General features: G+C 41.8%; 1 protein-coding gene and 2 pseudogenes across 1 annotated transcript; all 3 read left to right on the top strand.

The window, feature by feature from the left end:
• The first annotated feature begins 976 nt into the window (after positions 1 to 976).
• LOC129530275 (testis-specific Y-encoded protein 3) lies at positions 977 to 3,765 on the top strand. Its single transcript, XM_055377134.2, has 6 exons — positions 977 to 1,492; positions 2,100 to 2,177; positions 2,310 to 2,421; positions 2,523 to 2,668; positions 2,776 to 2,857; positions 3,553 to 3,765. Exons 1-6 carry the CDS (start codon positions 1,139 to 1,141, stop codon positions 3,567 to 3,569), a joined length of 789 nt encoding a protein of 262 aa, XP_055233109.1. The 5' UTR covers positions 977 to 1,138; the 3' UTR covers positions 3,570 to 3,765.
• A 17,910-nt stretch (positions 3,766 to 21,675) lies between these two features.
• LOC129530274 (testis-specific Y-encoded protein 2-like) lies at positions 21,676 to 24,198 on the top strand (annotated as a pseudogene).
• A 20,454-nt stretch (positions 24,199 to 44,652) lies between these two features.
• LOC129530344 (RNA-binding motif protein, Y chromosome, family 1 member F/J-like) lies at positions 44,653 to 51,857 on the top strand (annotated as a pseudogene).
• Positions 51,858 to 72,089: the final 20,232 nt, after the last annotated feature.

Genomic DNA, 72,089 nt, shown 5'->3' with positions numbered 1-72,089 from the left:
TGCGCAGCCCAGCCCAGCCCATGCCCCGCACCCGTAGGCTCTGGGGACCCGCTCCCCAGCAGACCCGCTCCCTGAAAGACCCACGGCCCTCGCCCTGCTGAGAAACTAGTCCCGCACCTACGTGGACCCAGGTGTCCTGAGGAGCTCCTCTGGACCCGCAGATCCCGCACTGGCCATAGGGCTCGGGTCCCCAGCAGGCTCAACTGCGCACAGCAGCTTGGGAGCCAGAGGCCCCGCCCCTGGGCTTCCAGAGCCCCAGCAGCAGGCACCGCAGCCGCTGCTGCGGCTGCGGGAGCCTCTGGGTCGGCAAGGCAGTGCACAACAGCGTGCGCGCAGGTCGACAATGGCCAACCCTGGCGGCTGGCCTCTGGTGTGCCCAGGGCATAGGACAAGAGGCCCTTTGGAATGCTCCTTGGAGTACAGCATCCTCAGGGAGGAAGCATGGTACTCGGAGCCTCTATTTGCCTCAATCTGCGAGAGTGTGTGCCGGGGCTCTGGCCTCTACAGCAGATCAATTCCACCTCAGCACAGGCAGGCGACTTTCCTCCCACGTGCCCGCCCCGAACACTTCCCCCAGGACACCCCTGCCGCCCTTGCCCCAGCAACCAGAGAAGAGTTCTCTGGATCTGCAGTATTACTTCCGTACCATCTACCTGGCCTGCCTAACGAAGAGAGATGATTCCTGTGTTCGTGACACATAGAGATGTTCATGGCTTGCCACACTCAGAATGTCAGGGCACAGGGCTGCCATGGCCACAATTCCAAAGGCCACGCAGCCCGCGTGTGCCTGGATGCCGAGCTACCCAGCCCAAGTTCCAAGGGCTTCTCGGAGGAGGCTTGGGCAGGGAAGGCGGGAGATGGGGGACTGGAGATGCAGGCCCGCCAGTGGCTGTGCCGCCCAGGGAGACGCCCACCGCCCTCCCATTGATTGGCCACGACGGGAGGAAGTCTGTCTGGTTGCGGCCCCTTGGCCCTTCGCGCGCAGTCCCTTAGGGGGCGCCTGGAAGCCCGGCGCATGCGCCCTGAGGGCTCGCTGACCTACCGGGTGCCATAGAGGCTGCGGCAGGGTTCCTGTGGCGTGGGTCGGGCAGCACAGGCCTTGGTGTGTGCGAGTGCGGAGGAGGGCATCGCCTTCAGGATGGAGGCTGTACAGGAGGGGGCGGCCGGGGTGGAGAGTGAGCAGGCGGCTTTGGGGGAGGAGGCGGTGCTGCTGTTGGATGACATAATGGCGGAGGTGGAGGTGGTGGCGGAGGAGGAGGGCCTCGTGGAGCGGCAGGAGGAGGCCCAGCGGGCACAGCCTGGCCCTGGGCCCATGACCCCAGAGTCTGCACTGGAGGAGCTGCTGGCCGTTCAGGTGGAGCTGGAGCCGGTTAATGCCCAAGCCAGGAAGGCCTTTTCTCGGCAGAGGGAAAAGATGGAGCGGAGGCGCAAGCCCCACCTAGACCGCAGAGGCGCCGTCATCCAGAGCGTCCCTGGCTTCTGGGCCAATGTTGTATCCTTCTCAGTGTTTCTTCGGCCTTTCTAGTGGAGAGGTGCTCTCGGGGAAGTGTAAGTAACCGATGGGCAGCTCGGCGTCGATGTGACTCTTTGGGGAACAAAGGGGAGTTGCCACGGACAAATGTGGCTGTGGAAAGCCGGAGCAGGCGTGGGTACTATTGTCCTGCATGCGGCAGAGAAACCCTTGGTGATGCCGAGCAGCAGACGTTTGGGGCATCTTTTTGAAGAGCAGAAGCGAGTTCAGACCAGAAGAGGTTTTTCAGTGAATCAAGCTATTTTTAAGGGAGTGTGATTGCTGCCCCTTGCTAGTGTGTTCTGGGACTGGGCGTCTTCGGCTATAAGCAGATTGTGCCACTCCTCAGACACCAGCAAGTCTCTGCAAATCGCGCCTCCCCATGTCAGTGCAGTCAGCCTCAGAATTATACACCCTCTGTGAAGGCAAGAGGCCTTAGTTTATGGGGAGGGGGAGGCGAAAGGAGATCATACATGGAAGCAGATCTGAGAAATTCCCTACCCCAGCCTCTGGGTGCTCTTAGGCCTTCTTCCCTGTTGCTGCTCGCTTTTCCTTCCATCGTGTGTAAAGTCTCTTTGACCTAAATCAGATTGCAAACCACCCCCAGATGTCAGCCCTGATCACTGACGAAGATGAAGACATGCTGAGCTACATGGTCAGCCTGGAGGTGAGGCCAGGAAGACTGAGGCTAGAGGGTTTAGCGGGGGAGGGTAAGGGAAATAATTCATTCCTGTAAGCAAGAGTGGGTGGGCACCTCACCCGAAAACGTATTTAAGCTTTCTCCACCTTGTCCTGACAGGTGGAAGAAGAGAAGCATCCTGTTCATCTCTGCAAGATCATGTTGTTCTTTCGGAGTAACCCCTACTTCCAGAATAAAGTGATTACCAAGGAATATCTGGTGAACATCACAGGTGACAGGTGGCTCCCAGGATGGGTAGTGGAAGGAAGATGGTGGGTGGATCATTGCCAATGTGATCCAGCCCCCTTCCCACAAAAACTCCTGTCTCTGTAGAATACAGGGCTTCTCATTCCACTCCAATTGAGTGGCATCCGGATTATGAAGTGGAAGCCTATCGCCGCAGACACCGCAACAGCAGCCTTAACTTCTTCAACTGGTTCTCTGACCACAACTTCGCAGGATCTAACAGGATTGCTGAGGTGAGTCCTCACTGGGAAACATGAGAAATGACCCCGGTGTGTTCCCAGCTGCTTGGTTCACCTTTCTGAGCCCTGATGAGGCCTTTCCCGATTGAGTCCCCTGACAGATCCTATGTAAGGACCTGTGGCGCAATCCCCTGCAATACTACAAGAGGATGAAGCCACCTGAAGAGGGAACAGAGATGTCAGGTGAGCCGTTAGTTGGAACTGGAGCTGTTTGATGCCCAGTATAAGGGGGTTGACACACCGGTCTATTCAGGGAGCCTGGGTGCTCATTTCAGAAATGTAGAAATTGAGGCTCCTTTCGTACATGTAGAAATTCCTTGAGAGGAATACAGAGAGTGACAGAATCCAGGACATCCGTGGCATTGGGCTGAAAAAGGCACATTAGAGACTGCACTGCAAAGCAGGTTGTAGCTGTGGGGTCTTAAGCCCAGGGAAGCATCGTCCATTTCCAGAATCACTGAGAAGGAAAGCTGAAAATCATTCACTTCAGTCTGTGGCACTTGATTCCATGGCTGTCAACCCCACCGGCACTCATCCTACCAATCCCATAAGATTGGGCTCCCTGAATGTGCGTCCCGGTCATCCTTACCCCAAACCACAGAGGACTGTTTAGATTGATGGATTTCCTTAAGCTGTTGCCCCATCAGACTTCTGTGTGCTTTTAGTGTACAGTGCGTCTTGTTAGCTGACTCCCCTCACAGAGAATACTGGGAATAGGGCAGGGATTGCGCAGAACAGTTTGTAACACATGGTAGGAGGAAGTTTCAGAGAACACAAATGGGAAAGGGATATCCTTTTCTCAGCGGGCCCCACAGTTGAAACATTTCAAAGTTTGGCTCAGAGAAAATGCGTTTTGACATGCGTTTGTGTTTCTCTAGGGGATCCCAGATGTTGAGTTGAATACGATGGAGCATCAGACTTTACCTAATACAGCAGAACTCCTGAAAAGTTATGACAGTATGCAGGATGGCAGTACTCAGCATGGTCTTATGCACAGGAACGTAAGGAAAAAGAGATCGAGTCACAAAAAGTCAGACAGGAAGGGGGGTAAACTTGGATTGTATGGAATGAAAAATAAACATTCTCAAGGATGTGTGACTCTGTGTCTGTGTGTGTGTGAGTGTGTCTCTGTGTGTGTGTGTGTGTGTGTGTGTGTGTATGTTTATCCACTTTATTCGGGTGTCATAATGAATTGATCGATCCATGTGCTTTATTCTCTTCATGGAAATAACCAGTCTGCGTTGGAGCTGGGCCTCTAAAGTTGTAGAGTGAATGGGTGTGGGATGTGTTGAGATTCTTCCTACAGGACAGAGTGGGGGAGGTAAAAGCAAAAGACAGCTTAGTTGGAGGCTTACTTCATCCTGTGGAAGCAGAGATAGTTCAAGGAATGGGGTTACTGGGTTTCCAGGGCCCAGTTTGCTGGGACCTCCAAAATCCTTCATTTTGGGTATCATCATACACAATAGATAAGCACAGGATGATGGAAATCTTAAAGTTCACTTTCGTGTTGAATCCACATGTTCTTTTAAAGGTGAATGCGTAATCCTTTTCAGGGACAACCAGCCTCTCAGGACTTCTGAAACATCAACGTGAGAAGAAATGGGCATGTAAGGTGTATGGAGGGACTGTGGGAAAGTTGACAGAGGCATGTGGGAAGGCATTCAGGATACGCTTTTGGCATAGATGACTAAGGGAAAACACAAACTTACAGAAGTGAGGGGAAAGGGGGTGGATTAGTGGAATATAAGATTGTTGGAGAATCCATCCATGGACTCTTGTCACTTGATGACCCAGGATATGGACACTCTTGTTGACGTTTACATCTTTAGTTGTTTTAAGCTTTTCTCCAAGATTCTGTGTTAGGTGAGGAGCCAATAACGTATGTAGCGAACAACACTACGAGTGCATTTTGTGCTCTTGCAAAGTCTAGTGAGGCTCTATTCTCCCTCGTGATTGGCACTGCAGATTGTATCTGGAGCCCAGGGCCCTTTAATTTTCTGTGGCCTCTTCAGCATACTTTGCCTAAGGTTTAGAACGTAAAGTGAATATAGTTGTGGAGTATGTGTTGCAAGCCTCACAGAGGAGGACAAAACATACAGCTTTCATTCGCCAGTGGGAGGCTGCTTCCCAGGAACACCTGTGTCTATGCACAAGACAAGGGGTTGCCTCTGTCAAGGATGGGGCAGGAGGTTTTCAGGTTCGGAGGCAGAACTTTCTTTCCTGTTCCCAGGTGAAACAGTTCCAACGTGAGCATCCATGTTGGCCACACGCCAATAGAGTGCTAACATTCCTGTCCCGTATAGACTCTGGTCAGCACAGCTTCTGTGAGAAGAGCTATGTCGTTTCAGGGAAGAGGGTTTGTCAGTCAAAGTTCATGAATCTGTTGTGGTGCCTTCAATATGCATTCTACCCCTCCTGCTCGGTATCAAAGCAGTTGAGCTTTGAAAATCTATGGCCCGGTTTTGTCCCTGCTCCTATGCAGACCGCTGAAGCTCTGGAGCGGGAGTCTTGTCCTCCTCTGACTACCGTCCCCCTGACCCACAAACACAGGAGAAACAGGTTTTCTAAGCAAATTATTCTGAAAACAGTCAGAACCCTTTGGCCCCCTCCAGCTGCCCTCTATCCTACTGTGTGCATGTCAAAGACACTGTGGTCCAGTACGGTATCCCTATAGTGGGAATGGGGCAACATATTGGTGTGTGCACTCTGGGCAGCTCAGATTAGGAAACTTATGGGGACTTGCCTATAACGAGGTCATCTTAAAATGTGTTGCCCCAAATTTAATGCATAGGAAAATGTTGAGGAAAGGGTCTTGCAATGATTTTTCTAGGAGGTAAATAGATAAGAAAATGACCGTAAATAGATGCCAGGGCTAGTTTTGGAGCTAGCCTGTTTTAAAGTGGTGGTAAGGGAGGAGCATTTTCCAAGGCAGGCAGCAAACCAGGAACTGTCTACAATGGATGGGCGTGCCATGGGTTGGTGGTTCAGCCATATTGCCACCCCACCGAGTGAATGCAGCAGACTGGACTTCTTCCTTGAATCCTACGTGCCATTCAGTCTAGTGATTTCACATGAGATCCCTTCTTCTGGTATTATCAGAGATCGTGCTGAATTATACAGGCTGTGTAACGCTTCTTCCACTGAATATCTGTGCACGTGGGCCACAGACGCTAAGGGCACTGACAAATTTGCATTGTGCCTCAGTAACTCGGAAGCACATCTGTGATTTGTACTGACAGGGACTTGGTGTCTTTTCATGTTTAAACTACCACGTGTGTGTGTGTGGTTGTGTATGTTTATTTCTCTGCACGGGTTTGTATGTTTTCTCTGACTCCACCTATGTCTCCGTGGTTCCGATATTTTCCCACACTACCTGCGGCAATTTGCACATGCCTATCTCTACAACCATTGTAGACTTTGTATCTGTGTCTTTGAACATCTATCAGTCTCTCTCCCTTCCTTTTTTCCTTTCCTTCCTTTACACCCCTCGTTTCATCCTTCTCTTGCTTCCCCACCCCACTCTCTCCATCTGTATCGTCTATCTTTCTATTCTCTATCTGGGTTTACTTTCTAATTCTGAATTCAAGGGCATTGAATTGAAAAGAAGCACTCTTTGTACCTTTATGTCTATTACCTCATTTGGGGAATTTGGCGTGTTGTTATTTACAGTGTTCTCTCTGCCCTTTCTCATTGCTCACCCCAGCTGGGGCTGTTATTATGTGAAAGCTGGTTTCCTTGATCAGATCACGTAGGCTCTAATGATATTTCGTTTATTTTGATTCTCCTCACACTACATAGTTTTAATTTACCTAATGTGACTGTGTTTTTGTTTGTTTTCCGAGAATGGGTCTTACTCTGTCTTCTGGGTTGGACAGCAGCCCCATGATCTCAGCCCACTGCAGCCCAGACACCACACACCCATGTGATCCTCTCAACTCAGACTCTCACACACCTGGCAGTACAGGTGCATGCCACCCCTCCCAGCTATGTATTAATTAACTAAATACTTACTTTTTGAATGCGGGTCCATGTTGCCCCAGGCTCATCTGGAACTCCTGAGTGCAGGCAATCCTCCCACCTCAGCTTATCAAAGTGCTGGGATGACAGGTGTGACCCATGGCCCTGCCATGGCTTTGTGATTTTTGCTTTGTTCTTCCTCCTCCTCACGTCTTGTTTTGAAACATGCACTGAAGGTTTCAATTCCTGGACTATAGTCTCTGCGCCTGGAATTTCTATCTTTCAACTCATCATCAGCATTCATTGGGATTTTCATATATATATATATATATATACACATATATAAAAATACATATATATACACACATATATACATATGTACGAATATACATGTATATACGTATATATGCACATTTATATACATATATACATGTATGTATGTATATATATACATGTACACATATGTATTTATTTCTCAAGTTACGGAACAGTCTTGCATTCTTTCCTGTGTCATGAAAAAGACTTTGCTAGAAAAGAAAAGCACTGCTTTGGAATAAAATATTTTATTTGCATTTATTTTGTTAAGGCACTTTAAAAATTGTATGTTTATTTAAAAAATGTCATATGAAATGATACATATTTATAACTTAAGGCGTGATGTTCAACAGGTCGTATACATTATGCATTGGATACATCCAGCCAATCAACATATGTGTGACCTCACATAGTTGTCATTTTTGTTGTGAAAAAAGTTGACATGCACTGTATTAGAATATTTTTAGAGAAAGAATATGTTACCACTAGTTATAGTCCGCATGCTGAAGAAAATATTTTTAAGCTATTCCTCCTTTATAACGAGAAGTATGAGTTCTTGATCGAGCATCTCGTCAGTGCACCCTCTTCACCGCAGTCATTGGAGTCACTACTTCTGTGAAGTCCGCTTTTTTGATTTCATATAAGAATGAGATCATGTGCTATTTTCCTTTCTGATACCTGGCTTATGTCACTTAACAGAACGGCATGCAGACATTCAGCAGATGCCCACACATTGTCACAAGTGGCAGGATTTCCTGATTTATTATTGCAGCGCATATTTCCATTGTGCATATGTGCTTTTGCCCCATTTTGTAATCCACTTATCAATGGAGGGACACTCAGGTTGCTTCCATATTTTGGCTACAGCAAAAATGTAATGAGTGCAGCAATAATTGCATGGGTGGACGCACCGCTTCAACATACTGATCTGTGTACTTGTGGGCTTGCCCGGGTATTCTGATTTGCTGGATCATATAGTGGGTGGTTCTATTTGTAGATTTCTGAAGACTGTGTATACTTAAATAAGAGCCATAAGGCTTCTTTAATGCCTGCACTAATTTACATTCTTCCCAAAAGTGAGCAGGGAATTCGTTTTCTCTGCATCCTCACCAGAGATTAGGTTTTCTTTTCTTTCTTTCTTTTTTTTTTTTTTGTTTGTCTTTCGGATAATATGCATTCTGACTGAAGTGAGAAGAAATCTCATTGTGTTTTTGATTTGCATTTTCGTGAAGGATTGGGGATAATGAGGACTTTTTAGTGTGTCTTCTGGGCAACCGTATGTCTCAGTTTCACAAATGAGTCTTCGCAGCCTTTGCCCATTTGTTTTCATGCTATTGAGTTATTGGGAGTTCCTTATGTACTGTGAATATTCACCCATTAACAGATGTATGGTGATCCAATCATTGCTCCCATCCTAAAGGATGCCCCTTCTATATGTTGAGTTTTCTATGGTGTGGTGAAGCACTTTAGTTTGATATGATTCCATTCTCTATTTTTGATGGTGTTTACTGTGTTCTTGCAGTCACTTTGAGACCATCATTGCCCACATGGACGCCATGGAGCTTCTTCCTTGTGATCTCTTCTGCTATTTTTATCGTTTCAGATCTGACACTGGAGTTTGGTGATAAATAATCCACTTGTAAAATCCTTTGTGTGGCTATTCAGATTTCCCCAACCTAGTTTATAGAAGATACTTGATTTTGCATTGGGCGTTCTTGTTTCTTTGGGAAAAGGCGGTGAGCTGCAAATGCAGTGACTTAGTTCTGAGCTCCTGTTGTTTTTCCTAAGCTCTAGTCTCTGCTTTTCTGCCAGTGCTATTGTATTTTGGTACAAAAAGTTTTGTAGTAGTATATCATGAAGTTAGGTAGTGTGGTGCCTCCAGCTTTGTGCTTTTTACCGGATTGCTCTGGGTTTTCAGGATCTTCTGCCCTTGCATAGCAAATTTGGGATTCCCAGATTGTTTTTCTAAGAAGAATGTGTCAATGATATTTTTACCGGGGTTGTATAGAATCTGAGGATGACTCAGGTAGTAGTGTGATGTCAATGCCGTTTAGACAATGTGCGTGTTTGTGTGCACATGCTCAGGGCCAAGAGACACTGGGTGTCCTCACCAATACTGAGGTGGGCCTTAATATCCAGCCAGATTGCCTTCCGGAAACACACAGAATGTCCTGTTCTATTTTGCCATCTCTTCACATTTCCTCCCCTGTGAGCCCTGTGTGGTCCTCCAGATTCCCTGTGCGGTGGCCTGCCTTTTTTGGGGTGGGGGTTGCTGGGTGAATGAGGATGGCGGAGGGGACCAAGCATGTCAGTGGAGCGTGGTGTCATCCAAACGGTACTTAGCAGGCCTGGGAGAGCCATTCTGGGAGGACGCAGACCTAGACAGGCCTCAGGTGGGCATCTGTGTGGAGGGTGAGAGAGCCCTGGTTGAGCCCAAACTGAACCCCAGGTAGAAGCAAGCCTCAGGACAGGGAAGTAGCTAGCAAGGGATGATGAGGCAGCTATCTCTTGATCCTGGCTTCCCACCCATTGACCTTGGCTACTTATACCTATCAAGCAGATTATGGTTCCCCCATCGTGAAATGTGGGTACCACAGTTCCCTGATGGGCATTTCTCCACCAGCCCATGATGGCCTGAGTTTGCCTACTGCAGTCTCCTCCCTGAGCCTTGGCTTCTCTATGTGTGTCCTACCTCCAGGACCCACAGGCCTCTCAACCCCCCGCCCTGGGCTGCTTCCCTGGCCTCTTCTCTGTTCCCTCTCTGAGGGCCTAACTCCCTTGGGTAGTGCTACAGAATATTGAGCCACAGGCCCTGGCTGATGATCTGGGGGACTGGGCAAATTGGTCGTGACAGGTCAGGTTCTGGTTCAAAGCCAATTCCTCTGATGCCAAGGAATGTCGAAGAAGGTCTTTGCCATGATGCCCCATAGCTGCCCCACCTCAGCGATCGTGCCGTAACCTGTGCAGTCACAGTCAGACAACCAACTGAAGAAGCTCAGGCCGTGACCTGCGGGAAACTCGGGCTTTCGCCTGCATGACCCTAGAACCACTGGAGTGCAGTGGAGCCAGTCACCCTGTATCCTGGAGGGAGACGAGTCAGGAAGGCTCATGCGAGGCCCAGCTTCCGAGGTACTACCCCCTCTACTCCTCATGGAGGATGCCAACGCAATACTCCTTAGTCATCACTTTGTTTCCGAAGTAAATGTTGTGATGAAAGGCAAACTTCTTCCTGCCACTTGTATTCAGGGTGGCCGAGTTCCTCCACCGGCCTGTCCAAGGAGAAACAGGGCTGTGAAGGGGCAATTTCATCTAGGTGGGCTGAGGTGGCATTCTAGCCGGGGTGAAGCATGAGTTTCCCCTTCCCAGCTTTCCCGCTGAAACACACCTGAGCCCCAGAAGGACCTCAACCTGACCAGGACCTTAGCACCCTCCCCCAGACCCAGGCTTTCCATCCTGACCTGCACATCCAACATGCAGCTTTGAAGGATTGTCTCATGGTTTCTGAGCTCCTTGCTCTCACCAGAAAGAATCAGAACTTTTAAATTGTTCTTTATGCCAACTTAAATTTTTCATTTTTACTACCTCATGTTTTGGATGAGGCATGTATTTTTACATTTATTTTCACCCTTATTGTACCTCTGTGATAAACTGCTTGCTTACATTCATACCATAATTATCGCTCAGGTTACTTGTCTGTTCCTAAAGATTCACTGAAACGAAGAATTTATATATGCTTGTATCTTTCAGCAACCGTATGTCAGATAGCACTGCACATTACTGCAGAAATCGCATATACAGGTCCAAAGGGAGACGAAGAAGAAGAAAGCAAGCTTTAAAGTCTATGGAAACCATTCCTAACAGCATATCAGAAACTCACAAATAACAGTGAAATCAGAGAATGATCACAGCCAATTCCATTACATACCTAGACTGAAATATGGAACTTCAAAAGAAAAGAAAGTTTAGAACTTTGGGTTTGTAAAAATTTTCCTATATAGATAAAATTATCGGTAACATTGTCTCACTAGAAAACGTGAACAAAAATCCATGTTTTTCATATTTGTAAATATACATAGTTTTATTTCCATCAGTTATGACATGCAAGCAAGTATAAAGTGAAAGTACAATAAAATGATATATGGAACTTTCTCAGTCTTAAAATATTCCATGGAGACTATCGATTTTATGAAAACTATAAAGAATGCTTCATGAAACTACATTGTACAGTGCCATTTACTATTTTACTTATATTTTAAATAATCAAGAATTAAAGGGAATTCGTCAACATTATTTAATACGAATAAAGTTATTTTTCTTGAGTAATCCTGTTGAAATTAAGGATTTTAAATAAAACATTAAAAACAAATTATATTGACTGATTTCAGCTTTGGATGAAATCATACTTGCGTATTTGTAGTAATGCAAAGCATAACTTTCTCCTCACAATTAATCTTTTATAACGTCGGTGTTATAGTTTTCTCTGACACCAACATTGTGATATTGCACAGTTTTGCTGCATGCATACATTACATGCCTCCAGAGAGTAGGCTTCAAATATATGGAAAAATTATATTTATGAAAAATTTCTAGGACAGGGAATGTTGAAATGGAAGAGAATTTCTCACTTGCTAACTGTTGGTCATGGATTTGTATATATTTGGATACAGACACATATTGGCACACTGTGAGTTTGCCCATGTATATATACACTTATATGAGCAACCCATAATACTTGGGTTGTGTAATCTTTTAATTAATCCATAATTGTATGTGTGTGAAATTAGATAAGGGGTTACCTTTTCTTTACTCGATTTGATGGAAAGCCAAAAAAATCTGTCAACCTTCATTTCAATTAATCCAATGCCATTAACTGCTGGTAGCTTCATTCTCCTTGTTCTCTTATGGCAACTGGAAAGTTAATTCTCGCTCTAATTCAGCTTTCAAGGTGCGATCAACAAGAGACTGCCATCTTGCTGTGGATTGTGACCTCTGACTCCACCTCTGTCTTCCTATTGCAGTCCTACCTTTGCATACGTAATAAACTTTGTACGTGGTTAAAAGGATAAAAGTTCAGTGAAATGTCAAGCCATGCTGTGAAATGTTCCATTGTTTCTGTATCTCTAATTGTAATTTCATGTTGTAGAGGCAAGAAAAACAATTCAATGTTTTTCTTAGTATTCAATCCAATGCACCCTTTCTTAATAATATTGCAAACACATCCCTTCAAGGCACTGACATCTAAACATGGTTGGATGTCTCAAAATCTCTTCTCATTAATAACCATTATGTTAATCACTGGTGCCCACAACTGGAATTGGACTGTGAAAATACCCTGGTGGAAATTGCTGTAATGGCTCAAACAACTGGAATGACTATATTTTTACCTGAAAATATCTGATGAGCATAGACATGTGATGTGTACATGAAGATATTGTACATTAACAACATACCGTCACTGCCACTTAATTGTAGGTATCCCAAACCTTTGAGCCAAACGGAGCTCAGGTGCTCCCACAAACCAAGCTTTTTCCTCCACAGATTTCTTTCTACGTCAAAAAGCCACAACTCCAGGCCTGGCCTGGTGGCTCTTGCTTGTAATTTCTACATTTCGGGAAGCCGAGGTTGGTGGGTCACTTGAGGTCAGGAGTTCGAGACCAGCCTGGGTAACATGGCAAAAACCTGTCTCTACAAAAAATACCAAAATTTGCCAGGCCTAGTGGCACTTTCTTCTGGTCCCAGCTACTTGGGAGGCTGAGGCAGGAGAACTGCCTGAACCTGGGAGGCAGAGGTTGTATAGTAAGCCAAGATCAGACTACTGCACTGCAGCCTGGATGACACAGCGAGACCATGACTCAAAAAAGAGAAAACAAAAATGGCGACTCCACTTGTTCACTGGTTGAGGTAAAAAATCCTGGAGTTGGCTGGGCATGGTGGCTCACACCTATATTCCCAGCACTTTGGACTTTGGGAAGCTGAGTCGGGCGGATCACATGAGGTCTGTAGTTGGAGAGGAGCCTGGCCAACAGGGTGAAGCCTGGCTTCTACTAAAAGTACAAAACATCAGCTGGGCTAGCTGGGCGTGGTGAGGCATGCTTGTAATCCCAGCTACTGGCGAGGCTGAACCTGGGAGGTTGAGGATGTGTTCAGCCAAGATCCTGCCACTGCACTCCACCCTGGACTACAGAGCGAGAGCACCCTGTGAGAAACAAAGGTGAAGAGAACAAGAAAAAAAAATTAGAAAAATAAGACCCACTGCAAAAGTTTGCCACAGAAAAGATTAAACATTTCACCAACTTCTATCTTCTATAATGGAAGCCAAGGTTATTTGGACCAACCCTCCTGTCTTAGTTCATTTTCAAACAGCTGATAAAGACATACCTGAAACTGGGAAGAAAAGGTCTAATTGGAATAACAGTTCCACATGGTTTGGGAGGCCTGAGAATCACGGTATAGGTAGGAATAAAGGCACTTCTTACATGGCAAGGCCAAGAGAGAATGAGGAAGTACCTAAAGCGGAAACCCCTGAAAAACCCATCAGATCTCGTGAGACTTCTTCACTGTCACAAGATTAGCGTGAGAAAGACCAACCCTCATGATTCAATTACCTCTCACTGGGTCCCACCTGCAACACGAGGGAATTCTGGGAGATACAATTGAAGCTGAGATTTGAATGGAGACACACCAAACCATGTCACTTCCCAAACAACTAAAAATTCCCAATAGAAGAAACATTAATTATATCAAAAAGTGGCGGACCAAGCAGGAACTATTAGCCTCATATCTCAAGAAAGACTCTAGTCAAGGCCTAGGGACTACTCATGAAAAGAGTTTAATAGCCGACTCTCTCCCAGTGGATCTGGATTCCACCGGACTGTATCTTCACAGTAAGGGTGAAACAGAAGTAAACCCATTCCTATTTCCAAGCTCAAGGAACTTTGGTCAAAGTTCTCTTGGAGCTGAGCAGGACAAGGAGGCAAACAGAGAAAATTTGTGTCCCTGAGAAGTCATGGCCACAGGCTGGCTATCACACAGATTGTCAAGCCAGTTCCATATTGCATGGGTATTACGGAAAATCTCAAAACACACATTTGTGTGTGGGTTGTCCCAGAGTAGCAGGATCTGGCAGAAGGAAATTTCCTTCTAACCCTCAAAGAATCCACATAAATCTTGTTACATTTGGGATTTTACCATTTGTTTCATGAATGAGAATGGACTTTAGCTTTCATATCTTTTTCTGCACTCAGTTTACGTCTTGTTGGCATCAAAGTTCTGCTTGCCTCACACAAGGAGTTTAGGATTTCCCCTTTTTTATTCTATAGAATTCTTCATATATATTGAAATGTTCTGCCTGGGGAAAAATTCTGAGCCTAGTGTTTTACCTCTAGGAAGAATCCTTTATTTCCTTGAACATTTATGAGACTATTCAGATTATATATGTCTTCTTGATATCAATTTTACCAAGCTATATACATAGAGTATATTTATCTTTATATAATATGTAAAGATAAGATGTAAATATAAAATATTTAAATATGAAAATATATATAGAAAGCTATATATATATGTCTATATATATAGACAGATTATAAATATCTGTCTATTTGATCTAAGGTTTGAAATTTGTAGGTTAAGGTGTTAATGATATTTCCTTATTAGCTTCTTAATCTATCCTGTATGTATGGTTGTATACCTTTTAAATTCTTGTTTTATCTGTGCTTTCTCCCTTTTTTTCTAAACTTGACTGAGGGTTTCATTGTTTGTTATATTTCTCCAACAACCAAAGAGTGGCTTTGTAGGTTTTACTAATTTTGTCTACATCATTATTCCCACACTTTAGTTTTTCAGAATTGATTCTGTTGTTTCTTTTCTAATTCTTTGGGGAAATATCTACTACATTAATTTTCAAGTTACTACAGAAATATTTTTCTATAAACTCCTATTGTAATATCAGTTTTCTTGCTACTCACAGATTTAATCTTTAATATTGGCGGTATCATTACATTCTAAGTATATTTCAAATCCTAGTATGATACTCCATGAATTGCTGAGAAATAGTGTGTATAATTTTGTTGTTCTATTTCCACTTAATTTTATTTTTACTTCTGCTAACTCAGTTGAAAATTCTTTACTAATTTTTAAAATCCTTGAACTCAAGAGACGGAGGTTGCAGTGAGCTGAGATCAGGCCACTGCATTCCAGACCGAGTGACAGAGTGGAACTAGATTTCAAAACAAAACAAAACAAAACAAAACAGTCACTGGAAAGATAATAAAATACATAAATGTGGGATGTAAAATGTAATCGTGATAAAATAAACTGAATTTTTTGTATAAGTTATACATACAAATGTAATGACAAGACAGTGATAAGACAACTCATGGTCTTATCTCCATACTTAGTGTCTACAAGTAACATATGTTCTTTAGGATAGTTATAGTCTGTTTTCTTTCCAGGAGAGACAGATGAGAATGCAGAAATGTTAAAGTGCAAGTGATGGAAGCTTCCAGCTGTGCCCACCTGTAACCTGACATAGACAGTTCCACTGTTTGCTTCATTACTCAGGCCAAAGGCTCTAATGCAAATGTGGTACAGAGTCACATGTTTTTCTATCTACATGACAGAAACTATAACTTCATCCCTACATAAAAGGCTATACAGCATATGCCTAAATGATAAATATAAGTGAATCACTGATCAGTAGGAAACCATTTTAAAAGTCTTTCATTACAGAACAAAATCCCTGAAAACATTTTCTTCTCAATCTCTGAGTTTTCTTACCTGGCTTATTACTCTCTAGCCATACTAAAGAGATAGTATGCCGCTCTTCCAACAAATTAGACATTGTATATAATTCCTGTAATCTAATAGTAGTGCCTGTACACCTCAGGCTTTAAAATGACTCCAACCTTTTTCTGTTTCTCCAATAAAAATAACCTTTTTAAGATTTACTCTTCAGTAATTTTTGGTAGTAATATTTTTGAAGGTATTTGACCAGGATGATTTGCCTATGTACTTATGTGACGTCTCCCTTGCTTCTGAATACATAGTTTATTACCCACTGATTAGATCTAAGTTTAAGAAGTTGGAATAGGGATTTAAATCTACATTCTACATTTGAATTTACAGGAGTCAGCGAGTCCAGGAAGTGCCTTTATGCACAGACCAATATCTGGCAATGGCACTAGGGGACAAATAAGCTTTAGCAGTCTCAAAGCCCTGGCTACTACAGTGAATCCACCCTTCTCCTGGATCTTACCTACTTCAGCGAAAGAAGGCCACCCACTAAACCAGGCCCTTGTACTTTGGGGGGAAACTCCTAAGTCCTCTAGTCTCCTCAAACAGACAACCAGGCTGCCAATTTCCACAATAATAATTTCTGTAGCACTGAGTCTTTGCTAGCCTAGTAACTATAGCTACTGATGCTACAGTCTGGTCCCTGTATGATAAAACACCAGAGAACAGAAACAAAAATATTCACTGAAGCCTTCTAAAATCTCTCTAAATATACGTTCAATAAATATGGATTTTTGCAGCATGACTGCTTTCAACTTCCTGAATTAATGCTTGGCCTTCGACTGTTTTCATTGTTGAAATTCTTTCAAAAGTGTACATTTAACATGGAAGTGAATACAGAATTTCATGTGTCAGCAACTAAAATGTTCAAAATGATGCAAAATACAAATATGAAACTGTATTTGTGAAATTTACCATTCTTTCAAATTATATCTTCATACCTACCCAGGCACAGGATTTTTTATAACTGTCTGCATGTTCTCCTCATGTGGGGTAAAAACATCATCAGAGTTCTTGAGTAATTTATGAAAGACAGAATGGCAATACTGTACAAGGTTAACCTATACACAATACCCGTATTTAGTGAATGAATAATTAGTTTTCAAAGACTACTAAAGTATGGAGTAACTAAATGCAATATAGTAGTTCAATAATTCTAAAATACGTGTACATGAAGAAAATAGAACAATGATTAAAATACATAAACCAACAAATGAGGCTGGGCGTGGTGGCTTACACTTGGATGCCCAGCATTTTGGGAGGCCAGTGCAGGTGGATCACAGGAGTACCAGACCAGCCTGGCAAATATGGTGAAACCAGTCTCGACTACAAATACAAAAATTAGCAGGACATAGTGGCATGTGCCTGTAATCCCAGCTCCTCAGAAGCCTAAGGCAAGGGAATCCTTTGAAGCTGGAGGGAGAGGTTGCAGTGAGCCGAGAGTTTGCCCCTTCACTGCAGCCTGGATGACACAGTGAGACTCCATCTGAAAACAAACACACACACACACACACATACACCCCAAAAACTGATGAATAAAAACAAATCCGTATTCAAAAACATGCTCACAGGCTAACTCCCATATCTAACACACACACACACACACACACAAACACACACAAAATTCCTTGAAAACGAAAGTTCCACAAGGGGCACTAAGAAAACAAATTTAACACCCACCATGTAAAGTACAAAGAGTAACCAGAAAAGAACCACAGGGGAAAACAATTCAAAGTTTACAACTATCAACCCTAAAAGAAGCTGACTCAAAAACTTTCTAGAGGCCATGTCCTTGTATTCCAAAAATGATCATAAAAACTGGCAGGAGTAGAAGAATAAAAATGCATCTTAAAACTTGCTAAACACTTCAAGTCTCCCATAAGAATTGTAATGGAAAATGGATCAGTCGGCAGTTTCTTCCATACAATTATGAACAAATTATATTTCTTCATACTTAAATTTGTTTTTTCAGTATTCTAAGGAATTAACTTTTATATTAATAGTAGGTGATGTAAGAAAGCAGGTCTTTATCAAGATACCTGACACTGGATGTCCATACCATTACTCAGGTGGGCCTTAATTCCCAGCCAGATTCCCTCCCTGGACACGCACTGAAGGTCCCCAGCCATCTGGCAATCTCTTCACATTCCCAGCCCTGGAGGTAGCCCTAAAATACATGTACCTGAAGAAAATAAAACATTGCCTCACAATGGAGCCCAGTGTGGTCCTCCAGATTCCTTGTGAGGTGGACTAACTTATATGGGAAGGCAGGGCAGTGGGAGATTGAGGATGGCAGAGAGGATAACACATGTCAAGGCAGCCGGGGTCATGGAAACAAAACATGACTGGCCTGGGAGAAACACTGTGAAAGGACATAGACCTAAGTGGGCCTCAGGTGGACATCCTCATGGAGAGGGAGGGGGCCCTGGTTGACCTCAAAATGAGCCCCAGGTGGTAGCAGGTCTTACCGCAGGACAGGGAGCTGGCGAGTGATGATGAGACAGCTATCCCTTTAGCTCTGCTTGTCATCCACTGACTTTAGCCACACATGCATCATAGTGGCTTCAGGAGCCCCAATCCTGAAATGTGGGTGTAACATGTCCCCGATGGGCCTCTCTCCCCCAACCCATGGATTGCCTGGGATTGCTCACTGCAGTCTCCTCCAGGATCCTTGGGTTCTCCATGTGGGGCCCAGATCCAGGTCAGAAGGCCTCTCAGTTCCCAGCCCTTCCCAGCCCAAGACTGCTCGCCTGGCCTACTCTCTGTTCCACCTCTAAGGCTGACCCTCTCTCCATGGGATAGAACTGCAAGGGATTGAGCCATAGGCCCTGGCTGATAATCTAGGGGACTGCAGAAGTGGGTCCAGGACAGTTCAGGTGACAGTTTAAGGCCAATTCCCCAGAGACCAAGGAATGACCAGCTAGGTCCTTTCCCATGATGCCCCACGGCGAACCCCACCTCAGCAATCCTGCCAAAACCCCGTCAGTCATGTTCACCAAAACAGCTGAATAAGCTCAGGTAGGAGGTGTACTGCCTGCAGCTGGAGGCTTGACCTTCGTGATCCCAGAACTGCCGGACTGCAGTGGAATGAGACACCCTGCAGGGACAGGAGTCAGGAAGGTTCATGCCAGTCCCACCCTCCCACACACCAGCTCCCCTACCATGCTGGGAGGCATTCCTTACCGAGGATGCAAACATAGTACTCCTACATGATGATTTCATTGTGGAAATAAAGGTTGGGATGAAAGGAAATCATCCTGCCACCGGTAACCAGGATGGCTGAGTTCCTCCACCTGCCTGATCAAGGAGAAAGAGGATGGATTCAATAGGACCATCTCAACTAGCTGGGCTGAGGTGTCCTACTAGCTGTAGTGAACCGTGAGTTTCCCCTTCCCAGCTCTCCCACTAAGACAACCCTGGTCCCCAGGGGGACCTCAAACTGACTCAGACACTGGACTCCTCCCACAGATCCAGGCTTCCCAGCCTGACCTGCAAATCCATCATGTAGCAAAGCAGGACTTCAGCATGCTTTCTGACCGAGGCCGACATCTCGTGTGCCAAACAATCTACCTCTGGGCAAGAACTCTCCAGACGATTGGGTGGGCAAGCCTCGTGACGCCTTGCAATTTTGCAAGAGTACAGACATTGTGGAGCAGGGCCATCTCCCAGACATTTGGCCAGTCACCCTTCACTGTTGGGCCTCTACCTCTATCTCTCCAGGAGGCAACGCCACAACTGTGGTGGTTTTTGGAGTGGGTGGACCCCGGCCAAGACAGCCTGGGAAGACCAGAGACGGGAGGCAGAAAAAGTGGGCAGGTGGTTGCAGCTGAGGGACGGGAGGGGCAGGGGGTGGTGTGAGGCGGCTGCTTCTCTGGGTTTCTGAGATGCAGCAGGCCTTTGTGTGCTGGGTGCTGGGTATGCTCTGCTGATGTCCGGGTGTGTGGTGTCCTCTTATCCTAGTCTCCCTGAGGGGTGGGCCTGTTCACTTGATGGAAGCCTTGTAGTTAGAAGCGACAGCAGGATCGTGCCTGGCACTCTCCAAGGGAATTACGTGGGTCCAACGGAAGTTATATAAGTTCAGGGCCTACACCCCTTTGAGTGCAGCGCCTGCAGTGGGTAGAATGCGTATCTGCGGAGCTGGTGCCTGCCATGAGGTGGTCGGCAACCCCATGCGCCGCGAACGCGTCTTAAGCACCTCGTGTTTCTGGGATGAGCCTGCTGGAAACAGGCACGGAGAGCAGGGGTGGTTCAATGGCTGGTAACGGCATACAGATTCCCCGTCTTTCACGGACGTTCCCAGGGAAACGTGTCCTTCGACTTTTGGCAGTGCGCGAAGGGACCTTGGCGCCGGGATTCTCCCTTGTCAGTGCTGGCCGTGGCTCCCCTTCCCTACCATGTGCTCCCAGGGCTGCTACAAGCAAGCTGCCCTCACAGCTGCAGGAACGTGGCCTTGGCTTACACGCTGTCCCCCATCCCCTGTCTCCTGGCTAACCCCACGCGCCTCCCACCTGGCTCCTCCCCCCAAACAGCCACCATACCCCCTGAAGCCCGATGACTATCCCCTGCTGCCAGCCATCCCAAATAGGCAGCCGCAAGGATATGGCTGTGGCCCACAAGGCGGGGATGGTCTGTGGCCTGGGGCATTCACGGAACCCAGCTCCAAGTGAAGGACCACCAGCGACTCCATTGACGGCCCCGATGTGCTCGGTCCAGGGCCAGGCTGTGCCCGCTGGCCCTCCTTCTGCCACCCCACGTCGGGCTCCACGTCAACCACCACCTCCACCTCAGCCATGATGTCTTCCACCTTCAGCACCGCCTCCTCTTCCAAGGCCGCCTCCTTGCTCTGTACCCCGGCCGTCCTCTCCAGCATTGCCTCCAGGCTGAACACGGTTTTCTCCTGGGTGCTCCCACAGACTCCGGGCCTGCGCAGCCCAGCCCAGCCCATGCCCCGCACCCGCAGCCTCTGGGGGCCCGCTCCCCAGCAGACCCGCTCCCTGAAAGACCCACGGCCCTCGCCCTGCTGAGAACCTAGTCCCACACCTATATGTACCCAGGTGTCCTGAAGAGCTCCGCTGGACCCGCAGGTCCCGCACTGGCCATAGGGCTCGGGTCCCCAGCAGGCTCAACTGCGCACAGCAGCTTGGGAGCCAGAGGCCCCGCCCCTGGGCTTCCAGAGCCCCAGCAGCAGGCACCGCAGCCGCTGCTGAGGGTGCGGGAGCCTCTGGGTCGGCAAGGCAGTGCACAACAGCGTGCGCGCAGGCCGATAATGGCCAACCCTGGTGGCTGGCCTCTGGTGTGCCCAGGGCATAGGACAAGAGGCCCTTTGGAATGCTCCTTGCATTACAGCATCCTCAGGGAGGAAGCATGGTACTCGGAGCCTCTATTTGCCTCAATCTGTGAGAGTGTGTGCCGGGGCTCTGGCCTCTACAGCAGATCAATTCCACTCAGCACAGGCAGGCGACTTTCCTCCCACGTGCCCGCCCCGATCACTTCCCCCAGGACACCCCTGCCACCCTTGCCCCAGCAACCAGAGAGAGTTCTCTGGATCTGCAGTATTACTTCTGTACCATCTACCTGGCCTGCCTAACGAAGAGAGATGTTTCCTGTCTTCGTGACACATAGAGATGTTCATGGCTTGCCACACTCAGAATGTCAGGGCACAGGGCTGCCATGGCCACAATTCCAAAGGCCACGCAGCCCGCGTGTGCCTGGATGCCGAGCTACCCAGCCCAAGTTCCAAGGGCTTCTCGGAGGAGGCTTGGGCAGGGAAGGCGGGAGGTGGGGGACTGGAGATGCAGGCCCGCCAGTGGCTGTGCCGCCCAGGGAGACGCCCACCGCCCTCCCATTGATTGGCCACGACGGGAGGAAGTCTGTCTGGTTGCGGCCCCTTGGCCCTTCGCGCGCAGTCCCTTAGGGGGCGCCTGGAAGCCCGGCGCATGCGCCCTGAGGGCTCGCTGACCTACCGGGTGCCATAGAGGCTGCGGCAGGGTTCCTGTGGCGTGGGTCGGGCAGCACAGGCCTTGGTGTGTGCGAGTGCGGAGGAGGGCATCGCCTTCAGGATGGAGGCTGTACAGGAGGGGGCGGCCGGGGTGGAGAGTGAGCAGGCGGCTTTGGGGGAGGAGGCGGCGCTGCTGTTGGATGACATAATGGCGGAGGTGGAGGTGGTGGCGGAGGAGGAGGGCCTCGTGGAGCGGCAGGAGGAGGCCCAGCGGGCACAGCCTGGCCCTGGGCCCATGACCCCAGAGTCTGCACTGGAGGAGCTGCTGGCCGTTCAGGTGGAGCTGGAGCCGGTTAATGCCCAAGCCAGGAAGGCCTTTTCTCGGCAGAGGGAAAAGATGGAGCGGAGGCGCAAGCCCCACCTAGACCGCAGAGGCGCCGTCATCCAGAGCGTCCCTGGCTTCTGGGCCAATGTTGTATCCTTCTCAGTGTTTCTTCGGCCTTTCTAGTGGAGAGGTGCTCTCGGGGAAGTGTAAGTAACCGATGGGCAGCTCGGCGTCGATGTGACTCTTTGGGGAACAAAGGGGAGTTGCCACGGACAAATGTGGCTGTGGAAAGCCGGAGCAGGCGTGGGTACTATTGTCCTGCATGCGGCAGAGAAACCCTTGGTGATGCCGAGCAGCAGACGTTTGGGGCATCTTTTTGAAGAGCAGAAGCGAGTTCAGACCAGAAGAGGTTTTTCAGTGAATCAAGCTATTTTTAAGGGAATGTGATTGCTGCCACTTGCTAGTGCGTTCTGGGACTGGGCGTCTTCGGCTATAAGCAGATTCTGCCACTCCTCAGACAGAAGCAAGTGTCTGCAAATCGTCCCTCCCCATGTCAGTGCAGTCAGTCTCAGAAGTATACACCCCCCGTGAACCCAAGATGTCTTAATTCAGGGGGAAGAGAGAGGAGAAAATGAGGTCATATATGGAAGCAGATCTGAGAAATCCCCCACCCCAGCCTCTGGATGCCCTTAAGCCTTCTTCCCTGTTGCTTCTAGCTTTTCCTTCCATCGCATCTAAAGTCTCTTTGACCTAGAGCAGATTGCAAACCACCTTCAAATGTCAGCCCTAATCACTGGCGAAGACGAAGACATGCTGAGCTACATGATTAACTTGGAGGTGAGGCTGGGAATACTGAGGCTAGAGGGTTTAGTGGGGGAGGGTAAGGGAAATAATTTATTCCTGTAAGCAGCAGTGGACACCTCATCCCAAAATATAAGGTTTCTCCACCTTGTCCTGACAGGTTAAAGAAGCTAAGCATTCAGTTCATCTCTGCAAGATCATGTTGTTCTTTCAGAGTAACACCTACTTCCAGAATCAAGTGATTACCGAGGAATATCTCATGAACCTCACAGGTGACATGTGGCTCCACGTTGGGTAGTGGAAGGAAGATGGTGGGTGGATCATTGCCATCGTGATCCAGCCCCCTTCCCACAAAATCCTGTCTCTGTAGAATACAGGGCTTCCCATTCCACTCCAATTCAGTAGTATTAAGATTATGAAGTTAAGGCCTATCGCCACAGGCACCACAACAGGAGCCTTAACTTCTTCAACTGGTTTTCTGACCACAGGTTCGCAGGATCTAATAGGATTGCTGACGTGGTTCCTCACTGGGAAACATCAGAAATGACCCTGGTATGTTCCCAGTTGCATGGGTCACCAGTCTCAAACCTGATGAGGCCTTTCCCGATTGATTCCTTCAATAGATCCTATGTAAGGGCCTGTGGCACAGTCCCCTGCAATACTACACGAAGATGTAGCCACCCAAAGAGCAAACAGAGATTTCAGGTGAGCTGCTCAGTTGGAACTGGAGCTGTTTGATGCCCACTATGAGGGGTTTGACACACTTCCCTATTCAGGGAGCCTGGATGCTTATTTCATACATGTAGAAATTCCTTGAGAAGAAGACACAGAGTGACAGAATCTGGGAGATTCAGGGCTTTGGGCTGAAAAAGGCACATTAGAGACTGCACTGCCAAGCAGGTTATAGCTTTGGAGTCTTAAGCCCAGGGAAGCATAGTGCATGTCCAGACTCACTGAGAAGTAAAGCTGAATCATTTACTTCAGTCTGTGGCACTTGATTCCATGGCCGTCAACCCCACCGGCAGTCATCCTACCAACCTCTTAAGATTGGGCTCCCTGAATGGGCCTCCTTGTCACCTTTGCCACAGACCACAAAAGACTGTTTAGATTGATGGATTTTCTTAAGCTGTTGCCCCATCAGATTTCTGTGTGCTTTTAGTATACAATCCATCTTGTTAGCTGACTCCCATCACAGAGAATACTGGGAATGGGGCAGGTATTGCAGAGAACAGTTTGTAACACATGGTAGGAAGAGGTTTAAGAGATCACAAATGGGGAAGGGACAGTCTTTTCTCAGCAGGCTTTAAAATTAAAACATTTTAAAGTATGGCCCCAAGGAAATGGATGTTGATATGCATTTGTGTTTCTCTAGGGGACTCCCAGATTTTGAGTTGAACATGATGGAGCATCAGACTTCACCTAAAACAGCAAAACTGCTAAAAAGTTACAACAGTATGCAGGATATCAGTACTCAGCATGGTGTTATGCACACGAACTAAAGGAAAAACAGATCCAGTCACAAAAAAATGCAGACAGGAAGAGGGGGTAAAATTGGATTGTATGGAATGAAAAATACTGTTAACGATGTGTGATTCTGTGTGTATGTGTCTGTGTGTGTGTGTGTGTGTGTGTGTGTGGGTATGTTTATCCCTTGGATTCAGTTGTCATAATGAATTGATCAATCCATATGTTTTATTCTCTTCATGGAAATGACCAGTCTGTGTCAGAGCTAGGCCTCCAAAGTTGTAGAGTGAATCGGTATAGAATGTTTTGGTATTCTTCCTGCAGGACAGAGTTGGGGAGGTAAAAGAAAGAGAAAGTTTAGTTGGAGGCTCACTTCATCCTATGGAAACAGAGGTAGCTCAACAAAAGGGGTTAATGGGCACTAAGATATCCAGGGCCCAGTTTGCTGGGATAAGGCACCTCCAAAATCCTTCATTTTGGGTGTCATCAGACACACTAAGATAGCACAAGACGATGGAAATCTGAAAGTTCACTTTCATGTTGTATTCACATGTTCTCCTTTTAAAGGGGAAAGCATAATCCTTTTCTGGGACAATCAGCATCTCAGGACAAGGGGTCCCATCACCGTGAGAAGAAATGGGCTTGTAAGGTGTATGGAGGGACTGTGGGAAAGGTTACAGAGGTATGTGGAAAAGCATTCAGGATACCCCTTTTTTTCTTTTTTTTTTTTTTTTGAGACGGAGTCTCACTCTGTCACCCAGGCTGGAGTGCAAATTTCCGCTCACGGCAAGCACCACCTCCTGGGTTCATGCCGTTCTCTTGCCTCAGCCTCCTGAGTAGCTGGAACTACAGGTGCCCACCATCATGCCTGGCTATTTTTTTATATTTTTGTCACAGACAGGTTTCACCCTGTTAGCCAGGATGGTCTTGATCTCCTGACCCTGTGCTCTGCCCATGTCAGCCTCCCGAAGTGCTGGGATTACAGGCATGAGCCGTCACACCCAGTTCCCTTTTTTTTTCTGACATAGTTGACTAAGGGAAAACACAAACATGCAAAAGTGAGGGGAAAGAGGGTGGATTTGTGGAATATAAGATTGCCAGAGGATCCATGCATGGACATTTTGTCACTTGATGACCCAGGATATGGACACTGTTATTGATGTTTGCGTCTTTAGTTGGGCTAAGCTTTTCTCCAAGATTCTTATTAGGTGAGGAGCCAATAATGTATGCAGCTAACAGCATTACGAGTGCATTTGGAGCTCATGCAGACCCTAGTGAGGCTCTGTTCTCCCCAGTGATTGGCACTGCAGATTGTTTCTGGAGCCCAGGGCCCTTTTATTCTCTGTGGCCTTTTCAGCATACTTTGCATAAGGTTAAGAATTTAAAGAGTGGGAATGGGGCAGCAGATTGTTGTGTTCACTCAGGGCAACTCAGATTGGGAAATGTGTGGGGACTTGCCTATGATAAGGTCGTCTTATCATAGGTCTTGCCGCAAATTTAATGCATAGGAAAAAGTTGAGGAAAGGATCTTGCAATGATTTTTCTAGGAAGTAAATAGATAGGGAAAATATGGTGAGTAGATGCCAGGGCTAGTTTTGTAGCTAGCTAGTTTTAAAGTGGTAGTAGGGGAAGAGCTTTTCCCAAGGCTGGCAGCAAATCAGGAACTGTCTACAATGGATGGGTGTGCGGTGGGCTGGTGACTCTGCCATACCGGCCACCCCAACGAGTGAACATGGCTGACTGGGCTTCTTCCTCGAATCCTGAATGCAGTTTAGTCTAGTGATTTCACATGAGCTCCATTGTTTAGGTATTATCAGAGATCGTGCTGAATTATACAGTCTGTCTAATGCTTCCTCCACTGAATATCCATACACGTGGGCCACAGATGCTAAAGTCACTGACAGATTTGCATTCAGCAAATCAACACATGCATGACCTCACCTACTTGTCATTTTTGTTGTGACAAAACTCGACATGCACTGTCTTAGAATTTTGTAGAGAAAGTATGTGTTATCACTAGTTATAGTCAGCATGCTGTAGAAAAGGTTTTTAAACTATTCCTCCTTTCTAACTAGAAATATGTGTTATTGATCCAATATCTCAGTGCATCCTCTTCACTAAACACCACCCCAGCCAGTGGAGTCACTACCTCTTTGAGGTCCGCTTTTGAGATTTCACGTAAGAATGAGGTCATGTGTTATTTGCCTTTCTGATACACGGCTTATATCACTTAACAAAATGGCATGCACACATTCAGCAGATTCAGATGTACTGTCACAACTGGCAGGATTGCCTTCGTTGTTATTGCAGCACGTTTTTCCATTGTGCATATGTGCCCCAGTTTTTTAATCCACTTGTCAATTGAGGGACACTCAGATTGCCTCCGTATTTTGGCTATAGCAAAAATGTAAACAGTGCAGCAATAATTGCATGGGTGCATGCACCACTTCAACATGCTGATTTGTGTACTTGTGGGTGTGCCCCAGTATTCTGATTTGCTGCATCATATGGTGGGTGGTTCTACTTGTAGACTTCTAAAGACTCTTTATACTTAAATAAAAGCTATAAGGTTGCTTGTAATGCCTGCACTAATTTACATTCTCACCAAAAGTGTGCAAGGATTTCCTTTTCTCTGCATCCTCACCATAAATGAGGTGGGTGTTATTTATTTATTTTTGTCTTTTGGATAATAGGCATTCTGACTGAAGTGAGATGAAATATCACTGTGGTTTTTATTTGCATTTTCCTGATGCATTAGGGATGATGAGCGCTTTGTACTGTGTCTTCTGGGCAGCTGTATGTCTTAGTTTCACAAATGACTATTCACATCCTCAGTCCATTTGTTTTCATGCTATTGAGTTGTTGGAGTTCCTTATGTACTGTAAATGTTCACCCATTAACAGATGTATGGTGATCCAATCATTGCTCCCATCCTATAAATGTCCCTTCCCTCTGTTTAGTTTCCTGTGGTGTGTTGAAGCACTTTAGATTGATATAACCCTATTCTCTATTTTTCATAGTGTTTACTTTGCTCTTGCAGTCACTTTGAGACCATCATTGCCCATACAAATGTCATGGAGCTTCTTCCTTGTGTTTTATTCTGGTATTTTTATCATTTTAGGTCTGACATTGGAGTTTGGTGAGAAATAATCTACTTTTAAAATCCTTTATGTGGACATTCAGGTTTTCCCCAGCCTAGTTTATAGAAGATATTCGATTTTCCATTGGGTGTTCTTGTTTCTTTGGGAAAACGTCGTGAGCTGCAAACGCAGTGAGTTAGTTCTGGGCCCTGATTGTTTTTAATAAGCTCATGTCTCTCCTTTTCTGCCAGTATTGTTCTATTTTGGTACGTAAAACTTTGTTATATATTGTGAAGTTAGGTAGTGTGATACCTCGAGATTTGTGCTTTTTACTGGATTGCTCTGGGTCTTCAGGATCTTCTGCCATTTCATAGCAAATGGAGGATTCTCAAATTGTTTTTCTATGAAGAATGGGCCATTGATATTTTTACAGGGGTTGTATAGAATCTGTAGATCACTTAGGTAGTGATGATGTCAATCACATTTAGACAATGTATGTCTGTGTGCTCAAGGCACACAGGCTCAAGGCTCAAGGCCAAGAGACACTGGGTGTCCTCACCAATAGTGAGATGGGCCCAGATTTCCTTGCTGGACACACACAGAAGGAACCTTCCATTTTGCCATCTCTTCACATTTCCTCCCCAGTGAACCCTGTGTGGTCCTCCAGATTGCCTGTGTGATGGCCTGTCTTTTCTGGGGGTGGGCAGGGGCTGAGTGAATGAGCATGGCAGAGGGGCAAAAGCATGTCAGTGGAGCCTGGAATCATCGAAATGGAACTTGACAGACCTGGGAGAGCCATTCTGGGAGTGTGTAGACCTAGACAGACCTCAGGTGTGCAACTGTGTGGAGGGTGAGAGCACCCTGGTTGAGTCCAAACTGAGCCTCAGGTGGTAGCAGGCCTCAGGGCAGGGAAGCGAGCTTGCAAGGGATGATGAGGCAGCTATCCCTTGAGCCTGACTTCTCTCCCATTGACCTTAGTTACTTAGACCTCTTAAGCAGCTTAGGGTTCTCCAATCCTGAAATATGGGTGCTACAGTTCCCTCATGGACCTTTCTCCCCCAGCCCATGCATGGTCTGAGTATGCTTACTGCAGTCTCCTCCCTGAGCTTTGGCTTTGTTGTGTGTGTCCTAGCTCCAGGACCCACAGGTCTCTCATACCACAGCCCTGGGCTGCTCCCCAGCCTCCTCTCTGTTCCCTCTCTGAGGGACTAACTCTCTTGGGTAGTGCTGCATGAGATTGAGCCACAGGCCCTGGCTGATGATCTGGGGGACTGGGCAAAGTGGTCGTGACAGGTCAGGTTCTGGTTCAAAGCCAATTCCTCTGACGCCAAGCAATGACCAGCAAGGTCCTTTCCCATGATGCCCTACCAGCACCACACCTCAGCAACCCGTCATACCCTGGGCAGTCACCATCAGCCAACCAGCTGAAGAAACTCAGTTAGGTGTGTCCTGCCTGAAACTGGGGCCTTCACCTGCATGACCCTAGAACCACTGGACACAGTGGAGCCAGTCACCCTCTATCCTGGAGCGAGAGGAGTTGGGAAGGCTCATGCCAGACCTAGCTTCCTACATACCACACCCTCTACCATGAGGGGAGGCACTCCTTATTGAGAATTTCAATGCAGTACTCCTTAATGATCACTTCATTGTGGAAGTAAATGTTGTGATGAAAGGCAAACTTCATCCTTCCACCAGTACTCAGGATGGCTGAGTTCCTCCACCTCCCTGTCCAAGAAGGAGAAAGAGGATAGTCAAGGGACAGTTTCTTCTAGGTCGGCTGAGGTGGCCTGCTAGCTGGGGTGAGGCATGCGTTTCCCCTTCCCAGCTCTCCCACTGAGACATTCCCATGCCCCAGGAGGACCTCAACCTGACCAGGACCTTGGAACCCTCCCCCATGCTCCACATCCTGACCTGCAAATCCATCTTGTAGCTTTGCAGGAGTTCCTCGTGGTTTCTGAGCTACTTGTTCTTACCAGAAATAATCATAACTTTTAAACTGTTCTTTATGTCAAATTAAATTTTTCATTTTTACTACCTCATGTGTTGGATGAGGCATGTATTTTTAAATTTATTTTCACCCTTATTGTACCTCTGTGATAAACAGTTTAGTAACATTCATACCATAATTATCTTTCAGTTTTACTTGTCTGTTCCTAAAGATTCACTGAAACTAAGAATTCTATTTATGCTTGACTTTTTCAGCAACCATATGTCAGATAATGATGCATATTACTGCAGGAATTGCATATACAGCTCCAAAGGGAGATGAAGAAGAAGAAAGCAAGCTTTAAAGTCTATACATTCCTAATACTGCATCAGAATCATAGTGAAATCAAAGAATGATCACAGTCAATTCCATCTCATATCTACACTAAAATGTGAAACTTCAAAAGAAAAGAAAGTTAAGAACTTTTGGCTTGTAAAAATTTTCCTATATAGATAAAATTATTGGTAACCCTATCTGACTAGAAAATATAAATAAAAATCCATGTTTTGTATATATGTAAATATAAATATTTTTATTTCCATCCGTTATGACATGCAAGCAATACAGTGAAAGTAAAATACAATGATATATAGAAATTTCTGTCTCAAAATATTCAATTGAGACAACTAATTTTGTGAAAACCATAAAGAATGCTTCATGAAACTACATTATACAGTACTTTTTAGTATTTTAGTTACATTTTAAATAAGCAGCAAATTAAAGAGAATTATTCCACATTATTTATTACCAGTACCGTTTTTGTACTTGAGTAATCCTTTTGAAATTAAGTATTTTAAATAAAACATTAAAAACAATTATACTGACTGATTTCAGCTTTTCATGAAATCATAATTCTGTATTTGTAGTAATGTGAAGTATAACTTTCTCCTCACAATTAATCTTTTATAACACCATTGTTATTGTTTGCTCTGTGATATCTCATGGCTTTAATGTATCCATACATCGCATGCCTCCAGAGAGTAGGCTTCACACAGTTGGAAAAATAACATTTGTGACAAAATTCTAGGAGAGAATGGTAAAATGGGAGGAGAATTTCTAACTGTTGGTTAATGGATTTGTATATATTTAGATATAGACACATATTTGCACACAGCGAGTTTGTACATGTACATATAAATTTATATGAGATAACCGTAATATATTGCTTGTGTAATCTTTTAATTCACAATTTTATATGTTTGAAATTTGATAAGCGGTTACCGTAGCTATACTCAGTTTGATGGAAAGCCAACAAAATCTCTGTGAACATTCACTTTAATTAATTCAATAATGTTAACTGCTGGTAGCTTCATTCTCCTTGTCAGCTGTTAGCAACCTGAAGGTTGATTCTCACTAATTACCTCTCAGGGTGAGATCCACAAGAGACTGTCACCTTGCTGTGCATCGTGACCTCTGACTCCTCCTCTTTTTTCCTATAGCAGTCTTACCATTGCATATTTAATAAACTTTGTACATGGTTAAAAGGATAAAAGTTTAGTGAAATGTCAAGCCATGCTGTGAAATGTTCCATTGTTTCTATATCTCTAATTGACCTGTCACATTATAGAGGACAAGAAAAACAATTCAATAGGTTTCTTAGTATCCAGTCCAGTGCACTGTTTCTTATTAATATGCCAAAACCATCCCTTCAAGGCACCGACATTTAAACACAGCTGGACATCTCAAAATCTCTTCTCATTAATAACCATTATGTTAATCACTGTTGCCCAGAACTGGAATCTGACTGTGAAATCCCTGGGTGGAAATTGCTGGAATAGCTCAAACTATAGGATTGACTATTTCTCAGCATAATTACTGCTGTCATCTTACTGAAACATATCACATTAGATGGCAGTTTTTAGTTACATAAATCCTGTCATTAATTTTTAATGTCTCACATTTATATGATATTGCACAAGTAAAGAACTTTGATAACTTAAATGGTTAACTGAGCAGTGGTTAACTAAAACAACTCACAGGAATTCAGACATTCATTTACTTACTAGGAGTTCCATACATCATTAACTTCTGATTAAAACAAAGTTGGGAAATTGGTTACTAAAGTATGTATTTCAGGGTATTTTAAGAAACTACCCATGCCATATAGGATGCCTCACCTGCAAGGATAAAGCTTTAGCGTAAATGTTTGAAAGCAAAAAAAATCTGAACAATACTGGCAACATGGCATCCCAATCGTGTGATCAAGCGCGTATTTGTGCATCTAAGGAGGCAACTTAAATGATGTATAATAATACCATCTTCATCCACCCCAGTACCTCTTTTATTTAAAACAAACAAATGTTTCACGATTTGCAAGAAAAAAATGAGTTCTTACTCTTTTGTGTAATTGGTATTTCTATTGAGTTGTTTTAATCTTCCTATGAACTGTGAATGCTTAGTAACTTTATCTGTAAAGTGAGAATGTAACTGTACTTATCTCGTAATACTATACTATGAGATAATATGATTCAAGAAATATAGATTTGCCTAGATAACACCTGGGATGTACTAAGCAACACATAATTCTTCTCATATCAATTGCCTATCATAATTCTTCAAATATATGGCCATAATAAAAATACAGGTGTTTTATATATAAAATAAATGTGTTTCATCCTTAATATCTCTCTACATTTGTCTTCATAACCTCAACACAAAACACTCATGGAATCCGTTTTCAGCTGAGCTGACTAGCAGTTATTAGGGTTTAAACAAACAGAATAAAGATTTCAACAGTAGATGACTAGATACAAGAAGTCACACTTTTATCATAAGAAATAATTATTCTCAAGTGCCACTGCAAATTCAGACTTGAAAAAAAATTAAGTCTAACATATTGCAACATTCTAAAATCTAAAATTTCCTCTTTGAGATCCAGTGATTCATGCCTGGAATCCTAGCTTTTTGGGTGGCTGAGAAGGGAGGACTCTTTCAAGCCCAGAGTTGGAGACCAGCCTAGGCAACCTAGCAAGAACTAATTCTACAAAAGTAATTAATTAATTAATTAGGGCATCATGACACGCATCTGTTGTTCTAGTTACTCAGGAGCTCAAGGTTGCAGTGGGCACTGATGGCACACTGCACTTCAGCCTGGGTCACAGGGCAAGAATTTGTCTCTAAAAAATAATACAATAAAACAAAACAAAACAGAATAAAAACACTTTCAGGTGTTTTTTGGAAGTTTGTATAATTGCTCCAAAAGCATAGACAATGTTTAAAGTTGAGCAGTTCACGGGGAATGGGCAGAGAAAATTGTTCGTATTTTTTTCCAAAAATCAAGATAAATATGTTAGAATATTAGTATAAATATCTAATAATCCTTTGTAAAATAAATACTGACAAATGTCAAGCCATTATCTTTATAGTCTTTTCCTTCAAAACACTCATAGCTTAATTGGAGAATGAAGAGAAGAACAATATTTGCAATGTACTGTGACAAGTATCACAACATATTTGGTAACTTAGTAGGAGGGGAAGAAAGTTCTTAACTGGGTTTAGAGGGGTTTGGGGAACCTTCTTAGGGTAGGAACAATCTACTGGATCTGTAAGAATACACATTTGCAAGAAGAATGGGAGGAAAACATTGTGGGAGAAAAGAAATATTTTTTCTGTCAATGATAGAAGTACTAACAGACCATATGATGCCATCTGCCCAAATATTAGACCATACTAACTCAGTAAATATTTCTTGAATGAATCAATGAATGAAAGATATTGGGAAAAGGGTTCCAGAAGGGATTTTAAAAACCATAAAAGGAAAGGTAAATACCCTTGACTTTATGATTTTGCCCTTTTTTCTTTGCATTCTTGTTATGTTTACTACCTCATAAGCTCTGTTTTACTTTTTCGGTCTTCACAAATATCATTCATGAATCGTTCCTCATACTACTCCTCTCTTGACCCTTTGTTATTACATTTGTCTCTGATACTCCTTTGTGTGTGGTCGTGGGTTTATATGCCCATAGATACATCAGTCGCTCTCCTGGCACTGTTCGGTAATAGAGAGGCCTAGCCCCTGGGAGACATGGTTCCTAGGCTCCCATACAAATTACTTCCTGTTTCAGTTCATTCGAGGGAGGGGTGACGCTACAGAGATTAGAGAACAAGAAGAGGAGAGAAGCCAGTTTGTGTCCCTCTCCTTCTCAATAGGGGATATGTTTCCGCAGTGATACCATGGCCTGCAGGACACCGTCTCTGTGTTTCCAATACCTATAACCTAACCCTAGACTCTTCTAATGCCATTTCCTCTGTCTTCTCTAAAGAATTTGGGTATTACTATTGGAGATTTAAATTAAAACTATTGATATGGAAGCGGGGGGCAGGGAAGTGCTGGGTAGAGCACGGCATGGTCCTTGGCTAGGGCTCCACCCTCAGGCCTGTGCTCACTGACCTAGGTGAGGACGCGCACTTCTGTTTTCTTGCCCAAATGTTGCATTTCCGAAGACCACCCTGGCCTGCCACACCTCCATCCTGTGGTAAAAGAAACCCCGAGACCCCAGCAGGCATTGACACAGCAGGTGGGCATCGAGAGGAACCATCAGCAGAAAAAGACACAGCAACTGGACCTCGAGAAGACACTGGAGGAAGGAGAGCACAAGGACGGAGGCAGCAGGCAATCCACCGCAGAAGAACATGGAGTTCTGCCAGGTTGTGGGAGGAGAGTCCTAAGCTGCCCCATTCCAAGGGAAAACCACTTTCCTGCTCCATCTCCCTTCTGGGTCCTCATCTATCTGCTGAGAACTTCCACTCAATGAAACCTTGCACTTATTCTCTAAGCCCACCTGTGAACCATTTCTTCAGGTTCACAAAGGCAAGAAACCCCTGAATTGAGATAGCTCTCTGTCTTTCCAGTAAGACAGGGTGTCTGATGGAGCTGACTAACACAAGCCACCTACAGATGGATAAACTGAAACAACACCATGTAACACATGACCGCTGGGGATTCTGGAGGTGTAAACATTTATCCCTAGATACTGCCTGGGATCAGAGCCCCACAACCCGTCCTCATTGCACGCCCAGAAGGGGAGGGGATAAGGGACGTTTTCTCATTTCCACATGAGTCTGTTTCCAATGCAGTGTGCTTTCTATAATCCTGCAGTGTTACCTCATTGCATATATTTGACAAAATAAGTTACGAACTATAAGTAATGTGAGAAGAAAATAAATGCTGGAGAATAAGGAAAACAATGAAACATTGTGTTCGTAAGGAATGTTTTTTACTTCATACAATAGAAAAAGTAAACATGAATTAAACCAACAGGGATTTCTAGTTTTCACTTGTGAAGTAGCCATAGTTAGACAGTTGCTGACTTTAATCAGTTGCTCTGCTGCATGGTAGTAGCAGAGCTGCATGGTAGTAGCAGTGAATTTTTTTGCTTTCTTGAAGGTGAAATCTAGCTGAAATTCAACACTATGCTGGCTCCAGTTGTTCCTAGCCAGCTTTGCCCACACCCCGGTTTTCCACAGTCTTATCAAGTCCTAGTTTATGCAGCTATTTTCATAGTATATTTTTGTTAGTCATGTGAAACAGCTGCCTGAGATTTGCTATGCTCCTGCAGTCACCTAGTATTTTTCCTGTCTCAAATTACATGCCGTGCTCACTTTTCTCCTCAGGACACTATAGGATGTTCTTCAGCTGATTTTTTTTAAAGAGCATTGCTACACAAGTTTCATTTCCCTCAAATACTTTCGATAATTTCTGAGAAACTTACACAAGTCTCAGCTAAACACCTGGCACTAGACCACTGCCCATTCAGCTGCCTGTTATTCATTTCTTTTGTTGGATAAGATTTCCCCGGCAGCAACTGCATGTGTCCTCCCACCTCCACTTGGTGTCCTAAAGACCAACATCTAATGTTTTAACTCTTAGATGTAGCATAAAGCGTTTATAGGATACAAAACAACAATCAGATACAAAAGATTGAGTCATTCTTTTTTAAACTCTTATTTTATTTTATAGTTTGTCTTATCGGAAACTAGAGACCCAGAGAGTAGAAACAGTGCTTCCTCTTCATCCACCCTAATGCATCTCAAACGTGTCTCATCACTTGCTTTGTATGCGATATCCATGTATGAGCTCCCATAAAATGTTTCATAATTTATACATGCAAATGGTCCTACGAAACATTATTAATTTTTAAAGATAAATCCACATTCAAAAGTAAAGATTTTCAAAACCAGAAATAATTTATAGAAATGCTACCTATTGTGGCATAATTATCATAATGTGGAAATGGAAATTCAGACAAACTTTCACATTGTTACTGAGAGTAGTTTTCCTTGAAGACTTATAGTTCTGGCTATCTGCATTCCAGGAATATTTTTATTTTTTACCACCTCATAACCAAATGACCCACAAGGTTATATTTTCCATGATAGAGTGTTTGACTAAAGAGTCAATAACTCTTGCAACAGATAACATCCTTAGCAATTAGTTGACCAAAGTCTCAAAGTTCCCAAGGCCAATCCTTAGGGTTCAATCTCAGACTGTCACAGTGCTTTCTGTAGAACAGTGGCTTTAAGTAGGCAGAAATTTTCACATTTATAATCTGTTGGTGGAAAGTCTGGTCCTAAAGTAAGAGTAGCAGATGTAACTCTCCTTTCATGACAAGTTTGACACTCAGGAGATGATAAACTTATAGGAAAAAAATGGCTTTCTCCATTTTCCAGATGAAATTAGAGTAAATATATGAACAATATTTGAAAACATTCTGGAAAAAATTAAAGAAGAATATATTAGAAAACAAAAGTTTAGCCAGTATCAGTCTTTGACAACAAAGTTAACCATTTTACCTATACAGTATAAATGTATTTACAAATAAAGTGTATGCATAGGGAGATGTTTCTTGCATTGTACAAACTTTCTCCAGTCATATCCTAGGCACTCATTTAAAATAGGTCATTGACTGAGTTACAACTATCACCTTAATGCAAATAATACAGTAGAAAGTTTTTTAAAACAGAAGACATATACACATTTGTTGGTCTTCCAGTTGTACTGTTTCTTTTGTATGCATGTGTGTATGTCTATGTAATTTTATATAGTTATAGAGAATTGATTTCATGCAAGTAATTCGAAAGTAACCAGATTTTCTTTGTAATAAAAAGGAAAATGATTAATTGAAATTTTAGTTGAAGAGTAAAACTGTATAAGAATTTATCCTTCTCAGGGAAAAGAAGTGTTGTGCTTTGCAGACTGAAAGAGTTCTTTCCTGAGTAAGCCAGTGTTGGTATTTACTGCAGAAATAGATTTGTTTTGGTAGACCCCTGTAGCCAGCTACCTGCAGAGAAGGAAATCCTATCAGAGATAATTCTAAATAGAACAGTTAAATATTCTTTCATTTGGGTGAAGCTTTCACATATGATATCTTTTATATTCAGCATAATTATAAGCATTTAGTTTTAACGCGCTTTCCAAAAAACTAAATTTATTATAAAAATTAACAAGAGAATTGTATATCCCTCATCTAAAATTTTTAGCCTATTCAAATCTAAGAAGTCCACTCTGGAATACATGAAAATGAGATATGAAATGAATAAGAAAAGAAAATACAGCAGAATGTACCAGATGTTTTTCATGTGTTGGATGTACATATGTCTGTTAGCTTTTAGTGGCAGACAGAGTGCATTCTACATAATTTTATTCATAGTAGATGCCTATGCATCATATAGTCACAGATAAATATTATTTCTCTGAAGATTTAAATAGAAAGCTAGGAAAACACAACACGGCACATATGCTGAATCACATTTAAGCAAAAGTGAATTATACAGTTAAATGATATCTTCAAGGAGCTTCTGATGACTCTCTCACTCAGTAGTTTAAGGATTAATTAAAGTTCCTAGGCTCTTTCAAACTTCGAAACACTGTGTAAGTGCTATGCATTATCGTGGTAAAACGAGAGTGAAGCATAAGTGATTTGCAGCCTCACAGGCTCTTTGAAATGTGTGTCTAGCCTGATGGACAGTTTTTACCAGCAGTGTTGGAAAGTGCTTATCAGATATGAAGATGAAATTTGCTCCATTAAAATTGTGCTAATCTGCCAAAGCAATCTTTGTTCTATACATATGTAGAGTGATGTTTCTCAAAATAGAAGAAAACTTGGGATATGATTTCAAAGGTAATATAATAAGGTAGAATTTTGACATCAATAGTAACTTGTCTATTATCATTTCATTGACTCAGCTGTTGCTCTTTTAATTAGTGCAACTAAAATCCAGTTAATTTGCATAAAGGTAGCCATCCCATTTTTTATACTTTTAAAGACACTCAGGAGACTTTTCACTGTTTCCATAAAGCTTATATAGATTTTATTAGCATGTTTCCATTATGTAGCACTGCAATAATGTCAATTCTATAATGTAATATATCATTTCCTTTAATAATGTTTTTTATTTTTATTTCCATTTTTATTATAGATTCAGAGGACACGTGCAGGCTTGGTTCAAAGGTATATTGCATGATGCTAAAGTTTAGTCTTCTATTGATCCCATCACCTAGATAGTGAACCTTGTACCCAATAGGAGGATTTTCAGCCCCTGCCCCTCTCCCTCTGTCCCCACTTTGAAGTCTCCAGTGTCTAGTGTTCCTATCTTTATTTCTGTGTGCACCCAAGCTGTAGCTCCTATTCATAAGTGCAGATATTCAATATTTGACTTTCTGTTTCCTCGTTAATTTGCTTAGGTTAATGACCTCCAGCTGCATCCATGTTGCTGCAAAGGACATGATTTTGTTCTTTTTATGGGTGTGTACTATTCCAGCGTTCATATGTACCACATTTTCTTTATCCCATCCACCATGGATGGGCTCCTATGTTGATGCCATGTCTTCGCTATGGTGATGAATATGAGAATTCTTGTGTCTTTTGGTAGCTTTAATGATTTATTTTCCTTTGAGCATATACTGAGTAATAGGATTGCTGGGTGGAATGCTACTTCTATTGTTAGTTCTTTTAGAAATTCCCAAACTGCTTTCCACAGTGACTGAACACCCTCACCACCAGTGTATGAGTTCCTTTTGCCCTGGCACCTTGCCCACATTATTCTTCTTATTATTTTGGCTTTTTAATAATAACAGTCATTCTGACTGGGTATGAGATAGTATTTTGTTGTGATTTTGATTTGGATTTCTCTGATGATCAGTGATGTTGAGCACTTTTCATATGTTTCTTGGACACTAGTATGTCTTAAGAAGGTATTTTATATAAACATACAATTATTTCCTGTACCAATACGTGAAATTCTGCCTATGTCCTTCTCCTCCTACTATGTGATTTTACATGGATAATGAGTCAAAAAATGTGATGTGCTGGTAATATATTTTATTTCATACTTGTAAAATGTTTTTCTCTGAAAAATACCACATGTTCTAATTTTTTATTTTTTTAATTCCTTGGAAGTGGCAATGGGGACAGGGAAATTTTAAAGCAATTACTTAACAAGGTGATTCCAATGTAAACAGTATATTGTTCATTATAAACTTGTTTTGTTTTTGAGTAAAATTTAAAAAAATATACAAATAGAAAATAACATAACAATACCAATTTAACCCACTTAAAAATAACAGCTATTAAGATATTCCATGTTCTATTTACATTACCTCTGGTTGTAATTGGAATATATGCCCTCAGGTTCACTTCCTTCCATTTCCTGAGGCACCATTATCATGAACTTGGTATTACCTTCATATTTTTTAAATCTATTAAAATATTTATTTCTAAATAATACTGGTATTTTATAACTTTTTAATGTTTATGTGAATAAGGTATTATTTCACATATTTTATTCTGTTAGCATTCTTGTTGAGAGTTGCCATTATTGATGGCATAGTTATCAGTCTACTGAATTCTCATATTCCATGATGTGTTTATTGAAATGTTACAATGAAAAACCTTCCCTATGCCTCCGGGTACACATGTGTGAGAGTTTCTAATGAATATACTAGAAGAATGGCTGGACTGCAGTGTGTGTACAGTTTTAACTTTGAGGGGATGAAATATTCTCATTAGCTCCCTGGACTACCACTTTATTACTCTTGTTGATCCATGCTAATGGGCTTAGCATATGTCTTAGATTTTTCTTAGATTTTTCATTTCTAATGAAGTATTATTATGTTACATTGATTAGAACCAGCAAGCATGTCTTAAATGTTCATTTTGTTTAATAATTGCAGCTATTGTCAGGCCTCTATCAGTATATGAGAAGAATAAAATGTTAGCAGAATGATGACTTTAGTAGGGAGATAAATCTGAAAATCAACTTTATCTTCCTGAAACAGTTCATGCAAAACACAGATACTGCTACTTTTTCAAGGGCAGCATGCCACAGACTGAGTGATAATAAATATGCACTGAGTCAGTAGTGGCTGGGGATGAGTAGTTTCTTCCAGTCTTGCCTGGTGATGAAGAAGTATCTGACATAGTTTTTTTTTTTTTTTTTCCTATGTGGTCCACTTACATGACACACCTCGGTCATCATATGGTAGGTCTGGGGAAAGTGAAGGAAATAATAGGCTAGATATATGTAAATTATGTGCTGGAAATAGAAGCTTAGCACACAGAGAGTAGTTGATTCCTCTGGCCACAGTGGTTTTGTCATCTCTTATATACTTACAACTACCTATTTATGGGCTGTTTGCTAATGACTATTTAAAAAAATCTGTTTCAGCAGCAATGACCTAAAAATGCAAGTAGGTATTTAATTAAAAACTACTCAGTTTCCCTTTCAATCAAATTATGGGTTAAAGAGTGCCAATAAACACACGGTGTAATCATGAAGCCTTGTAGTCCATGTTGGGACCACAGGCTAAAAGTGATATCCTGAAATCCAGAATACAGAGGGCTGAGGGGAAAAAGCAGCTGCTATTTCAGAAGATAATACTTAGCTACATTAAGAAAACTATGCCTGAAGATGACATTTTCACAGGTTTAGTGTGTGAATTTGGAAAAATTAAGCATATAATTCTGAGATGCTTGGATTTTTATTTATATTATATTACTATTTTTAAAAATCAATTGTGTACATTTTAATTCTAATTTTTCTGCACTTAAGAAATATGCATCAGTAATTGTTAGTATGTTAGCTCCATTAGCTACAGAAGAAATTCCAAAAGAATTGATTTTAATGCCATTTAGATGTTTCAAATAGAAAATTAAATTAAAAAACAGTTTCAATTTTTAATCAATCATTGCAAACAGAATAAAGCTGTTGAATTCTATTGTGTCAGAAATAAAACATTGAACAATGTGTGATAAATGATTTTTAATGTTCAGTTAAAAGGCCAAACATTAGTGGTAACTTTTATTGGTGACAAGAAGAAGCAACTTTGGAAAAGCTTGCTAGTAACTTTATTTAAAAATCAATATAAAATTAAAAGAAATGCATTTTCCAGAAAAGAACTATGTATAATTATTGTTAAGAAACACATTAATTCATATAAATATGTTCCAGAATCGTTATTCTGCCTAATATTTCTAATATTTAAATAATAAATTTAAAGAAGTTATTTTTCTCTTTTGCTTCAAGATATACAATTGTGGTTTTAAATTTTTGAAGGGAGTTCATTTTCAAAAATATTTGGAAGATAACTATTTTATAGATCCATCCATACAGTAAAAACAATTTGCCTGTAAGGAAATAATATATTAAATAATAAATGGTTTTGTATATGTTAGTACTCTTTTATCCTAAAAAAGTTTCCATTGGAACAATAAAGGTTTTAGTCACTCTAATTTTACTAAATATCATTAGATAGTCCTGTGAATTGATGGGAAAAAACTATCATTCCTTACATTCTTGACTACACTCAGTAATTATTATTTTAATAGTTGACAAGCTAATGAATGAAAGTTAGAACCTAATGTGGTTTTCATTTATATCCCCGGATTACTAATGAGCTCAAGCATCTGGCCATTTTTCGTTGGTCATTTGACTTTCCTCTTTTCTAAAAAGGATCTAATTATTTACCTGTACTGCTTTCTTCTACTGGGCTAGATTGTATATGTTTTTTCTTGTACATTTGTATGAGTTATTTTGATTATTTTGGATACTGGCATTTTTATTTATATTTTTCTTAGTGATGTTCTGGAGTTTTATAAACACCCAAGATAGTTTTTAGAATTTATCATCTGAAGATTTTCCAAAAGCCAACTCAGAAGTCATTTGAGGCCATAATGCTAACTTCAAATGAAAAAATTATTTTGCCACTTTAGCAAAACATACTTTAAAGATACTAATTAGAAAGCACTGAAGTGCTCACTTCTATCTTTTTAATAAAACTTGCATTTAAATAGTCATTTCAACAAAATCCTTTACCCTTACAGTAAGAACGAATTATTAAATGTTGATTACCTAGCTCCTGGATGGTTGTCTAAATATTTCACAATTGTCATTTTGGTAATAATCACTTAGCATACTTGTGAGAATTACTCGTTCTCCAGGTCTCATTCCAGGTGATTGAACCAGGATTTTGAAGGAAAATAGCTATAAGTTTCTGGGTATATGTTTTATTTATGACCCATGTAATTATTTGAGGATGTTTGTGAAACTCTGATCTGACACATAAGAGAAAGTAAAACCACAACAAAAGAACCAAAAACAGAACAACAACAATAAAAAAAAATAAGCCACACACAAAGAATATCAAGTCAGGAGTCAGGAATAAATATGATATCTTTTCCTAACTGCAGCCTTCTCAATTCATATGGCCCTATCTTCTTTTTCATTCTTGGTAAGTACTACTCCAACTGTCTAGCACTTCACGGTAGTAATTAACCTGTTAGTTTGCAATTTAGCAAAATATATGAAACCTATTTCTGAAGATTTTCTTTAGGATCATTTTTCTAGCTATACAACATGTGTCAGTTAATGCTATGTATGGCTATAAAATAGCAGTATTTAACAAAAATATTTGACCACTGTGGCAAAATTATCTTCTGTAATGATCCACTGCTACTAAGATTACATTGACATTTTGGAGACTGTACTGACATTTTGAATATCATATACTCAAGGAAGATCGGAAAGCATCTTCAGATGTCATTGTCTATAATGATAAGAGTTAATACTCGTATTAACTTTCAAATTTTTCTGTGTTAAAGCAGGTGTGCAGGTATTGGATGAACAGGTAGGCCACTGAAGCATGGCTGTGGTTAAAGTTGTAAAAGTTTTGGCAAAATTGTGCACACCAACATCTCCACAGAAAATTTAGATTTTGGCTCAGCTAGGAGATGTTGAAGAAAATTATATTTCTTATTAATGATTCCCCAGCTGGTTCTTAAAGGGAGATAGCACAATATTGTGGAAGACGTAGTTTTGCAATCTGAAATTAGACTTTAAGAGAAGTTAATGATTTTGAGAGCCAAATTTCAGATGTATAAAGTGGGGTCTAAAATATCTAGTACCTGTGTGTGTACTTACAAAGATCATATAATAACAATTGATTCTATTTGCCTTGTACTTTTCTGTAAAACAAAGACATCATTTAATTGTGTTACTTAGTATAGATTTGTGTGGGCATTTTTAAGGATCATTTATCTCATCATAAATAAAATGGTAATACTGGCAGAGAATGGTACTTACTCCAACATTGACATTGCAGAGCTCCAGCTGTTCTGTAGAGAAACTGGTGTGAATTGAAAATAAAAAACTGGACGATTGAGGGTTACTTAGGGGCCACCCTTTACTTACTAAGACTATGTAATTCTTGGAGGGGACACACAACCTGTGAAGAGTTGGATGTAAATGATGAAGAGTCGTTGAGAAAAGGCTGCCTCAAGGATCATCCTCTACATTTCTAGCTTGAAATACACGGTATTTGGTGCTGTGAATTTCTGAAATAGTGGAATACTGTAGGAGGAAACATGTTTTGGGGATGAAAGGTAGGTCTGGTTTTGGTATGTGGAGATGTAAGGCATGCAGTTGGATATGCCAACTCTGAAGGTAGAACAAAGATCTGGCCTGAAGTTGGGAATTTCTTAATGATCAGCATAGAAAGGGTGTTTTAGCCTTGAGAAAACCCAAGAGGATCCATGACTAAAATCTGAACAACTTTAACACCTGTAGATTTAGTAAAGATGCCAACAAAATACACACCAAGTTCATATTAAAATTAATAGGAAAAGACAAACTACTTAGTGAGAGGTATTCAGGCAACTAGCACTAGGTAGCTATTAAGTAGCAAATTTGGGACAAAATAAAATGTATAAAGAATCTTTGATCAGGTTTCCAAATATAAAAAATAAAAACCACTTACATGTTAGAAGACAAAATACAAAATGATATTATGTTAATGGTACTATTTAATGCTAATAGACAAAAATGAAAATTATTGTGAATTAAATCAACAGACAATATATTTTCTATCACTGTCTTTTCTTCTCAATTTGTGTGTTGTTTTAATTCACTAAGCAAGGACTCCTCTTAATTCCATTACTATTTATTTAACACTGCATTTTTTTGCATATTTACACTGCCCAGTATAGAGGAAATGCAGAATTTGGGCTATTATAACAGAAACACCTTAGCTTTTCAGCTTTGGGCTTCTGGAGTGTGGTTAAATTAAATATTCTCATCAGGCCTTGATTTGTCAGATTTCTGTAATCACTTCTCCAAAATAAACAATGTCTGAAACTGATGTCTACAATTAAATTAAAATTATGCTGGCTTTCAAGATAAGTATGTTTATGTAAATTTGATGCTTTTTTTGGGGGGGTGGGGTGGTGGAGACAAAGTTTTGTTCTTGTGACACAGGCTATAGTGCAGTGGCGTGATCTTGGCTCACTGCAACCTCCGCCTCTCGGGTTCAACATATTCTCCTGCCTCAGCCTCCCAAATAGCTAGCATTACAGGAACCTGCCAACACACAGCTAATTTTTGAATATTTAGTAGAGATGAGGTTTCACCATGTTGACCAGGCTGGTTTTGAACTTCTGACATCTGGTAATCCATGAGCCTTAGCCTCCCAAGGGGATTACAGGAGGGAACCACCCCGTGTGTGGTTAAAACATATACATAAACATATACATAAGAACTGTTTTCAAAAATTGCTGTGGCCTGTAGAAAAGATTACAGTGAAAACTGTTATTAGGAAATTAATTAGGATAGTTAAGCATTTCTGAGAAATTACCTGAAGTACTATATTAAGATTCGTTTTTTAGGGGCATGTCTAAGGCAATGTAAGAAATGAGTAAGGGAAGAAAACTTAATGAGATCAAACAAGGATCACATTTACAGAAACATTTTTAGAGTCAATATAGAATTGTAAATCATATGGGGACATTTTATGTAAGTGTTAGCAAATCCAACAAGAAACAACTCATAATGAGTAATGTGACTAATCACTCTGAAAAAGTAAGCTCATTTTTTTTAAAATGATGCAAGTTTCGTTGGGACACTGCAACTTTCAAACCAGTGATGTGAATACAAAGATGAAGTGGATTATATATTGTAAAAAACAGATGTGCCACATTCTTCCATAGAATGGGTGATGGGTTAATCTTTTTTTTTATGTTTGAGTTTTTTTTTAAATAATGGAGGAGTTTTCAAGGAATTTGAATAATAGAATTTGTGTTTGGTCCCTTAATGGAAGGCATGTGCTCAGTAACTATCTCAAATTTGGCATTGCGAAAGATGTGTTCATTTTAGGAGAAAACAAAGTTTCCTTTTGGGAGAAAATACCTCGAATTGAACTAGAGTTGATGCAAAAATGTTTGTAAAATGTGCTTACGTTAAATGTGCCAGTGTTATTGATAGTACCCTTAATACTTCTAGTCTTTGGATGGAAAAGCAACAAAAGTAGAACAAGCCAAGAAACCATCTTTTCAAAGTGATGGTAGGCGGAGACCACCAGCTTCTTTGAGAAACAGTAGCCCTTCAGGAAGTCTGAGATCTGCAACAGGAAGCAGTGGAGGAACAAGAGGGTGGCTTCCCTCAAATGAAGGACACCTGGGTAATGTTTTAAAATATAAAGATGGAACCATAGGACTGAAAGAAAATACGTTTGAAGATATCGAAATTTCTCAATTTTTTTATTTCCTGTATGAAGAGAAAATTAGCTTATTGATAATAAGCAAACTTATTTCTAAGTACTAAAGGTGTATTATAAGAATGATTGAACTAATATCTAAAATTTGTTTTAAAATTATAGTGTTTGCACTGAAGTAACACACATTTGAAACTGAGTTGTGTTTATGAATGCTGATTGCCTGTACTCAACCGGTTTTCTGCAGAACTCATTTATATTCATTATACTTTAGAGTTTTCTACTTTAGGGCCCAGAACTTCGTGTCAGTTGCATGATCAAAGTACGATGTAATATTTAAAATTTTCCAACGGGAAAAAGTAACTCAATACTGAAGATTGATTTTGCAGTATTTGTTTTCTTGTGTCTACATGTGGAAAAATCCATGCAAATGTATTGCTTTGTAATTTTGATAAAGAGAGTTTGTACATTGGCCTGCCATAAAGCATTTTCAGTTGAAGAAATGTAGAACTTTAATTTCTGAAAAGAGTCTGTGACTCTGGAGAGATCTAAAAACCACTGCTTCACAGATATGTACATATCTCTCTTTGCTGGAGGCTGAGTCACTGAAAATGATATTTATGAGTGATTTACTTAATAGAAATGAGGGGTCCATCTTTACATATAAAAGGAAAACAAACCATATATTTAAAAAAAAGGAAAAAGAAAAAACTATTGGATGGGCTGTGCGAGGTGGCTCACGCCTGTCACCTCAGCACCTGGGGAGTACAGGGCAGGTGGACCACGAGGTCAGGAGTTCCAGACCAGCCTGGCCAACATGGTGAAACCCTGTCTCTCCTAAAGATACAAAACAATTTGCCTGGGCGTGGTGGTGTGCACCTGTAATCCCAGCTACTGAGGAGGCTGAGGCAGGAGAATCACAGGAACCTGGGAGGCAAAAGCTGCGATGAGCCAAGGTTATGCCATGGCACTCCAGCCTGTGTGATAGGGCAAGAGTCCATCTGAATAAATAAATAAATAAACCTGTTGGTTAACTGGTATTTTCTCTTGACCAACCTTCAAAACTCTAACAATTAACTTGGAGTTTTAATAGCCAGACGTGTACTTAATTGGAGATTTTTTTTCAAGTTGAAATTGCAGTGTTTACTCCATTTTAAGATGAATAGCTTCATGGCTATTTTGTCTCCACTGATCTTGAGGGTGAGGTTCAATTATACTCTGCCACGGATGAGAATGTATATATAAATTCTAACCTGTAACACCACCTGGCAATTGGCATATATCTACATTTTTGTAGATGTATAAAAATATGTTTATATTACCGAATATGCAATTCTTAAAGACTGTTAAATCTCAGCATAATCTGAAAATCAGTGTCTCATAAGGGAATTTTAAGAATTGTGTATTGTGTTAACAAATTTTAGAGACAATGTATTTTCCTGATATGTGACTTCTTGGTATTGGAAATATTTGAGTTTCTTTGAATGGAAATTTGTTTATGATGTGCTTTGAAAATTTTTTCTTATTACAGAATGATATGAACAGTCATTTATCATTTTTCTTTTAATATTTTTATGCATATTATATTTAGATATTTCAGTGATAGATTTCTGTGCCCGTTCACTCCCCATTTTCCCACATCTCTCTCTCATACCAATATATTATGGTACTTGAGTTTGTTTCTAGATTTTCTAAATGAACTTTTATTGCTTGAAGTGTACTAATATCATGTAGGAATGCTAATTTTATTAGTTTAGGCAAATGTGAATTTGTTATAAAATGTAGAAAACATTTGTAAACAACTAAAACTTAGCCATCTAAGAAACAGTGATGTTAGTTAACTAAAAAGATTTTGTTTGAAATACAGATGATGGTGGATACACTCCTGATCTCAAGATGAGTTATTCTAGGGGACTCATTCCAGTTAAAAGAGGTCCATCTTCAAGAAGTAGAGGTCCTCCTCCGAAAAAATCTGCTCCTTCTGCTGTGGCAAGAAGCAATAGATGGATGGGAAGCCAAGGTAAATGCTACCTGACAGAAAAACCATAGTTTTTGTATGACTAAAAATGAGCTATTTTACCTGAATGCTTAGCTTTAAGTTCATTGAACAAAAGAGAAGTGACACATACAAGAGCATAATTACTGATTGATAGCTTTTATTATAGTTTCTATCTCACTAGGTACATTTCAGATTTATGTTGAAGAAATACTTGAGCTTCTCACTGCAGATCAAAGAAGTGATTAGAGTGAGGCCAATGTTCCGTTTAATCCTGTGTTTGCTAGAAAATTCCCCTTAATTTTTCTAAAAGTTCCTAGCAGTATTCTTTGATGGTAGGCTTCTTGATCTAATTAATTCTTCCATTTCCTAAGTCCCCTGGTGTCCCATTCTAAAAATTGCTTGTTCAGTGACATTGTTGTGTTGGATTCTTGCTCTTAACCGGGTGAGAGTGCACTGGTGAGATGATGGCTTACTACAGTCTCAAATTCCTGGGCTCAAGCAATTCTGCTGTTTCAGCCTCCCGAGTTTCTGCAACTACAGGCATGCACCACCACACCTAGCTACATTTTTTTCCTATGTTTTTGTGGAGAGAGGATCTGACTACATTGTCAAAACTGATGTTAAAGCCTGGGGCTCAAGTGGTCCAGCTGCCTCAGCCTTCCACACTCACTCACAGTGTGAGCCGCTAAGCCTGGCCATCCAGCTTCTGAGACCTCAGTAATGCGTATGTGCAAGGCTTACTCACTGCTTATAGGAAGATTCAAAGAAACTACAAGAGTATTTAGCAGACAAGGAGTCATTGAGCTTAAATATGATTTAAAAATAAATTTAAGGCTTGAAAGGTACACATGTAGGAGTCCAAAATGCTTAAATTCAGTGTATATCACAGAAATGCGGAGTTGTGAAATATAGGTGTATGTAAATCAATAATTGAGATTATACTGGGATGTTTAAGCATTAACACAAGATCCTTAGTGTAACATCTGAAATTATTTGAGGAGAGAATTTAGAACTAAGCAACATGAGGTGAGCAGTAGGATTGAATAGAAGTAATATTTTTGAGATGGAGAATTGTAAGACTGCAGACTGAAGAGAAGAAAATAAGACTAAATAAAAGTTATAGCAAAGAAGTTTAAGCAGAGCAAATTAAAATTCTTTCTTAATCCTCCATCCTAATATGGAGGAAGTTAAAAACTGCCATTTTCAATTTTACATTTCATACGTAGATTATCGGTGAAGGGAGGTATTTATCGGATTCAGGATACCCAAGCCAACATATTTCCATTGGAAAATTAGCCAGTGAATGTATCATATGTGAAACACTGACCTCTAAGAAATAGCAACTGAAGAATATATTAAAGGAGAAACTTTCTATTTTGAAATAGCAACAATCTTGTAATGACCCCTTGCATAGCATTGCTTATTGCAGTAAAAGCAAATCTTGGTCATCATTAGAAAATCTTGCCTAGTACAATTTAATTTGTCAACATTTAAGATAGAGCCAACCAGTCAGAGATAAAGAACTTTTATGTAAACATTTAGCATATAGTCATTTAAAGGTAGCTGTATTTATGTGTGTGTGAGATGAACTGAATTATATTGGAAAATTCACCTTCTTCGGCTGAGAAAGGACAATGTATGTAAACTTTAAAATCAGTGAAGTGTTTGATGGTTTTACATGTTTTCGCTGCATCATTAGTAGTCATCAGTAATTCATATGGAAAGGAAAATAATAACTGAGTAGTTATTAACCATTACAAATGAACTTTTACCTAAGAATTAATGTTTGGCTTTAGCTTCATTAGAAGAACTGGCCTTGTGGGAGCCATGGGATTATCCAAAGCCATAAGAAATATTCACAGTGTCATGACTGTCTAGTAATTTAGGAAACAAAGAATGGAGTCATAGAAGAAATAATTTTAAAAAGTTGTTTGAGAGAAGAGAAAATAGTGTTTCAGATTTGGTGCTCTTTACATAATGTTCCATCATTTGAACATTAAAGGTCCCATGTCACAAAGAAGAGAGAATTATGGAGTTCCTCCACGCAGAGGGACAATATCTTCCTGGAGAAATGATCGCATGTCACCAACAGATGATGGTTATGCAACTAAGGATGGGTAAAGGAAAAATTAAAAAACACAGTTGATTTTTTTTTTTTTTGCTGTGGTGATGAAATTCACATAACAAAATTAAATATTATAAGGTGAACAGTTAAGTGGTGTTTAATACATTCTGTGCCATGCAACAACTACCTCCATCGAATTCCAGAGCATTTTCATCACTCCAAATTAAAACTCCTACTACCAGTTAAGCAGTCCCTCCCATTTTCTCCTTTTCCTTAGGTGCTAGCAAACACCAGTCAGTGTTCTGCCTCTGAACTTACCTGTTGTGGGTATTTAATGTTAACATGCTCAAACAGTACATGACTTTTTGTATTTGTCTCCTTTCCTTTTGCATGATGTCCTGAAGGTTCATTTACATCATAGCACTTCACTCCTTCCACAAGCTATTAACCCATTATTTTATCTGGGTTGTTTCCACCCCAGTATTTCTATGCACCAATATTTGTTTGAGTATGCTTATTTAGTTCTGGGTGTATATGAGTGGAATTGCTTGGTCCTATGATAATGATGTTTGTTTTCTTGAGGAACCACCGCATTTCTCCATAGTAGCTGCATCATTTTCCATTCCAACTAGCATTGTATCAGCGTTCTAATTTATCTACATCCTCTCGAACACTTGTTATTTCCTGCTTTTTGAAATTTATTGCCATTCCACTGTCTGTGTGAAATATGATATCTCCTTTTGGATTTGAAATACATTTTCTGCACCCATTAACTCACCATGCACATGTACCCTAGAACTTAAAGTATAATAAAGAAAAAGAAATGGTTTTCTGAATCACTGAATATGGGTATCTGTCCCATGTGCTTTTTGGGCATTTGCCTATTTTATTTGGAGAAATATCTATTTAGATGTTTGACCTTTTAATTTTGTTTTAGTAGTAAGTTAGTCATATATTGGATACTAGAAGTTGAAAATTTTAAATGCATTGCTTTAACTTATGCACACGGAAATCATCCAAGTTCCCGAGAAACTAAGGATTATGCTCCACCATCTAGAGGCTATGCATACCGTGATTATGGTCATTCTAGTCAGGATGAACATTCCTCTAGAGGATATAGGTACTGTAACTTTTTCTGGATTTGTCAAATAGATTGCTTAAATTGTTCATTCCAACTAACATTGTATCAGGGCTCCAATTTATCTACATCCTCTCAAACACTTGCTATTTACTGCTTTTTAAAATTTATTGCCCTTCCTGTGTGTGTGTGAGGTATGGAGGCTCCTTTTGGATTTGAAATACATTTTCTGAATCACTGGTTATGAGTATCTGTTTCATGTGCTTTTTGGGCATTTGGGCATTTTGGGCATTTTGGCTCTTTGGGCATTTTATTTAGATGTTTGGCAATTTAATTGTGTTTAAGTTGTAATTTAGTTATGTTTAGGATACTAGAAGTTGACAATTTAAAATTCCTTGCTTAAACTTGTGCACACAGAAATCATCCAAGTTCCCGGGAAACCAGGGATTATGCTCCACCACCTAGAGACTATGCATACCGTGATTATGGTCATTCTAGTTGGGATGAACCTTCCTCTAGAGGATATAGGTATTATCATGTTATCTGGATTTATCAAATAGATTTCTTAAATTGTTCATTCTGAAATTGAAAAGACTTTTTTTTTCAATTTAGTTACCGTGATGGCTATGGTGAGGCCCGTGGTAGAGATCATTCTGAACATCTAAGTGGAAGTTCTTATAGAGATGCATTTCAGAGCTAAGGTAACGGTCCAGGATGGATTTGTAAATTACAGAATTTTATTTAATAGACCAGATTGTTATTTTAATGAAATTCTAAGGAAAATTGTAAAGGACATATGCAACATGTTTAAATATTGAGTATTCTTAACAGTATAAAGCCTAGGGAATGATATGAAGGTGAGAACTTCAGTTAACGTTAAGAAAATGTGACTGAGCATTTACTTTAGAATTAAGTTTGTTAAGCTGCAAAATACTACTCTTACACTTCTCTTAAATAAAACCTTCTGACTATTGAAGACTTGATTAATATCCTGTCAACAAAGGCGGAGGAAAGCAGATATTTCCAAATAGTACTTTAACTAATTCATGCTTTAATGATAGCAGTAAAAATGTTTAAATGTAGTCCCATATATTATTTTATCAACCCTGCAGGGACCTCTCATGGTGCACCACCTGCACGAGGGCCTCGGATGTCTTATGGTGGAAGCACCTGCCATGCATATAGTAATAAACGAGATAGATATGGCAGAAGTCAGGAGAGTTACTCAAGGAGCTGTGGTGATTTTTATTATTGTGATCATGAGCATGTTTGCAGAAAAGACCAAAGGAATCTGCCTTCTCTGGGTAGGGTGCTCCCTGATCCTCGTGAAGCATATGGTAGCTCAAGTTATGTGGCATCTACACTAGATGGTGGGGAAGGTCGATCTGAAAAAGGAGACTGAGGCATATATTAAAGCAAGTATTGAAAATAATAGTTATTGCATACCAAACCTTGTTTGCAAATCAAAAACTGAAATGTTATTTCTGCATCATTACCTGCATATTACTAAAAGAAACATATTGGTTTTGTGGAGAGAGGTAGATACTAACTTCCTCCATGAATTTTTTGAGGTATTCAAAGGAAAAAGGAATTGTTTTCAAAGTAATTTCATACTTGTTGATGCTATTTGAAAAGTGTTTAGATGTAATATCTACCTTAAAATTTTCACAATAAAATTTTACGTGTACTGCAAAATGTCTGGTGTTATTGGCTAGCCGCACATGCTTAAAGCAAATTCAATAGGAGAGTAAATTGTGTAGTTTGTTGTACGTTTTCCTTTGTTTCTTTGAACATAGATACAAAATTAGGGATGTGTTATGTCGCCCTTGCAAGCTGCTCAAGTTTTCTAATTAGGCTGTTTCTCTTTAAAAACTAACAAGGTTAAAATGTTTGAGAAGTCTTCAGAAAGACTACAAAACTGTCTTCCTCACTGTAAAATGTTTATTTTTTAGAGGAATAGTACAGGTCAAAGGAAATAATTAGATGTCATTGATACTAAAGTTTAAGACATCCGGAACATTCTCTGTGAAGCATTCTGTGACTGAAGAGGATAACGGTAATGAAAACTTTTTTTTTCACCTAAATCAGAAGTGAACCAGCTAAGTTTCTCAGGTGCATAGCATAATGAATTTAAATGTTCGTAGTTTAAATAGTGGAAAGGAAGTGTTTTGTCTTGTGAGGTACCCACATTAATTTCTTCTTGAATATTTTGACAATGGATGTTGTAAGTAATGGTTTAGTAATATGTTCTTACAAATAGGAATAATCTAGAATGGTTGGGATAGTATCAGTTTTTTTTGAGATGAAGTGTAGCTTTGTCGCCGAAGCTGGGGTGCAGTGGCTCTGTCTTGGCTTATGGCAACCGCTGCCTTCTGGGTCCAAGCTATTCTCCTGCCTCAGCATCCTGAGTAACTGGTATTAGATATGTGTGCAGCACAGCTGGGCCAATTTTTGTATTTTTAGTGCAGACAGCGTTTCACCTTGTTTGCCAGGCTGTTCTTAAAATCCTGATCCACCCTCCTCAGACTCCCAAAGTGCTAAGGTTATAGGCATGAGCCACCACTGTCAGCCTATCAGATTTAATTGATAATATGAATGGAAACACTTTAAACCTCATACTTAGTGGAAAGTGAAGTGTATAAAACATAAACAACAGCATAAAGTTTCTGACGGGATTGTTTAAAGTTGTAAGACATCATTGAATGATAAAAATATCTGGACCGAAATAACTAAATGAATTAATTTTCCTGATTATACAAACTAAAGAAATGAAATACATCAAGTTCCAGAAGTTTTGCAGTCCATAATTCTTACAATTGACAGACTAATTGGCAAGGAGGAAGTATTTTCTTGAAAAATTTTGACACGATCATCAATTTTTATAGGGTAAGGGTACAAATAATTTTAAAGGGAGAAGTTACCAACTTTGATTTTGAAGTGAGTTATTCATGTTACGAAGTGTTTTCATTCACCTGTAGCATTGTGAGGATGAAGTGAAAAGATAAATCTCCCTAGTCTTGTGTATCTTACTGTCCAGGTGTGGTGGCTCAGGTCTCTAATTCTAACACCTGGGGAGGCCGAGGCTTGCAGAGCACTTTAGGACAGGAGTTGAAGACCAGGCTGGCCAACACCATGAAACCCCATCTCTACCAAAAATACAAAAATTAGCCGGGCATGGTGGTGCCTGACTGTAGTACGTTGCAGTTAATTGGGAGGCTCAGGCAGGACAATGGTTTGAACTTGGGAGCCTGATGCTGCGGTGAGCCGATATCGCACCATGCACCCTAGCCTGGGTGACAGAGTGCGACTCCAACACAAAAATAATTATATCCATCAACAAATATATAAATAATAAATAGGGTATCCTTCAGTTCAAGCACTTATCAATTCTTTTTTCTTTTTTAGAGACAAGGTCTCACACTGTTGTCCAGCCTAGACTGCAGTGGCACCATCATAGCTCACTGCAGCCTTGAACACGGGGTTCAAATGTGCAAGCCTTCCATTTCAGCCTCCCAAGTAGCTGGAATTACAGACACACACCAACCACCATGCCCATCTTTTGTGTTTGTGTGTGTGTGGTAGGGACAATGATTTGGACATATTGTTCAGGCTGGTCTCAAACTCCCAGACCGAAATAATCCTCCTTCCCTGGCTTCCCAAAGTGTTGTGATTATAGCCGTGAGCCACTGAATCTGGCATATCTTTTCGTATTATGAGCGACATTCCACCTCACTGAGTCTGGCATATCTTTCCTTGGTATCAGTGACATTTCACCTTTGCTCTTTTAATTATTTTGAGATGTACAATAAATCCTTATTAAGTGTAGTCATCGTGTGCCACTGAACACTAGATCTTATTCCTTCTAAGCAAGTATAATTTAACCCACCCCCATCCCCTCTTTGATCCCTCCCTTACCAGTTCACATTACTTGTATCAAAATATCACGTGTATGCCGAAAGTATTTACAACTGTTAGGTACAAATTTTCATTCCCTTCCTCCTTCCCTCCCTTCCTCTCTTCCTTCCTGTCTTTCTTTCTTTTTGTCTCTGTATCTTTTTCTCTCACTGATTTTTGTTTTCAGACAGAATCCTGCCCTGTCACCTAGGCTGGAGTGCAGTGGCGTGATCTCAGCTCACTGCTCCCTCCTTATCACGGGTTCAAGCAATTGTCCAGTCACACCCTTCTAAGCAGCTGCGACTGCAATCATATGACACCAATCCTGGCCAATTTTTTGTATTTTCAGTAGAGACCAGATTTCACAATATTTGCTCAGGCTGGTCTTGAATTCCTTTCCTTTAGTGATGCACCCACATCAGCCTCTCAAAATGCTGGGATCCAGGCATGAGCCACAGTGCCCACCCAGTTGTATGCATTTCTCTCTCCCATGATCTCTCCTATTTTATTATTTTATTCTCTTTTTATTTCTGAGACAGCGTCTCGCTCTGGTGCCCAGGCTGGAGCACAGTGGTGTGATCTCACTTTACTGCAAACTCCATCACCAGGGTTCAATGGATTCTCCTGCATCAGCCTTCCAAGTAGCTGGGAGAACATCTATGGGCCACCAAGCTTGGCTAGCTTTGATATGATACTAGATGTGACATCTTGTCATGTCTAATTTCGTATCTGTTTTAAAGCTCGATTGATAAGCAATATTGACTTCCTGGAATGTTTTATGTTTACAGAACAACTATAGTACTATTATTTAGCCTCCTCAGATAAAACATGGTAACATACAAAACATACACACACAGACAAAGACACCGTCAGTGATCAAAAAATCAGTGTAGGCCATGACCTAAAATGAAAGGTGAGCTGCTGCAGTTACCTAGAATTAAACCAGACCAGAGTTGACCCATACCAGGCTTAGAGATGTGAACAGAGGCTTTCAAACAACTCTATCAGATACATGTTAGATTATTCTCCAGCCATAGCAAACGGTCATTAAAGATCTGTTGTGCTTAGAAGAGTCTTGATGACTTGACTTTTCCAGGGTATTAGCATTCATGATGTAGGCCTTTAAACCTCTCCAAAATTACTCAAATCAGTAGACAACTCAGTTTTTCTAGGAGTCTAAAGTGCTTTTCAAAATTATCTAAAAGTTAGTGGCTTAAAACAATAACTATAATTTACTAACTGTCAGTCTATGCAATTGCCCACAGTCTCTCAGCCAAATGATTGTGGTTCAGGGGCACTCAGGAGTTTACAATCTAGTGACGGCTCAGGATGGGGACATTGTCAGCTGTCTTCTTATCTCCCTGGTGCCATAGCTAGCATAACTCAAAATGTGGGGCTGGACTGCTGAGATTCTTGGGCATCTCCTTCTATTTCTATGCATCTCTCCATGGGATGTCCCTTCTGCATAGTGTTATCAGGGTGTTAGACTTCATAATGTCCTGGTCCATGGCTTCTGAGGGGTTTGTCCCCATGAGAGCAGGAGACTTAGGCAGAGCTGTATCACCTTGTCTAACCTAGGCCAGAGGTGGCCCAGTATCCAGAAAATGCTTTCACTGTTTTCTATTAATTAGAAGCAAGTACTGTGTTCAGTTACATCAGGAATATTTTCAAATTGGTTTGCGAAGAATTTCAAAGTGTATTTGAGACCACTACTGTGGCCATGCCTAATAATTACTTATTTTTTTTAAGTGCTGGATGGGTTTTACCCAAAGTAATAGCTGATACAGACTTTTAACCTTGAAACCTTTATGTAATAGCTCCAAACATTTGGTTATATGTTGAAATAACTCTCAAGCAAAAATTGATCTTGAAATTAGAGCTATAAATCTATAAAACAAATGAGATAATGTCATAAATATCTGCATGAAATGCTTATAGAGATCAGCCTTAAAAATATTATGAAGTCTAGTATGCCACTCTTTTACTATTTCTATGGCTATTACTTGGACAGGAGGACAAGGACTCAGGGGTCTGCTGGTCAATCTCTGGACCTTGAAACAGTGGCTGGGGCCCCAGGAGTAACACTTTGGGCCATACCGTGTAGTGAGGATGAGGAGTCCACCTGGGTTAAGGGGAGTGTCACTATATATATCGCTATATGAATATATATATATATATATATGTACACACACATATAAAACACTATATCAGAAACTCAGTAGTCATAGTAAAATCAAAAAATAATCACAGTCAATTTGATCTCATACCTAGACTGAAATATGAAACTTCAAAAGAAAAGAAAGTTAAGAACTTTGGGCTTGTCAAAATTTCCCTACATAGATACAATTATTGGTGACTTTCTTTCACTAGAAAACATAAACAAACATCCATGTTTTGTATATATGTAAATGAAAATATTTATTTCTATCAGTTGTGACATGCAAGCAAGTAATAAAGTGAAAGTACAATAATAAATCATAAAATTATATAAGGAAATTTCTGTGTCAAAAAATTCCATTGAGACTATTAATTTTATGAAACCATGGAGAATGCTTCATGAAACTACATTAAATAGTACTTTTTAGTATTTCACTTAATTTTAAATAGTCAACAAATTAAAGGAAATTCTGAATCATTATTTCTTACCAATATCATTATTCTACTCAACAAATTCTTTTGAGATTAAATATTTTAAATAAAACATTAAAAACAAGTTGTATTCACTGATACCAGCTTTCGATGAAATAATACTTCTGTATTTGTAATCATGTGAAATATATCTTTCTCCTCACAGTGGATCTTTTATAACACCAGTGTTATTATTTTCTCTGATACAAACCCTGTGATACCTCCAGGCTTTACTGTGTCCATACATTACATGCCTCCAGAGAGTAGGCTTCAAACAGATGGAAAAATTATATTTGTGACAAAATTCTAGGAAAGAGAATGATAAAATGGGAGAATAATTTCTAAATTTCTAACTGTTCATCAATGGATTTGGATATATTTAGATAAATATTTGCACACTGCAAGTTTGCACATGTGTATATAAATTTATATGAGATACCCATAATGTGTGGGTTGTGTAATCTTTTAATTAATTCTCAATTTTACATGTGGGAAACTTGATTAAGAGTTTACCCTCATCAAATACTCAGTTTGAAGTACTATACTCAATTTGATGTAAAGCCAACAAAATCTCTGTCAACATTCATTTCAATTAATCCAGTAATGTTAACTGTTGATAACTTCATTCTCCTTGTCCCCTGTTAACAGCTGAAAGTTGATTCTCACCCTAATTCAGCAATCAGGGTGTCATCCTCAAGAGACTATCACCTTGCTTTGGATTGTGACCTCTGACTCCACCACTTTCATCCTATAGCAGTCCTACCTTCATGTATTTAATCAACTTTGTACATGGTTAAAAAAATAAAAGTGCAGTGAAATGTCAGGCCATGCTGTGAAATGTTCCAGTGTTTCTATATTTCAAATTGACCTTTCATGTTATAGAAGATAAGAAAAACAATTCATTTCTTAGTATTCAGTCCAATGCACCCTTTCTTATTAATATGCCAAACCTGTCCCTTCAAGGCACTTACATCCAAGCACAGCTAGACGTATCAAAATTTATTCTCAACAATAACCATTATGTTAATAACTGTTGCCCAGATCTGGACCCTGCCTGTGAAATCTTTGGTTAGAAGTTGCTATAATGGCTCAAGCTAGGGGAATGACTATTTTTTTTGGCATAATTACTGCTGTCATCTTACTGAAAAATATCACATTAGATGACAGCTTTTAGTTAGATCAATTCTGTTGATTCATTTTTAATGTCTATCATTTATGATATTGCACAAGTAAAGATCTTTGATAACTTAAATGGTTAACTGAGAAATGACTAAAATAACTCACAGCAATTCAAACATTCATTTACTTACTAGAAGTGTCATACATCATTAACTTCAGATGAAAACAAAGTTGGGAAATTGCGAGTGCTAAATTGTTTACTAAAGTATGTATTTCAGGGTATTTTATAAAACTATCCATGCCACGTATGATTCTTCACCAGCAAGGATAAAGCTTTAGCCTATATAAAAAATAGTCTTTGGTTCTTAATACATCTGTACATTTGTCTTCATAGCCTCAAAACAAGTCACCCATGTACTTGACTTTCAGCTGAGTTGACTACCACTTATTAGGTAGGATTTAAGCAAACAGAATAAAGATTTCAAAATTTGGTGACCAAATATGAGAAATCACACTCTCACCATAAGTAACAATTATTCTCAAGTGCCACTGCAAATGCAAAACTGAAAGAAGAAATTAAGTCTAATGTATTGCAATATTCTAAAATCTAAAATTTCCTCTTTGAGGTCTGGTTGTTCATGCCTGGAATTGCAGCTCTCTGGGGGGCTTACAAGGGAGGACTGCTTCAAACCCAGAGTTTGACAGCAGCATAGGCAACACAGCAAGAACCATTTTTAAAATGTAACTAAATATTTAATTAGTTAAATTGGGCATGATGGCACACATGTGTTGTTCCACTTAGGAGTTCACAGTTGTAGTTAGCTGTTATCACACACTGCATTTCAGCCTGGGCCATGAGGCAAGACTTCGTCTCTACAAAATAATTCAATATAAAAAACAAAATAAATTAAAATAAAAACACAGGTGTTTTTTGGAAGTTTGTATAATTGCTCTAAAAGTAGAGACATTGTTTAAAGTTGAGCAGTCAATGCGGGAGTGGAGAGTGGACATTGTTTATATTGTTTTCCAAAAATTAGGATGAATGTATTATAATGTTATATATAAATATCTAATAACCTTTTGTGCAATAAATGTTGACAAATGTCAAGCCATTGTGTTTATAGACTTTTCCTTCAAAATATTCATAGTTTAATTGGAGAATGAAGAAAACAGCCATAATTGGAATGTACTCTGGCAAGTGTTACAATATATACAATTTAGTAACTTAGTTGCAGAGCAAGGAAGTTCTTAACTGCGTTTACAGGGGTGTGGAGAACCTTAGGGAAGGAACAATTGATCTCATCTGTAAGGATACAAATTTTCGAGAAGAATGTTTGCAAGAAAAATATTGTAGAGAAAAAAGAAACATTCTATCAATGATAGAAGTACCAACAGTGCATATGATGCCATCTGCCGAATGCTTAGAGCATTCTAGCTCAATAAATATTTCTTGAATGAATCCGTGAATGGAAGATATTGGGAAAACGATTCTGGAAGGGATCGTTAAAATCCTATAAAGGGAAGGTAAATACCCTGGACTTTACAATTTCGCCTGCTTTTCGTTATGATCTTTTTATGTTTACTACCTCACAAGCTGTTTTACTTTTTGGTCTTTTCACAAATATCATGAATGAATCATTCGTGAGAGTAATTCTCTCTTTATCTCCTGATACTGTGTTTGTCTCTAATACTCCTTCGTGGGAGGCCCTGGGTTTGCATGCCCACAGCTATATCACTCCCTTCTCCCTGGCACTGTTCTGTAATAGAGAGAGGCCTGGCCCCAGGAAGGCATGGTTCCTAGGCTCCTATAAAAATTACTTCTTGTTTCAGTTCAGTCAAGGGGTGACACTGCAGAGATTAGAGAACAAGAAGATATGATAAGTCAGTAACCTTCTCTTTCTCAGTAAGGGATATGTTTCTGCAGTGATTCCATGCCTGCAGGACATGCTCTCTGTTTTCATTTTCCATATAGTGACCCTAATCCCAGACTGGCTCTTCAAATGCCGTTTTCTCCAGTTATCATCTGTAAAGGATTTGGGTACTATTTTGGAGTTTTAAATTTAAAAAATATTGATATGGAAGAGGGGGCAGGGAAGTGCCTGGTAGAGAAGGCTGTGGTTCTTGGCTAGGGCTCCACCATCAGGCCTGTGCTCACTGACTTAGTTGAAGACACACACCTCTGTTTTCTTGCCTAAATTGGTGAGGACATGTGTTTCTGGGTTTTTTTGCGCAAGTGTTGCATTTTCCAAGACCACCCTGGCCTGCCATACCCCCAATCCTGTTCTATAAGAAATCCTGAGACCCTAGCAGTGAGATGCACAGCAGCTGGACTTTTAGAGGAATGATCACCAGAAGAAGACACAGCATCTGGACCTGGAGAGGACACCAGAGAAAGGAGAGCACAAGGACTGAGGCGGCAGGCCATCCACTGCAGAAGAACACGAAGTTTCGTGGGGCTGTGGGAGGAGAGCACTGAGCTGCCCCATTCCAAGAGAAAACCACCTTCCCATTCCATCTCCATTCTGGCTCCCCATCGATCTTCTGAACACTTCCAATCAATGAAAACTTGCACTTATTCTCCAAACCCACGTGGGAGCCAATTCTTCAGGTACACCAAGGCAGGTAATCCCAGGATCCAGAAAGCCCTCTGTCTTTGCAGTAAGGCTGGATGTCTAATTGAACTAACACTAGTAGCCTACAGATGGATGAACTAAATTAACACCGTGCAACACATGCCCGCTAGGGATTCAGGAGCTGTATGCATTCACCCCTAGATGCTGCCTAGGGTCAGAGCCCCACAACCTGTCCTCATTGATCGCCCAGCTGCAGGTAATAAGAGAGGTTTTCCCATTTTAACGAGTCTGCTTCCAATGCAGTGTGCTTTCTACAATACTGCAGTGTTACCTTATTGCATATATTTGACAAAATAAGTTACAAACTATAACTAATCTGAGAAGAAAATAAATGGTGAAGAATAAGGAAGAAAAATGAAGCATTGTGTCTCACAATGAATACAAACAACTATAAGTATAATTAATCAATACATGAGTCTAGCCAAGCAGGTGATTAATGTGATGGGGAGGCACTTTCCATCATCTTGGGATTTCATTCTGGGACAGTGAGTGTGAACAGCTATAAGGTCAGATAGAAAAGAGGATAGAACCTGGTGAGGTGTGGATTGTATCCCGCATGTTCACCTGCAAAAAAGATGAAGACAGATGACACAGAAGTTGCTTCCAACTGAATCCCCACATCCCCTTAATTGCACAAGCAGTGCACACCAAGGTCCAGTGTTCAAGTGTGAATTCTCCAATGTGCCGTGAACCTGTGGAGTGCAAACTAGGGGTTTGCACTTTGAGGGCTTTCATACACTGGGCCAAATGGGAGTAGGATGGATTGATGCTGTGTGGGATGTGGCCTCCACAGTTGCCTCTTTTTTTTTTTTTTTTGACTTCCATCTTCCTCATCAAATTAGGGTTTGCTTGGTCTTACTCACCGTCTTGCCCTTCAGCAGCACTACTGGACATACTTTTCAGGATTGCCATCGCCAAGCCTTTTGGTGATGTGTCTGTGTGGCTCTGCTTGGGATGTGGGGATCTGTGTTCTTTATTTTTCTGTGGATCATGAAGTCACAGTGAATTGGGAGGCACGTGTACAAATCACCTCCCCCTGCAAAAAAAATTCAGTCTTTTAGAAAGAAGAGGAGCACACCACACCAAAAAACTGGCATCTTCTAGTGTTTCATTGTCCTGCAGCCAAACCAGGGAGAGCCCCTGCAGTCCTGTCCCATGGGCCCCATGAATTTACCTTAAATTCAGTTCCCAGCTGAATAGGTGATTCATGTCTTAAAGGAAAACTCCTCCAGCATCTTGGGATTTCATCCTGGGACATAGAGTATGAGCAGAAATGAGGTGAGAAAAGGGTAATGATACAATGTGGTGAGGGCTGGATGGGGTCCCCCAATTTCACCTGCAAAAAAATGAAGACAGATTACACAGAAGTGTTTCCAATTCCATTTTCACATTCCACTAATTGCACAAGTAGTCCACATCATGGCACGGTGTTCAGGTCAGAGTATTCCAATGTGCAAGGAATATTTGGAGTGCAAATAGGGGCCATGCTGGCAAACTCCCGATTTGAGGACCTTCACGCCTGGAGCTAAATGGAAGATGAATGTATTGATGCTGGGTGGGATGTGGCCTCCATGCATGCCTCTTCTTTTCCTGAGTTCCATGTTACTCATCAGTTTAGGGTTTCCTGGGTCGGGCTTGGCCTCTTCCACACTAAACATTTCCCAGTTCACAGAGAATGACCCTCATGGGAATCCATTGCATGAGAATTTCCTTCTAAACACTGTCATGTTTTAATGACAGGGCAGCTTTGATACTTCTCCTACTTCTATTGGAGGGATGCATGATTCCTGTAGAGTGAGAAGCAGGGAGCCGTGTCTGGCTTTTGCCTGATAATATAGCCTCTGTTTCATTTTGTCTGCATGGCCTTCTTATAGTGGAGGGGTTCTTTCATTGGGCTGTTGTTGGATGGAAGAGCCTGTTGCCACATATTATGTAGCTGTTAGGAATTTCAGAAAGCAAAAGGGACATCGGCTACTGTGGCTGCTCTCCAGGTTGTGGGTCATTGTCTCATTGTGGGGGCTGAGATTGTTTGCACTTTACAGGGGGCTTTTGGTTCCTCTGACAAGGATCATTGAACCTTGCTTCAACTCCAGCACAATGCAGTTGGTTCTTTCAGGAGAGCCTTGATTTTTGTTTGCTTTCATAGGGAATCCACAGTGCCCCTTCACAGCATTACTGGACACTATTTTCAGGCTGCCATCAGCACAGATGGCCTCTGAGACACTCTCTCAACCTCACCTGCAACCATGTGAGGCCAGTCTGAGGTGTGAGGACATGCACCACCTTGGATTTGCCTTTGTAGTTTCTACCTTTCCCTGAGAGCTTCTGCAAGGCCCAGGATGAAGGGAGAGGGTGAGGTCAAGAGCCCAGCCATCTTTCACTGACATGAACCTCTGGGGTCCCAGGTATGATTCTATCACTCAGCGAACCCTCAACAACACACCAGACAATATCCCAAACCCATGGGACCCAATTCTTGCACACAGCCCCTTTCTGAAATGGAGGCAGAAGATCAGTTTCCAGCGACCACCTCACAGTCTCGAAACACCTCTTCCTCCAGTGGGATCCTACCACGGAGATGCCCCGAAGGGGCCTTGAGGTCAAGACTTTTATGGTCCCAAAGTGGGTTTTCACAGGCAGCGTTTTTACTGATACCAGGCCGGCTCTGCCTGTACCATTTTCCTCTGCTTAAGCCGATTGACAACTCTTACAGCCGGGCACCTGAGCCTGCCTCACAATGCGCACACCCTAGTCTAAAAGCACGAGGCCTGATTGTGAGCTCTGGCTAGCCTCACCGTGAATGTCACCATTGCCTAGCAACAAGTCCCTGTGGCTTGGCAGAGAAAGAGACCTCCGTGGAGGTGTGTCTTTGGTGGACTGTGTCCTGTCTTCTCTGTGGAATTGGGCAGATAGTCCCATATTCCAAGGAGAGGGCAGATGTGAGCCAACCTGAAGAAATGTCAAGCAGAGCCCCAGGAATAAACTGTGAATCCCTGAGGTTACAAAATAATCTGCAAGATTCCTCAGGCCTGCCTAGATGTTGTAGGGGTGAGTCTTTTTGAAACTGGCTCCACTGTGATTTCTAGGTATAGCCTGCCTTTTTTCCTTGGGGTTGCTCTCTCCCAGTTGGGGCTTCCCGCAAAACCGCACAACTTTGGGAGTTGCCGGGCTGTGTGTTTCTGAGGGAGTGTTGTGAAGGTTGGATTTCTGTGTGTATGCCTATAAGTGGAGTCTACTTCAAGGAATGTGGCTACCACACTTCAGCAATTCTTTTTTTTTTCTTTTGTCTCCCCACTTTGGTGGACTGTCTGGGTGGCTCTTCTTGGGCTGTGGGGCTCTATGTTTCTTATTCTTCTGTAGATCATGAATCCTCAGTGAATAGGGAGGCGGGTTGAGATGTGCAGGCGTCTGAATCATACCCACCCCTGCAAAATAAGCCACTCTTCTTGAGAGAAGAGGGTCACATGACACCAAAAAACAGATATTTCCTAGAGTTTCATTGTACTCTGGCCAAACTGGGGAGAGACAATAGCAGTCTTGTCCAAAGGGCCCCTTGAATTTACCTCGAATTTGTCCTCTGCTGAGCACATGCTTCACATCATGAGAGGGCAGTTCTCCGTCATCTTGTGATTTCATCCTGGGACATACAGTGTGAGTAGAAATTGGGTCAGATGGGGAAAGGATACAATCTGCTGAGGGATGGATGGTGTCCTGTAACTTCACCTGCAAAAACCAAAACCAAAACAAAAACAAAAAAACAAACAAAAAAAAAACGCAGACAGATGACACAGAAGTTGCTTCCAAATACATCCCCGCATTCCCTTATTTGCAAAAGTAGTCCACACCATTGCCGGGTGCTGAGGTAAGAGTACTCGAATGCAAGAAATATTTGGAGTGCCAGTTGGGGGCATCCTGGCAAACTCCTGATTTGAGGGCTTTCATACCCAACGCTAAATGGGGAGTGGAAATGATTGATACTGGGTAAGGTGTGGCCTCAACATTTGCCTCTTCTTTTTGAATTTTATGTTCCTCACTGGCCTAGGGGTTCCTGGGTATGGCTCAACAACTTCCACACTAAATATTTCTCTGGTCATGGAAAATGATCCTCATGGGAATCCATTGCGTGAGTATTTCCCTCTAAACACTTTCAGGTTTGAATAACCTGAAAGTGCAGCTTTAATACTTTTAAAACCATAAATTTCCATTACAGCCACCAAGAAGGAAAGTCTTATTGTCACACTTCTATTGAATGCCACATGATTTCTGTAGGATGAGAAGTGGGCAACCATGTCTGGATTTGCCTGGTAATATAACCTCAGTTTCATTTCATCTGTATGGCATTCTCATTGTGGAGGGACTCTTCATTGGGATGATGCTGGATGGGACTGCCTTATGCCACAGATCATTTAGCTGCCAAGGATTTCACAAAGCAAAAAGGAGTTTAGGAAAAATGGCTGTGCTACTTGTTGTGGGTAATTTTCTCTTCATGGGGGCTGAGGTTGTTTGCACTTTGCAGGAGATTTTTGGGTCCTCTGACAGGAATTATTGAACATTGCTTAAATTTCAGCCCGAGGAGCTCATTCTCTCATGCGAGCCATGATTTTTTTGTTATTTTGTTTTCATGGTGGAATCCACAATACCCCTCAAAAGTGCTACTTGACATGATTTTCAAGCTTGCCATCACCACAGATGGTCTCTGAGATAGTGACTCAACCTCATCTGCACCCGTGACAGGAAGGTCCAAAGTACAAGAACACTCCTCCATCACACACTTGCCTTTGTCTTGGTTCCAGCCTGTTCCAGTGAGCCCCTACAAGATCCAGGATGAGGTAGTGAGATCTAGAGTCCAGGCATTTTCCACTGAAACCAGTCTCTGGGGTTTCAGGTATGATTCTATCAGCCAGAGAACACTCAACAGCAAGCTAGACTATGTACCAATACCCATGAAATCAGATTCTTTCACCAAAACAGACATCTCCCAGTGTTTCATTTTCCTGTGGCCAACACAGGGAGATACACTAGCAGTCTTGTCCTCAGGTCCTCATGAATTTACTTCAAATTCAATTCACAGCTGAGCAGATGCTTCACATCATGAGGTGTTACTCCTCTATTTTCTTGGGATTTCATCCTGGGACATAGAGTGTGAGCAGCAATGAGGTCAGATAAGGGTGAGGATACAATCTGGTGAGCAGTGGATAGTGTCCCACACTTTCACATGCAAAAAAAAAAATGAAGAAAAATGAAACAGAAGGTGTTTCAAACTCCATTGCCGTATGTTCAGATGGGAGTACATCAACGTGGAAGGAACACTTGGAGTGCAAATTGGGGCAACCTTGGCAAACTCCCGATTTAAAGCTTTCATACCCAGAGTCAAATGGAAGTGGAATGGATTGATGCTGGGTGTGATATTGCCTCCAGATATCCCTCTTCATTTCCTGAATTTCATGTTTCTCATTAGCCTAGGGTTTCCTGGGTCTGGCTCAATGACTTCCACACTAAAGGTTACCCAGTTCATAGAGAATGGCCATCATGGGAATCCACTGGGTGATTGTTTCCTTCTAAACACTGTAACATTTTAATGACTGGTCACCTTTAATACTTTTAAAACCATAAATTCTCGTTACAGCCGCCAACAAGAAAACTCTTGTTCTCCCACTTCGATTAGAGGGCTGCGTGACTATTGTAGGATGAGAAGCAGGCAACCATGTGTGGGTTTTTACCTGGTAATCTAGCCTCTGTTTCATTTCATCTGCATGGCCTTCTCATTGTGGAGGGGTTCTTGAACTGTTGCTGGATGGGACTGCCTCTTGCTGCAGATTATTTAGCTAGCAGGGATTTCAGAGAGCAAAAGGGACTTTGTGGAGGCTTGTTGTGCTCAAGTTTGTGGTTCATGGTCTTGTTTGGGGGACTGAGGTTGCTTGCAGTTTGCAGGAGTATTTTGGGTCCTCTGACAGGAATCATTGAACATTGCTTGGACTCCAGCACAAGACAACTCATTCTCTCAGGTGAGCTTTAATGTTTGTTTGCTTTCTTGGGGAATCCACAGTGCCCCTTATCAGCACTACTGGACACCCTTTTTAGGCTTGCCATCACCACAGACGGCCTCTGAGACACTGATCTCAACCTCATCTTCAACTGTGAGAGGTCAGTCCAATTTGTGAGAATTGTGCTCCACCTTGGACTCCCCTTTGCTGTGGCTCCTGCCTTTACCACAGAGCCCCTCAGAGGCTCAGGATGAAGGGAGGCAGTGAGGTCAAGGGCCCGACCATCTTTCACTGACACCAGCCCATGGGGCTTCAGGTATGATTCTATCATCGAAAGAACCGTCAACAACACATCAGACTTTATTCCAATCTCCACCTGACCCAATTCTTGCACACACCCTCTTTCAAAAAGGGAGACAGAAGAGTAGTTTCCACAGACCACCTCACAGTATTGATATGCTTCCTCCTTTGGCGGGACCTGACCACAGAGATGGCCTGAATGGGATGTGAGGTCAAGACTTTTACTGTCCCCGAGTGGTTTTGCGGGCATCCCTTTTCTGATACCAGGCTAGGTCTGCTTGTAGCATTTTCCTCGGCTAAGGAAGGCTGACAGCTCTGAGAGCCAGGTTCCCAAGGCCGCCTCATGAATGCGCATGAGCTAGTCTCAGCGCACCATTCCTGATTGTGAGCTCCGGCTATCATCACAATTAATGTCACCATTGCCTAGCAACAAGTTCCTGAGACTTGTCAATGAAGGAGACCTCTGTGGATGTGTGTCCACAGTGGACTCTCGCCTGTCTTTTCTGTGGATCCACGAGAGAATTCCATAATCCTAGGAGAGGGCAGATGGGAACCAGCCTGAAGAAACATCAAGCACAGCCACAGGAATAAACCACAAAGTCCCTAAGGATCCAAAAGTATCCACATGATTATTCAGGCCTGCCTACACATTGTAGGGGTCAGTGTTTTTGAAACTTTCCCCTCTGTGATTTCTAGGCACAGCCCACCTCTGTTCCCTAGGGTTGCTCTCTCCCAGGTGGAGCTTCCTGCAGAATGATGCAGCCTCTGGAGCTGCATCACTGTGTGTTTCTGTGGGAGCGTTGCAAGTGTTGGATGTCTGCATGTGTGTGTGTGGCACTGCGTGTTTGTACCTGTAAGTAGAGTCTGCTTAAAGAAATGTGGATAACCCAATTCAGTGCTACTTTATTTGAGTCTCAAAACCTTTTGGTGGCCTGTTTGTGTGGGTCTGCTTGGGCTGTGTGTTCTTTATTTTTCTGTGGATCATGAATCCACAGTTGGTAGCTTGCCAAGTCCTGCTGGCATCCAGATAAACTCCCACTGTAAAAACAAAGCCACTCTACTGGAAAGAAGAGGAGCACACCACACCGAAAAACAGGCATCTTCCAATATTTCATTGTCCTGCAGCCAGCCCAGGTAGAGACACTAGCAGTCCTGTCTGCAGAGCTGATTGTATTTACCTTGAATTCAGTTGACAGCTGAGGAGGTGCTTCACATCATTGGGGGGCACTCCCCCATAGTTTTGTGATTTCATCCTGGAACACAGAGTGTGGGCAGCAATAGGGTCAGACAGGGTGGAGGATCCAATCTGGTAAGGAGTAGACGGGTCCTGCAACTTCACTTGCAATAAAAATGAAGACAGATGACACAGATTGCTTCCAACACAATCCCCTCATTCCCTTAATTGCACAAGCACTCCACACCATGGCCCATTGTTCAAGTGGGAGTACTCCAACGTGCAAGGAACACCTGGAGTGCAAATTGGGGATATCCTGGCAAACTCCTGATTTGAGGGCTTTCATAATTGGAGCCAAATATAAGTGGAATGGATTGACATTGGGTGGGATGTGGACCTTCACACTTGCCTCTTCTTTTTTTGACATTCATGTACCTCATTGGCCTAGAGTTTGCTGTGTCTGGGTCAAGGACTTCCACACTAAATGTTTCCCAGTTCATGAAGAGAGACCCTTATGGAATCCACTGCATGAGGGTTTCCTTCTAAACACTCACATTTTAATGACTTGGCAGCTTCGACATTTAAAACCGTGAATTCCTCTTACAGCCACCAACAAGGAAACCCTTGTTCTCCCATTTCTATCAGAGGGCTGCTTGATTCCTGTAGGATAAGAAGCAGGCAGTCATGTCTAGCTTTTGCCTGGCAGTCAAGCCTCTGTTTTATTTTATCTGCTTGGCCTCCTCATTGTGGATGGTCTCTTTCATTGGGCTTTTGTCGGATGTGACTTCCTCCCGCCACAGATTATTTAGCTGCCAGCTATTTAAGAGAGAAAGAGGGACTTTGTGTAGGCTAGCTGTGCTTTAGGTTGTGGGCAGTTTTCTGGTTGTGGGGGATGAGGTGGTTTGCACTTTGCTGGAGGGTGTTGGGTCCTCTGACAGGAAGCATTGAACATTGCTTGGACTCCAGCACAAGGCAGCTCGTTCTCTCAGGCAAGCATTGATTTTTTTGTTTGTTTGATTTCATGGGGAATCCACAGTGCCCCTCAACAGCACTACCATCCAGGCTTGTTCAGGCTTGCCATCACCACAGACTGCCACTGAGACACTGTCTCAACCTCTTCTGCACCCGTGAGCTTCCTGTCTGAGGTGTGAGAACACTGCTCTACCTTGGACTTGCCTCTCTTCTAGTTCCTGCCTTTCTCAAACAGCCTTTGTAAGGCATAGAATAAAGGGAGGAAGGAAGGTCAAGGTCCCAGACATCTTTTGCTGACATCCAACTCTGGGGTATCAGATGTGATTCTGTTACCTGAGGAACCCTCAGAAACAAACCAGACAGTATTCCAATCCCAATGGGACCTGATTCCTGCAAACAGCCTCTTTCAGGAATAGAGTCAGAAAAGCAGTTTCCACCGACTATCTCACAGTCTCAGAACGCCTTCTTCTCCAGTGGAACTTAACAATGGAGATCCACCAAAAGCTCCCTGAGGTTGAGCATTTTGAGATCCCACAGGGGGTTTTCACAGGCAGCCTTTTTCCTGATACCAGGCCAGCTCTGGCTGTACCATTTTCCTCTGCTTAGGCAGGCTGACAGCTCTGACACACAGGTTCCCAAGCCTGCCTCACAAATGCACATGTGCTAGTCTCAGGGCACCAGGCCTACCTGTGAGCTATGGCTAGTGTCTCAATGAACTTTGCCATTGCCTACTGTCAAGTCCCTGCAGCTTGGCGGAGAAGGAGACCTTCACGGAGGAGCATCGGGGGTGGACTCTCCCCTATCTTCTCCGTAGGATCCCCTGGATATTCCTGTGATCCTAGGAGACTGTAGACATGAGCCAGCCTGAAGAAACGTCAAGCACAGGCCTAGGAATAAACTGTGAAATCCATAACGATCCAAAGTGATCTGCAGGTTTCCTCAGGCCTGCCTAGATGTAGGCATGACTCTTGTTGAAATTTGGCCCTTTCTGATTTCTTGGTACATCCCACCTGTGTTCCCCAGGGTTGCTCTCTCCCAGGTGGGGCTTTCTGCAGAACCATGCAGCCTCAGGAGCTGCTGAGCTGTGTGTTTCTGTGATAAAGTTGTGAGTGATAGATGTTTGCGTGTGTGTGTGTGTGTGTGTCTGTGTGTGTGTTATTTTGGGTTTGTGTGTCTATGTGTATGTCTATGTGTGCCTGTAAGTAGAGTGTGCTTAAAGGAATGTGGCTAAAGAACTTCAGTCCTTCTTTTTTTTTTTGAGTCTCCCAGCCTTTTGTTGACATGTCTGTGTGGCTCTGCTTGGGCTACAGGGCTCAGTGTTCTTTATTCTTCTGTGGATCACTAATTCAAAAAGAACTGGGAGTTGGGCCAAGGCATGCCAACATCCAAATCACCTCCCCATGCAAAAAAGAAAAAAAGGCACCCTTTTAGAAAGAAGAGGAGCACACCACACGAAAAAAACAGACCTCTCCCAGAGATTCATTGTCCTGTGGGAAACCCAGGGAGCACACTAGCAGTCTCACCTGCAGGCCTTTTGAATTTACCTCAAATTCGGTTCCCAGCCTAGCGGGTGCTTCATGTCATGAGGGGGCACTGCTCCATCATCTTGGGATTTCATTGTAGGACATATAGTGTGAGAATCAATAAGGTCAGATGGAGTGAGGATACAATCTGGAGAGGGGCGGATGGGATCCTGCAACTTCACTTGCAAAAAAAAAAAAAAAAAAAAAAGAAGACGGATGACACAGAAGATGCTTCCAACTCCATCCCCACATTTCTTAATTGCACAAGCAGTCCACACCAAGGCCCACTGTTCAAGTGGGAGTCCTCCAACATGCAAGGAAGATTGGGAGTGCAAATTGGGGCCATCCTGGCAAACTCCTGATTTGAGGGCTTTCATTGCTATAGCCAAACGAAAGTGGAATCAATTGATGCTGGGTGCAAGCCAGCCTAAAGAAACATCAAGCAGAGCCCCAGGAATAAACTGTGAAATCCCTAAGGATCCAAAAGGATCTGAAAAAGGCCTCAGGCCTTCCTAGACATTGTAGCAGTTAGTCTTTTTGAAACTTGCCACACTGTGATTTCTAGTTTCAGCCAGCCTGTGTTCCTTAGGCATTGTCTCTTCCAGGTGGGGTTTCCTGCAGAACCATGCAGCCTCAGAAGCTGCTGGGCTGTGTGTTTCTGTGGGAGTGTTGCGAGTGTTGGGGTGTGTGTGTGTGTGTGTGTGTGTGTGTGTGTGTATCTGTGTGCCTGTAAGTGGAATCTCTTAAAGGAATGTGGCTATTGCCCTACAGCACTTCTTATTTTTGAGACTCCTAACTTTTGGTGGCCTGTCTGTGTGGCCTTGCTTCATCTATGGGATTACAACTTCTTCATTTTTTTGTGTGGATCATGAATCCACAGTGAACTGGGAGATTGGCTGAGACATGCCAAAGTTAAATTATGTCCCAGTGCAAAAAACAAAACAAAACAAAACCCTCTTCTAGGAAGAAGAATAGCAAACCACACCCAAGAGCAGACATCTCCCAGTGTTTCATGTTCTGCAGCAAACCCAGGGAGAGACACTGGCAGTCCTGTTCTCAGGGCCCCTCGAATCTACTGCAAATTTGATTCCCAGCTGAACAGGTGCTTTTCATCACAATTGGACAATCCTCCATTGTCTTGGGATTTTATTCTTGGACACAGAGTACGAGCAGTAATAAGGTCAGATAGGTTTGAAGATACAGTCTGGTGAGGGGTGGTTGGAGTCACGCATATTCGCCTGCAAAAATGGTGAAGACAGATTACACTCTCACAATTTAATGACTGGGCATCTGTAATACATTTAAAACCATAAATTCCTGTTAGTGACGCCAACAAGGAAACTCTTGTTCTCCCTCTTCTATCGGATGGCTGCATGATTCCCATAGGATGAGAAGCATGCAGTCATG

Source organism: Gorilla gorilla, chromosome Y (assembly GCF_029281585.2).
Source record: "Gorilla gorilla gorilla isolate KB3781 chromosome Y, NHGRI_mGorGor1-v2.1_pri, whole genome shotgun sequence".
NCBI classification, from domain to species: domain Eukaryota; kingdom Metazoa; phylum Chordata; class Mammalia; order Primates; family Hominidae; genus Gorilla; species Gorilla gorilla.
This window is presented reverse-complemented; position numbering and strand designations above follow the sequence as displayed.

What these genes read in the sequence shown, in the direction of transcription:
- LOC129530275 (XM_055377134.2), top strand. Translation starts at nt 1,139, where the DNA reads ATGGAGGCTGTACAGGAGGGGGCGGCCGGGGTGGAGAGTGAGCAGGCG. An exon ending in CTGGCTTCTGGGCCAATGTT is followed by an intron (nt 1,493 to 2,099) that starts GTATCCTTCTCA and finishes GACCTAAATCAG; the next exon opens with ATTGCAAACCACCCCCAGAT. An exon ending in GATCTAACAGGATTGCTGAG is followed by an intron (nt 2,669 to 2,775) that starts GTGAGTCCTCAC and finishes GTCCCCTGACAG; the next exon opens with ATCCTATGTAAGGACCTGTG.